This window comes from Pan paniscus, chromosome 4 (genome assembly GCF_029289425.2).
Source record: "Pan paniscus chromosome 4, NHGRI_mPanPan1-v2.0_pri, whole genome shotgun sequence".
Taxonomy (NCBI): Eukaryota; Metazoa; Chordata; class Mammalia; order Primates; family Hominidae; genus Pan; species Pan paniscus.
Window position 1 is genome coordinate 174,552,302 of NC_073253.2, and position 59,538 is coordinate 174,611,839.

The 59,538-nt window shown below is 50.2% G+C and overlaps 2 protein-coding genes and 1 long non-coding RNA gene across 13 annotated transcripts; 2 read left to right on the forward strand and 1 right to left on the reverse strand.

Annotated features, from left to right (window-relative positions):
* Nucleotides 1-977: 977 nt before the first annotated feature.
* On the reverse strand, nt 978-11,404 carry HNRNPH1 (heterogeneous nuclear ribonucleoprotein H1). 11 transcript variants are annotated; one of them, XM_055112900.2, is made up of 15 exons: nt 11,126-11,404; nt 10,445-11,011; nt 9,846-9,973; nt 8,050-8,205; nt 7,700-7,843; nt 6,076-6,214; nt 4,944-5,122; nt 4,788-4,859; nt 4,598-4,731; nt 4,311-4,446; nt 3,848-3,907; nt 3,666-3,755; nt 2,920-3,012; nt 2,342-2,391; nt 1,586-1,755 (listed from the first exon to the last, which is right to left on the reverse strand). In XM_055112900.2, the coding sequence occupies exons 3-14, from the start codon at nt 9,940-9,942 to the stop codon at nt 2,342-2,344; spliced, it is 1,350 nt and encodes a 449-aa protein (XP_054968875.1). In that variant the 5' UTR covers nt 9,943-9,973; nt 10,445-11,011; nt 11,126-11,404; the 3' UTR covers nt 1,586-1,755. The 11 variants fall into 11 exon arrangements, with proteins under 11 accessions (XP_034817066.1, XP_034817065.1, XP_063460408.1 ...); XM_034961179.3 differs by lacking the exon at nt 11,126-11,404 and having other exon boundaries at nt 10,404-10,528; XM_034961175.3 differs by lacking the exons at nt 2,342-2,391; nt 11,126-11,404 and having other exon boundaries at nt 978-1,755; nt 10,445-10,593.
* Nucleotides 11,405-13,005: 1,601 nt separating this feature from the next.
* Nucleotides 13,006-21,798, forward strand: LOC134730385 (uncharacterized). The gene is made up of 2 exons (XR_010112157.1): nt 13,006-20,848; nt 21,204-21,798. It is a non-coding gene; the product is annotated as an uncharacterized LOC134730385 (long non-coding RNA).
* A 13,784-nt stretch (nt 21,799-35,582) lies between these two features.
* On the forward strand, nt 35,583-42,771 carry LOC117980452 (uncharacterized protein C5orf60). The gene is made up of 5 exons (XM_034961192.3): nt 35,583-35,943; nt 36,653-36,710; nt 37,248-37,308; nt 37,529-38,290; nt 38,740-42,771. Exons 1-4 carry the CDS (start codon nt 35,725-35,727, stop codon nt 38,124-38,126), a joined length of 936 nt encoding a protein of 311 aa, XP_034817083.2. The 5' UTR covers nt 35,583-35,724; the 3' UTR covers nt 38,127-38,290; nt 38,740-42,771.
* The last annotated feature ends 16,767 nt before the right edge of the window (nt 42,772-59,538 follow it).

The following is a 59,538-nucleotide window of genomic DNA, read 5'->3' on the forward strand; positions in this document are numbered from 1 at the left end:
GGTAGCCGTCTCTCGGTCGCCGGCTAATAAAGGACTCCTGAACTCGTCTCCAACTGTGGCGTTTCTAACTCGCTCAGGTACACCACTTGGAAGCAGCTTGAATACTTGCTATCATCATGTTGGAGCTTCGAACTACCAAAACGGGATATATTTAAGAGTTCATTTAAACTTGTCATGTTAGCTCTCAATCTCTACCTGTCGTTCTACCTTAGGAGATTTACATGGAATTTTGCTTCCAAGTGGAATTGATTTTTAGGAATGACCCAAAAATACAGAAGTTCAAAACTTCCATTTGAAAACCATCTGTGAAGGCTGGGCAATGGCTCCAGCCTATAATCCCAGCACTTTCGGAGGCCGAGGTGGGCAGATCTCATGAGGTCAGGAGTTGGAGACCAGCCTGGCCAACATCGTGAAACCCCGTGTCTACTAAAAATACAAAAAAATTAGCCTGGAGTGGTGGTGGGCGCCTGTAACCCCAACTACTTGGGAGGCTGAGGCAGGAGAAGCCCGTGAGGTGGAGGTTGCAGGTGAGCTGAGATCACGCCACTGCAATCCAGCCTGAGACAACAGAATATAACTCTGCCTCAAAAAAAAAAAAAAAAAAACCTATGAGCTTATGAGCTAGAAGAAACCCACATAGTCATCACACCTCCCTTGCCTCCGGCACCTTCCCAGCCAAGCATGAAGGCCTCAAAGACATGCAGGCATGCAGTGAGGGCACTGGCGCCTCCCCCTTTGTTTTGTGCAAGTGCTTAATGAGTTACAGGCAGTTCAGATCAGGTCCTGTGCAGCCAAATGACATACAGCCCTTCCACCAGGGCCCCGAAGACGAGTTTACCTTCAGTTGCACTGGAGGGAAGACTGAAGACATCTACACAACAGCCTCAACTGCCAAGCCAGAGATGTGGCCCTAGGCCCCAGGTGGGCACAGAGCACCAAGACTCAGTCCACATGACACTGAAGCAGACAAGACAGAGTGCAGTTTTTAAAAGGAGGATTTATTTGACAAGTTTCACTTAGCGCAATATACCTAAAAGGAAATCACAATACAATGAAAGATTTAAATCAAGGCCTCAGAATTTCATACAAACACCAAGACCAAAATCCTAAGTATTGGTATTGCGTCTCAAATTTTTCCCATTAACTTAAAAAAAAAAAAAAAAAGCTTAAACTTACGTGCCTTACAGATTATTAAATCAAACTAGAATTAACAAACATGCCAAAATGTTTCACTTTTAATAGTAGACACAGCTCCTATATTGTTTTACAAAAAAATAAAAGCATGTCTTTCAACATGCATCCAAAACAGTGTTCAATGTAACGTGGCAAAGGGCAACATTTAACATAATTCAACTGCTTTTACCTAAATACGCTTACTGCTTAAGTACATCCTATAACTAACTTGAGAAAAGCTGGAACTTAAGTTTAACAGTTATAGTTTACTCAGCTTCACTGTTACATGAGTATTGTATTCAAAAATACTGGGCCTTAAGTCTTCATAACAATCCTGATTTCCACTTAGAGTAAGCATAAATCACAAGCTTGTATTGCAGAAACTGTTAAACTGAAGTTTTTTTCTTAAAAAAAAAAAAAAAAAAAAAAGGTTGACCAAGAGTCAGTGCTAAGGATCGATCAATTACATTCCCCATCCACCACTCATACTGGACATGCTAGACATCCCTCCCATTCCGTTCACGCCCATAGATGCACGGCTTCCACTACTGTAGTAGCTGCTGTTCACTGCTCCTTGGTTACCTGCAAAGAGATCAATTTGACAAGTTAGGAGTAATATCAGACTACCAGTCAAATAAAATATAGTATTCCAAGAAAAAGTTTAAAAAGTATACGAGTACAAATGGCTGCTGTCCAAGTGGCGAGACGCATGTTTGGGAAAGGGGAATCCCGACTCCAAACAAGCCTCAATTAACCCCTTTTCTCTGCAGTACCAACTTGCCAGACTCTTGTGCTACCATTTTAACGGATTCTTCAGGATCAACATGAAAAGTTAAGTTTAAAGGAAAACTAGTGTTTTTCAAAAATTGCAAAATTACTTCGTATTTTTAAAGCTAAACAAGGCACTTTTTAAAAAAATTTAACATAAACATTCACAATGTGTCCCTCGAATGGCATTTGAGAAAAGGGAGCACAGGAGAAGTCTCTTGCTTTTCCTATTCATGGTGGGCAGGAAGTGAGACAACCAAGCTGGACTAAAGGCAACTCACTGTGCCCAAATGGCAGCCTCCATGGAGTTAAGTCAGAGCCATTGACTGCTATAGAAAGTATTATTACAACATATCAGTATTTGCTATTGGGAATTTATATTTTTTGAGAAAATATTTACCTATGCAATGTTTGATTGAAAATCACTGGAGTTTTCCTGTAAAACTTGGTCTGCAAAAGGATTTTGTAGGGTAAGACTATAATACCAAAATCACCATTCTTTAGACCAATTGAAAAAAAATAAATAAAACCAATCCTAGGTTAACTGACTAATAAATACGATCCTGAACCCAACCACCATTCTACTATTTCAAATTCTCCCTCTGTCTAAAACTGACTTAATGCTAACCAAAAGACAAAAAAGTGAACAACTTTATTTAATGTTTTAATACATGGAGGCAGATATTTTCTGGCTTGACAGTATTCCAAAGCTGCAATGACTAGTTCTTAATTCAAAGAACACTTCCCCCTCCCAATGATTGTTTCTGAAAATTAGCTAGTAAAAAGTTACATTTGGATTGAAAGCATACATTTCATAACCCAATTTCACCGAAAGGAGCCTGCATCTTCCCAACTAAAGGCACCTGCCTGCGACTTACTCTAAGTACAGTAACAAACAGGCTTTACCGTAACTTACTCTAAGTACAGTAATGAACAGGCTTTACCATAACTTAAAGTACAGTAACAAACAGGCTTTACCGTATCCACTCATGCTGCTCTGGCCACCGTAGCCACCTCCGTAACCCCCACTCAGCTGCTGGCTGGCTGGGCCCCCGTAGCTGGACTGGTTTGCTGTTAAGTTAAGAAAACGTTAGAACCTTTTTTCTTATGTGATGTGGTACCTGGTGGTACCGGGCTTGTAATTCTATAGCTATCATTTTCCAGTCTTGATCTTACATTACTGTAACCCTCTGCCTCCTTCTGCCTACTGTCTATAACCAGGCCACCCTTCTATCCATCATTTGAGCCAGTCAAATACTGATAAACCAAAGTGCTAACGGCACACACATCAGCAGGACTAAAATCAACATGATTCCGTAAGTAGAGGCATTTTGTGAAGATCTTATGAAACTGCTTGACTGGATTTAGTGGGTTCCCCCTCAGTTTGATACATCAAAGGCATGTCAATACACCTAATTATGCCCACATTTATCTTAATCCTGTTTTGCTATTTTAGATTTAAACTTTATACTTAGAAAATTTAAGTAGTTTCACTCCGTAGTCCCCTCCCCCAAGAGTACTTAAATCTAATTTGAATTATCTATCCTAAGGAACTTCATAACTCACAAGGATTTAAGTAAGCCAGATACAAAACTCAAATATCAAGAAACTGCTTTGCCTAAGTTTCTTATGCTAAACTTATTAAATAAATAGATTAACTTAACTTATAATTGACTTATACAAATATAAACGTTTTGGTTTTTAAAAAAACTAACGATATTTACACAAGCCCATGCCTCCCATCATTTGGCTACCATAAGCACCACCGCTTGCTCCTGCTGTAGAATTCAAGAAGAGTTCTACATATCTGTGTTCTGAAATGAGAGAAAAGGCATACAAGGTTAGCTTAAAAAAAAGACACTAAAGTGATATTTACACAAACCCATGCCTCCTAGCATTTGGCTACCGTAAGCACCACCGCTTGCTCCTGCTGTAGAATTCAAGAAGAGTTCTACATATCTGTGTTCTGAAATGAGAAAAAAAAAGTTTGAAAATGTTTGTTGGTGAAACAAAACAGGATAAGCACTTTTATAAAGTTTTTAAACAAGCAGATCTGTGAACTTCAAATACTTTGGCAAAGAAATTCTAGCTACTTCTCTTAGGTGATCTACTTTAACTCCAAAATCTAGCCTTTACATATTCATCTGTATTGTCAATTAAGGATATACACTTCAAGATGTGCATATCACAGATCCGTTATACTAATTTTTAAAACCCAAACCTTCAACACACTGCCCCCGCATCCCCCAAGAATTAATCTATTACTGGAGAGGAAACTTCTCATATATCCTTATTTTTCCATTTCTCTATTGTAAATGTTAGTCACACAATCACCTGTTAAGAGCCCACAAATGCTCGATCACACTTACGCATATTTGCTTTGTCTTTTGACATAGCTGCCACAGCATCTTCATGAGTTGCGAACTCGACATCTGCTTCACCAGTTACTCTGCCATCAGGACCAATTTCAATGTGTACTCTCACAGGGTTGAGCGGTGAAAAAAACTACAACACAAGGCATTTCAAAGAATTAAATCAACTTTCTAATGTTACAAAAAAAACCTAAAATTTCTAACATAGTGCTCACATTTATAGAATAAGGCTGACTTTTACTGCCATACTGAAATATTGACTTGTGGGTTCATCTCACACTTACATTATAAATGTCATTCTCAGTAGCTCTGTAAGGTAATCCCCGCATGTGTACACAGTGTCCTGTTGTGCTCTGGAAAGTAGAGCCACCATCCCCGTATCTGTGATCAGACATTCCTGAAAAACAGTAATTGAGGTCTAGATGGACAAGAGTGTAAGCATCCTTCAACTGAGAAATTCAATTCTTACCTTACCTCTTCCAAATCTATCTGACCCAAATCCATAGCCATCATTATAGCCATTGTAATCATCATAGCCTCCATAGCCTGAAAGACAAAGTACAATCAATCAAATAAAACACCTAGACAAATGAACAGACGACTTGCCGAACCTTACGAATCCTCACGTACCTCCACCATAAGCACCACGCCTCATCCTCTCAAAGCCAGCTCCTCTGCCAATGCTGTTATACCCTCTACCAGCCCCAGGTCTGTCATAAGGACCTGGCCGCTGCATGGCCATAAGCTTTCGTGGTGGATCATAGTGAGTTCTAACTTCAGCTCTACTGCTCTTAAAGATTTCAATATACCTAAAGCATCGTTCATAGGGAAGGGGTAGGGAGGGGAGAGAAAACATTAGTTCATTTTATACAGGTATTTAGTTATACAAGAAAACAATCTAGTCATAGCCATGAAACTGACTAATATTTAAAGCCAGATTTCTTATATTTGCATAGGCAATGACCAGAAATTCACTCAATAAATAGTAAGACAATGTAAACTTTATAGAAAAAAAAAAAAAAAAACTCACTCCTCTGAGGCAGAGCCCAACCTTAGGGGTAGAGAGGAGTACTGTAAATAAATGTTTTAGGAGGGAAATAATTCCACTCAACTTTCAACATTTCAAGTCTTAAATCCATTGGCAGCATGTATAGCAAGTGGGCTAAAAAGCCAGCCTCCACCAACAGTCCAGCCCACACTACACATTTCCTTTCGCCAATAAATACCCCAGCCTATGCTTTTAGTAAGAATCAGCATAGGTAAGCGCATGCTTCAATGAAAAATAGTCACAAGCAAAGAGAATAAAACCTTTTGTGACAATTTCTTGAAAGCTATGCTTATTAATACTATGCAGAATATTTATATACAGCAAGAAAAAGTTTGTTGCATTTCAACTTTAAAAACAAGATCAGAAAGTATCACATTTTCTTATGGTAATATTAATTTATTCTAGGTGGGTGTTATTACAGCTAAAGCCAGGTTTGCATTAATTTTTTAAAGCCATAGTCTCTCAACTCTATTGATTGGGGTTAATAAGACTCACAAAATTGTCAAGCAGACCAATTAACTAGGGACAAATTTTAAACCTAAAATTTAGTTTGCGTGTAACATGGGACTGACACAAGGAAAGTTTGGAAATCATGGCAAAACATCAATTACCTAGGACTACAAAACATTAATTTCTTCTTTTAAGCAGAGAGAATATGGATTTAATTGTTTACCATAAGAAAAGTGACATATCCAACCAACCATCCATCCCCACCTGTGCCCTATTCTTTCCTTGTGTTTCTTTAGAGCCTTTTCAGCTATTTCCTGTGAAGCAAACTGCACGAAGGCCTCCCCCGTACTCCTCCCCTGGAAGTCCACCGGCAATGTTATCCCATTTGGCACGATTTCCAACCCTTCAACCCAAGGACAAATAACCCCAGTAGGGGGGCAATATTAACATCACAAGCCCAGAAATGATTCTTCTTATAGCTTTAAATAAACCAGAATTTTTAACTTTAGGTGAATGGTATGCTTTCAACAAGTACTCTTTAAATATGCATTGCAATAATATGAAGTTCCATTATTATAAAGTATAACTATTCTTAACACACCCATGGTACAGTATATATTAAAAAAAACTTGCTGAACACAGGATGCATTAAGAATTCAACAACTTAAGAACACATATCTATGCAACTTAATGTTGAGAATTATACAATTCAATTAAGTTTTAAGCATTAAATAACAGTTTTACTAAATTCAAAACACCTTTTACCTCATTTTATATTTCAATGCTTTAAGTTATTGGAACTTCAAGTTTTTAAAAAGGTATACATTTACAACATTTCATATAAAAACTGAAACATTAAATTATAATTGACAAACACAACAATCTAAACTTTCAACAAAACTGATCTACACAGCACAATCATGCATGCTTATGCTCTAACAGTAGTTATGATTCACTTCTGGAAATTCCGTCTATGAAAAATCCTTTCCGTGGATACATTCCCAAGCTTACAAAAAGGACTTAAAGCACTTTCCTAGAAGATATGAAATTATGTTCATATTTAACGTTGACAGATAGCATTCAGTTCTCACCAATTTAGTGTCAAAACAAAACAGACTTGATTTTAAAAATTCTGACATTAGGACTCGATACATATATCAATTTTTAACATACTACACTAAACCATGAAAGGATTTCTTGCTTCCAGTGTATCACATCATAAATATTAATACTTAAAATATACGATATCTTATCTAACATTGTTAAACATGCAATCTTATCAGCTCTTCAGCATAAAAACATTCAAATACTTTAGGCCCAGGAACAATTTCAAAACACTTATTTCAGATACTGAGACTACAAGCATTCAAACTACTCTCACTACATCTGATTTTCAGTAAGTTTATACCACACAGGTTAAACCAAGTCTTTCATAAACCGACTTTTGCATTAAAGAGAATTAGACCATTAGATGCTTCTGGTCACATGACCCAAATATGTGTCTCTTGCAACATAGACACTTGCCATAATTTACAACAACCTAATTCATTGCACTGATCTGCTGGTAAAGGGATCTTACCTTTAACTTGAGGTACTTAGCTGGACACCAATGTGAGGAAAGTAGTTAAGCTGTTGAGGGCAATCCTCAATGAAAGATCTACTCTGAACTATAATACTAAATATAGGCAAAGTTAACATTTTGGAAGTACTTCATTTCCACCTTTAAGATGGGCTTAAATTATTTGAAGGTCTCTAGGAAGAAAACATTAATTCATTGGCAATTTACAACCTACTGAAATACCTAAGCTACTCAACTTTAACCTCTATTAAATCACCTTGCCATAAGCTAGCCAAAACTCACTGCTCAGCAACAAACATGACTACATACCTGAGAAGAACTGAACAATTTCTTCCTTGCTACATCCAAAGGGAAGTCCTCTAAGCCGTACAAAGCCATCATTGGCCGTGTCAGGACTATTTGGACCAGTATGCTTCAACACCCAATCCATTTCAACGTTGTTTGACTTGAATACTGTAAGAGGTGCTTAGAATTAGTCACTTTTGGAAAATTAGATAACAAAGTTCAGACTTCCTGGGTCTTTAGATAAGCTAGGAAGAGCTGCCACAAACTCCCTTAGATGACCATTTCCATGCAGTCAAATACCTAAAATTCAGAAGGGGTGAGACTTCTATTGTTTAATGCTTTATTTACTGTAACTAGGGCAATGTAAATCAAACCTTCAACATATCTGTGTCCCATAGTTTCTCTGTCTTTTTTCAGGGCCAATTTGACTTCATCTTCTGATTCAAGTTCAACAAAAGCCTCGCCACTTGGTCTGCCTTCTCTGGTGTAGATGAAACGAATACCTTGAGCCCCATTTTGAATTTTGCAGTCTGGAAAGAAAACAACCGTTAATACAGAATTTAAAACCTAAAAGCACCTCTGGGTGACACAGATGAAATGTCTATTCCATCTCCCCACTACAAATTACATAACTTGTGAAGCCTATATATACTGACCACGATATTACCAACTCCTAAAACTCCAATTAAAAAAAAAAAAACTCATTCCTAAGGTGATATATTTCCAACCCATCAACAACATACAATATTCAAAGCAGTTTCAGAATGAATTTCTCTCTTTAGTCCTTGCTACTCATGTCTACATCACACATCTTTTATCAATTTCTCAGAAGATTATCAAGCCTGGACTTTGTGACTTTACGGCAAACATACTTCGTTGCGAGCTGTTTTGGTCTGGGGCATTTATCCGTTTTACCTTACCAGCAGCCACATTACGGTTTCTCATTCAAATACAAATTACAAGCCCAATACTCACCTGAAAGGGGATCAGTGTTACCAAGCTAAAATGCTCCAAGTTGCACAGCTGAAGCCAAACCCAGTGTTGCCCCCCTGCAAGGCGGCTTCCAGCGTACTTGGTTCTTGTTTTACAGGTCGCTTTCCGTTACCAACGCTAAATTCAGATAGTAAGTCAATACTACAAACGTCTTGCCAAAAGCTGTTAATTTCATCCAAATAGAATTTTAATCAGTCTAATTTCTTTTTCCCAGTCTAATAATGGGAACAAGGACATTCTGATAGAAAATATTCAGGAAACCTATGTACTGCAAAAAAACTTCCCTGGGCTTCAGTGTCTTCAACTGTATAGTGAGCCAGATTAAGAACTAGATAAAAAAACACTCTTCAATTATCAAATCTTGATTAGGAAAACTGAAATTAAGACGTGACATTTTAACTTTCCGAAGAATGCTCCTTTTTAAGAAAACACCAAAACTGGAAACAAGAGGTTACACTTCAAGATATTGCAAAACATTACTATTATTTGTCTAATCACTCGGCCATTTTCTTAAGATTGAGGAGGAAATCCCACCTATGCCAATTTATCCTTTCGAAAAAAGACACCCGGGCCAGGCGCGGTGGCTCACGCCTGTAATCCCAGCATTTTGGGAAACCGAGGTGGGCGGATCACTTGAGGTCAGATGTTCGAGACCAGCCTGGCCAACATAGTGAAACCCCGTCTCTACTAAAAATACAAAAATTAGCCGGGCGTGGCGGTGCGCGCCTCTAGTCCCAGACACTCGGGAGACTGAGGCAGAAGAATCGCTTGAACCCAGGAGGCGGAGGTTGCAGTAAGCCGAGAACGCGCCACTGCACTCCAGCTTGGGTGACAGAGACTCCAACTCAAAAGGAAAAGAAAAAAAGACACCCATAAAAGAAAAGCTGGTGTTCAAAGATAGGTAAAGAAAACAAAGTCATGCCAAACCTGCCGCACTCCCCCAAGGGCCAGGAGGACGGGCGGGGCTTTCGAAATTTCCATTGCGTAACAGCGGGCCGCCGGCGCGAGCAGCACAGCGGTGAGTGTAGTCGCCCGCGCCTCGCCAGGGGGCGCCCCGGGTCCCACCCGACCCGGCCCGGCCCGCCCCGCCCCGCCCCAGCCCGGCCGCCCGCCAGCCCGGCCGCCCGCCCCGGCCTCGAACTCGAACTCGAACTCCCGCGTCCTAGTTCTAACTCACCAGAAAAAAACCTCTGCACTTCATCGGCCGAGCAAGACCAGGGCAAGCCCCGGACCTTCACCACGAATCCCTCTCCACCTTCCGTGCCCAACATCATCGTCTCTTACGCGGTCCGGCGTCGAAACAAACTGCAAGGCGGGGAGGGCCAGACCTGAGAGCGCCAATTAAGCCGTCCTTCGCCTCCGAGGCGCCCCCGGGCCCGCACCGCCCCGCCACGGAGCAAAAACCGGGCGGATGCACCCACCCCGGCGACTCCAACACCTCCTCGTCCGGCGACCGGACCCCCAAAGCTGTCCTGAGCAACAGCTGTCGGCGCCCCGAACCGTGGGGGCCCGGGCCGAGAGCCAGCGTAGAGGAAAGGAAATGGCGGCGGCCGCTTCCGCTCCGCCTCCTCCGACTTCTCACACAATAGAGTCGGCGCGGCCTGCAGGCCTCAGCGGCGGTGCCGAGATCCAGCGAACCACTCGCGGCTCTCGACGGCAGCCCGCAGCTCGCCAAGGTCCCCGTGGCCCTCCCAGAGGTATGGGGACAAACAATCCTCGCAAAAACGGTACCCACCGTGGTCGCTGAACTGCAAGCGAGGACCCACCGCGACTCACCTAGACACGCGACTTCTGCGCGGCTAAGACGAAATGGCCAGCGGGCGCCTGCGCAACCTAAATAAGGCCCTTTGTGCGAGTTCTGCGCACGCGCAGCCAGCTGCCCGCACCGCCCCGTTGCGTCACAAAGAGCTCTGGCGCATGCGTAATTTCAAGAACCAGCCCACCTCCCGCCGGCGGATTATTACACGCTTGGGTTTTGGGCTCAGCACCCCCACCCATAAACCCGCCGGGCTTTTTGTTGCGCCTGCGCCTTCCCGCGAATATTGAACTTGGGAGTCTTAGCGGTTTATAATTATTTCATGCGCATGCGTCTTCCTTGAAACCGTTCTCTAGCCTTACCCGCCAGCGTGGGGGAGGGGAATGGCGGCCGCCTGTTCCCTATGGGACTGTATAGGAGTCCCGAGCTCTGGGTTGTGATGAGGTGGGCGTCTTTCTACCCCTTGCCCCCAGGCTCTTACCGGCGCGCTCTTGGCCGACCTGAAAGGAGGGGCGCGGCCTTCAGGCGTTCCCACTCCCCGCGCCGCCTGTCTTCCCTTTATCCCCAAACCGGCCGAAGCTGGTCAGCTGCAGATGGTCGAACGTCCTGGGAGCTGCGGGGCTGCGGACGTCCCGCGCCCGAAGCCACCCGGATGGTGCCTGGGGCACGTCCCAGCCCTGTGTGCCTCCACTTCCCCTTACCTGCCGTCGTCGGGCCTAGGGCCCCGGTCGGCGCGAGGTTTCCGTGCCTGTGGCTCGCGCCTGTACCCAGCTTTTGCCTAACGAATTGGCACCCTGTGTACCCCTTGACCCGCCTAACGGTCGGCAGGCCTTGAATGCCCTGGGGCCCTGGCACGAGGAGGGATCTCGAGCGCGGGCTCCACGGGTGCGCGCCGGCCTCTGCGCTCGGTAGGTCACCGCTGCATCTCCCAGAGGAGAATTGGTAAGAGTGCGTCCATTCACCAGGCGTAGACGCTGCATTCGAGGAAGCCCCCGGGTCACCCCATGTGCACACATGCTGCGAGATGACTAATGTTCGTGGTTTCTAGCAGCACTGCCCAAAACCTAAGATGCCGTAGCCTCCCAGGCCTCCCCATGTCTGATTTGGCTGCCTTCCTCACCCCAGCTCTAGTGGACACAGACAATACACAAATTAACAATAAGGTAGTGCTGGACCCTGCCGCAGGGCTACCTTAGCTAGTGCAAGCCTGAGTGCCACCCTGGGAAGATGCGGACAAAGCATGTTTCCAACCCCAGTGCCACAGAGTCCGAATCCAGTTTTGACAGGTTTGAGAAAAAGTAGAGAGGACATCAAAAGAAAGACAGGAGCCCAGAGCTAAGCAGGGCCTGATCTTCAAAGGCCACTTAGGCCTTGGCAAGGGTGTTATCTCCGAGAGAAGGCTTTGGCAGGTGATCAGCAGGGGAGCCGTAAACCCTGTGTAAAGGAAAATTCTTGCTGGATGTGAGGGGGATGCAGATGGAGCAGGCAGGGTGAATGACGGTACATACCAGGCCCTCTACTACAAACGGAACTAGAAGCACACACCTGTGGTACCATTTCAGAAGGCACTTTGGCTGAGGTAATCAAGAAGAGAGTCCGGCCAGGTGCGGTGGCTCACTCGTGTAATACCAGCACTTTGGAAGGCCGAGGCAGGCAGATCACTTGAGATCAGGAGTTTGAGACCAGCTTGGCCAACATGGTGAAACCCTATCTCTACTAAAGATACAAAAATTATCTGGGCATGGTGGCACACGCCTGTAATCCCAGCTACTCTGGAGGCTGAGGCAGGAGAATCGCCTGAACCCAGGAGGCAGAGGAAGCAGTGAGCTGAGATTACACCACTGCCCTCCAGCCTGGGCTACAAAGACTCCCTCTCAAAAAAAAAAAAAAAAAAAAAATTAGCCAGGCATGGTGATGCATGCCTGTAATCCCAACCACTTGGCAAGACTGAGGCAGGAGAATCACTTAAACCCAGGAGGCAGCAGTTGCAGTCAGCTGAGATCACGCCATTGCACTCCAGCCTGGGCAATAAGAGCAAAACTCCGTCTCAAAAAAAAAAAAAAAAGAATAGTAGTAAGGTAGAATACATTTCATACACTTATAGCCAATTCTCATATATAAATTGTCCAACTTATATTAAAACAAGGTTTTTAAATTTTTATTTTTTATTTGTTTGTTTGAGACACGGCCAGTCACCCAGGCTGGAATGCAGTGGTGCAAACATGGCTCACCACAGCCTCTACCTTCTGGGCTCAAACAATCCTCCTGCCTCAGCCTCCTGAGTAGGTAGGACCACAGGCATGTGCCACCTTGCTCAGATTATTTATTTATTTATTTATTTATTTATTTATTTATTTATTTATTTTTGTAGCAGTGGGGTCTCATTTTGTTGCCCAGGCTGGTCTTGAATTCTTGGGCTCAAGGAATCATTCCACCTCAGCCTCGCAGAGAAAGTGCTGGGATTACAGGTGTGAGCCACCATGGCTGGCAATGAAAGGTTTTTTTGTTTGGTTTTGTTTTTGAGACAGTCTAACTCTGTCACCCAGGCTGGAGTACAGTGGTGCAATCTTGGCTCACTGCAACCTCTGCCTCCCAGGTTCAAGCAATTCTCATGCCTTAGCCTCCCAAGTAGAGGGATTACAGGTGTGTGCCACCACACCTGGCTACTTTTTTTTTAAGTTTTAGTTGAGATGGGGTTTTGCCATGTTGGCCAGGCTGGTCTGGAACTCCTGACCTCAAGTGATCTGCCTGCCTCGGCCTCCCAAAGTACTGAGATTACAAGCATGAGCCACCATGCTCGGCCAAAGGTTTTTTTTAAATAAAAAGTTAATCATCAGCCCACACGTGGGGCTCATGCCTGTAATCCCAGCACTTTGGGAGGCCGAGGCAGGTGGATCGAGAGGTCAGGAGTTAGAGACCAGCCTGACCAACATGGTGAAACCCCGTCTCTACTAAAAATACAAAAAGTAGCCGGGCATGGTGTCGCGTGCCTGTAATCCCAGCTACTCAGGAGGCTGAGGCAGGAGAATCGCTTGAACCTGGGAGGTGGAGGTTGCAGTGAGCAGAGATTGCACCACTGCACTCCTGCCTGGGCAACAGAGCAGGACTCTGTCTTTAAAAAAAAAAAAAAAAAAAAATTCATCATCTTGCCTCAGTGGTCTTTATGTCTTGGTATACTTCTTTTTTTTTTTTTTGAGACGGAGTCTCGCTCTGTCGCCCAGGCTGGAGTACAATGGCGCGATCTCCGCTCACTGCAAGCTCCGCCTCCCGGGTTCACACCATTCTCCTGCCTCAGCCTCCCAAGTAGAGTAGCTGGGACTACAGGCGCCCGCCACCACGCCCGGCTAATTTTTTTGTATTTTTACTAGAGACGGGGTTTCACCGTGTTAGCCAGGATGGTCTCGATCTCCTGACCTCATGATCCGCCCACCTCGGGCTCCCAAAGTGCTGGGATTATAGGTGTGAGCCACCGCGCCCGGCCAATGTCTTGGTATAATTCTTACAGTTTACAGAGCTCTTTATTAAGGCTGTTAGCCCTTAGGATAGTTGCCCCAGACATTCTTCTCAGTTTGCTTACCTTTTAATTATTTTTGTGGTTTTGTGGTGGTATTTTTTGTTTGTTTTACAGACAATGTCTTGTTCCGTGCAGTGACACAATCATAACTCACTGCAGCCTTGAACTCCTGGGCTCAAGCCATCCTCCAAGCTCAGCCTCCTGAGTAGCTGGGACTAAAGGCACTTTCAACCAGGCCCGACTAATTTTTTTTTTTTTGTAGTGATGGGGGTCTCACTATGTTGCCCAGGCTAGTCTTGAATTCCTGGCGTCAAGCAATTCTCCCACCTTGGCCTCTCAAAGCCCTGGGATTATTCTACATGTGAGCCATGATGCTCGGCCCTGATTTATGATTGCCTTTTTTTTTTTAAGACAGGGTCTCACTTCGTCACTCAGGTTGGAGTGCAGGTATGTGATCTCGGCTCACTGCAACCTCCACCTCCCGGGTTCAAGCAATTCTTGTGCCTCAAGCTCCCAAACTGCTGGGATATGCCAGGTGCAATGGCTCACACTTGTAATCCCAGCACTTTGGGAGGCTGAGGTGGGTGGATCACTTGATGTCAGGAGTTTCAGACATGTTGGCCAACATGGTGAAACCCTGTCTCTACCAAAAATACAAAAATTAGCCGGGCATGGTGGTGGGCGCCTGTAATCCCAGCTACTTGGGAGGCTGAGGCAGGAGAATCACTTGAACCCAGGATGTGGAGGTTGCAGTGAGCAGAGATCCTGCCACTGTACTCCAGCCTGGGCAACAGAGGGAGATTCCATTGCCAAAAAAAAAAAGGAAAAAAATACCAAATAGCTGTGATTACAGGCATGTACCATCACACCCGGCTAATTTTTGTATTTTTAGTAGAGATGGGGTTTCACCATGTTGGCCAGGTTGGTCTGGAACTCCGAACCTCAAGTGATCCATCCACCTGAGCCTCCCAAAGTGCTGTGATTACAGGTGTGAGCCACTGCACCCGGCCTATGATTGCTTTTTAATATTCGGACATATAGAAGTTTTAAATTTCTTGATGTCAAAGCCATGGATATGTTCCTTTGAGGTTTGTCTTTAAGTTTAGAAAGCCCTTTCCCATCCAGAGATTGAGCACATATTTGTTATCTTTGGTATCATTTGTAAGACACATTTTGTACAGCTTAGCCTCAATAAGATAGGAATGTGTTTTATTTATTTTCTTCTGCTTTTTTAAAAATTTGTATTTATTTATTTATTTTAGATGGAGTCTTGCTCTGTCACCCAGGCTGGAATGCAATGGCATGATCTTGGCTTACTGCAACCTCCACCTCCCAGATTCAAGCGATTCTCCTACCTCAGCCTCCAGAGTAGCTGGGATTACAGGTGCCTGCCACCACACCCAGCTAATTTTTGTGTTTTTAGTAGAGACCGGGTTTCGCCATGTTGACCTCAGGTGATCCACCCACCTCAGCCTCCCAAATTGCTGGGATTACACGCATGAGCCACCGCACCTGGCCAGGAATGTGTTTTAAAACCAATGATATCAGCTGGGCGTGGTGGCTCACCCTGTAATCCTAGCTCTCTGGGAGGCCATGGTGGGCTGATCACTTGAAGTCAAGAGTTCCAGACTAACCTGGCCAACACGGTGAAACCCCGTCTCTACTACATTATCACATCTCAATCCTTTTGGCAAAGATCAAGTGTAGGAAAAAAGATAAATTAACCGGGTGTGGTGGCATACGTCTGTAATCCCAGCTACACAGGAGTCTGAGGTGGGAGGATGGCTTGAACCCCAGAGACAGAGATTGCAGTGAGCCAAGATCACACCACTGCACTCCAGCCTAGGTGACAGAGCGAGACTGTGCCTCAAAGAAAAGAAAATAAATGCAATCATAAATAACCCGGCTGGGCGTGGTGGCTCATGCCTGTAATCCCAGCACTTTGGGAGGCCAAGGTGGGCAGATCACAAGGTCAGCAGATCAAGACCATCCTGGATAACACAGTGAAACCCCGTCTCTACTAAAAATACAAAAAATTAGCCGGGCATGGTGGCGGGCGCCTGTAGTCCCAGCTACACGGGAGGCTGAGACCCGGGAGGCGGAGCTTGCAGTGAGCCGAGATCGCGCCATTGCACTCCAGCCTGGGTGACAGAGCGAGACTCCATCTCAAAAAAAAAAAAAGTAATAATAATAATGATATGTCGCCCAGGCTGGAGTGCAGTGGCATGATCTTGGCTCACTGCAACCTCCCCCACCCAGGCTCAGATGATCCTCCTGCCTCAGCCTCCCAACAAGTAGCTGGAACTATAGGCACATGCCACCACGCCAGGCTAATTTTTGTATTTTTAGTAGAGATAGGTTGGCCAGGCCGGTCTGGAACTCCTGAACTCAAGTGATCTGACTGCCTCGGCCTCCCAAAGTGCTGGGATTACAGGCATGAGCCACCATGCCAGGCCAGAATTTGTTCGTAGTAGTACAGAAAATAATGATGGGACTTAAAATTGATGATATTTTAGATTTGATGGAAACTGTTATACTCCAATTATTTTATGTGAAGACATGTTATAGCCATTACAATTATATTTTCATGGATTTCTTAATAATATGAAGTAGACTGGGCGCAGTGGTTTACGCCTGTAATCCCAGCACTTTGGGAGGCCAAGGCAGGTGGATCACTTGACATCAAGAGTTGGAGACCAGCCTGGCCAACATGGTGAAACCCCGTCTCTACTAAAAAAATACAAAAATTAGCCAGGCACGGTGGCACTTGCCTGTAATCTCAGCTACTTGGAGGCTGAGGCAGGAGAATCACTTGAACCTGGGAGGCGGAGGTTGCAGTGAGACTAGATCACGCCACTGCACTCGAGCCTCGGTGACAGAACGACTCTGTCTCAAAATAAAACAAAAAGAGCCCTGAGATTTGCAAAAGAAAATATGCAGATGACCGGGCTCACGCCTGTAATCCCAGCACTTTGGGAGGCCAAGGTGGGTGGATTACCTGAGGTCGGGAGTTCAAGACCAGCCTGACCAACATAGAGAAACCCTGTCTCTACTAAAAATTCAAAAATTTGTCAGGCATGCTGGCAGATGCCTGTAATCCCAGCTACTTGGGAGGCTGAGGCAGGAGAATCGCTTGAACGTGGGAGGCGGCGGTCGTGGTGAGCTGAAATATTGCCATTGCACTCCAGCCTGGGCAACAACAGTGAAATTCTGTCTCAAAAAAATAAATAAATAAAAGAAAAAGAAAAGAAAATATGCAGATGATCCATAGGCTTGAGAAGTGTCCCTTTGAGTGGTAACCAAAGAAATGCAAATTAAATAAAATAACGCAAAGCCTTTGCAACTAATTTTCAAATTAATGATCATTTAAAAGAGTAATTAAGAGAGCTGGAAAGGATGCAGGGAGATGCCATCAAGGTACATTGTGCTTGGAGTGTAAATTGGTACACCCTCTCGCTCAGGGCTATTTGCAGTATAAATGCATACATTTCGGCCTGACGCGGGGGCTCATGCCTGTTATCCCAGCACTTTGGAGGGCCGAGGTGGGCGGATCACAAGGTCAAGAGATTGAGATCATCCTGGTCAACATGGTGAAACCCCGTCTCTACTAAAAGTACAAAAAATTAGCTGGGTGTGGTGACGGGCGCCTGTAGTCCCAGCTACTAGGGAGGCTGAGGCAGGAGAATGGCGTGAACCCGGGAGGCAATGCTTGCAGTGAGCCGAGATCATGCCACTGCACTCCAGCCTGGGCGACATCTCAAAAAAAAAAAAAAAATCTCAAAAAAAAAACAAAAACAAAAATCAAAAAACATACATTTCATTAAAGCATACATTCCATACCTACTTTTGCACTGATTTAATTACAAGATTGTTCATGGCAGCATGAAATAGGGAAGCTTTAGAAAACAATTTAATGTCTAATGAAGTATGGAATAAATTCTGGTATGAATGCATGGGGGTAGTGGGATGGGGAGGCTGTGAGGGGGAAGGAAATAAATCTTAGGTAACATAATGGTTTGTTGCCTTCCAAAGGGCCACAGGACATGAAAAGATATACGTTACGGTATATCTATGTTATTAAAATATCATGTGGTGGGAAACTAGGAAAAAAGATCTAGAAAGGATTTTTAAGATGGCGATCATGAAAAAAAAAGTTGAGAAAAAATGATCTAGGTTCCGTGTGGTGGCTCACGCCTATAATCTCAGTACTTTGGGAGGCCAAGGCAGGCACATCACCTGAGGTCAAGAGTTCAAGACCAGCCTGGGCAACATATTGAGGCCCCATCTCTACAAAAAGTTAAAAACATGCTGGGCGCGGTGGCTCACACCTGTAATCCTAGCACTTTGGGAGGCCGAGGCAGGCAAATTACCTGAGGTCGGGAGTTCAAGACCAGCCTGGCCAACATGGTGAAACCCCGCCTCTATTAAAAATACAAAAAATTAGCCAGGTGCAGTGGCGTAGGCCTGTAATCCCAGCTACTCAGGAGGCTGAGGCAGGAGAATTGTTTGAACCCAAGAAGCGGACATTGCGATGAGCCGAGATCGCGCCACTGTACTCCAGCCTGGGCAACAAGAGCAAGACCTCAAAAAAAAATTTTTTTAAAAAATATTAGCCAGGCCTGGTGGCACATGCCTGTAGTTCCAGCTACTCAGGAGGCTGAGGTGGGAGGATCGCTTGAGCCCAGGAGGTGGAGGATGCAGTGAGCTGAGATCGCGCCCCTTAACTCCAACCTAGGCAAAGTGGGGAGACCCTCTCTCAAAACAAACAAACTTTAAATTTCTGAGTGATAAACAGCATCGGCCGCCTCCGGGACCTGCTCGGGTGGTACACTGCAAGCTGCGGAGACTTAAGAAAAGGGCGTCTCGCTTAGAGCCCGGGTATGGGGTAGCACCCCCTCCCCCGCCACGGCCAGGCAGCACGGTCCGCCCTTCCGGCTGGGATCCCCGCGTCTCTCCGCCTTCGCTGGAGCCCCACTGTTGTGTTGAAGGAGACCGTCCTTCCGACGCCGAGTCCGGCTCCACAACCACGTAAACGAATTGTGGATTCAGACACCATGAGCGGCGGAAACAAAGGCGTCCCCACAGTGTCCAGCCGTCTGCCCGACGGCCACCTGAGGCGGGACCCGAGCACGCCCTCTCCGGTTCACGCTGCGCGCCTCCTTCAGGCGGACAACGCAGGCGGCCGGTTTTGAACTTTCCGGGTGCGAACCTCCCAAGGCTTCAGCCAGGTCACTCACTGTCTAAAGCCAAATCAAATATCTTTTTTTTTTTTTTTTTTTTTTTTTTGAGACGGAGTCTCGCTCTTGTTGCCCAGGCTGAGCTTCCCGAGTAGGTGGGATTACCGCCCCACCAAGCCCGGCGAATTTTTTTTTTTTTTTTTTTTTTTTTTTTTTTGAGACGGAGTCCTGCTCTGTCGCCAGGCTGGAGTGCAGTGGCGCGATCTCGGCTCAATGCAACCTCCAGCTCCTGTATTCAAGCGATTCTCCAGGCTCAGCCTCCCCAGTAGCTGGGAATACAGGCGCCCACCACCACGCCCAGCTAATTTTTTGTATTTTTAGTAGAGATGGGGTTTCACCATGTTGATCAGGATGATCTCAATCTCTTGACCTCGTGATCCACCTGCCTCAGCCTCCCAAAGTGCTGGGATTACAGGCGTGAGCCACCATGCCCAGTTAATTTTTGTATTTTCAGTAGAGATGGGGTTTCACCATGTTGGTCATGCTGGTGTTGAACTCCAGACATCAGGTAATCCGCCGCCTCAGCCTCCCGAAGTGTTGGGATTACAGGTGTGAGCCACCACGCCCGGCCTTTTTGTTTGTTTCTTTGTTTGTTTGTTTGAGACAGTCTCACTTTATCGCCCAGGCTGGAGTGCAGTGGTGCGATCTCGGCTCACTGCAAGCTCCGCCTCCCGGGTTCACGCCATTCTCCTGCCTCAGCCTCCCGAGTAGCTGGGACTACAGGCGCCCGCCACCACGCCCGGCTAATTTTTTTTTTTTTTTTTTTTTTTTTGTATTTTTAGTAGAGACGCGGTTTCACCATGTCAGCCGGGATGGTATCCATCTCCTGACCTCGTGATCCACCTGCCTTGGCCTCCCAAAGTGCTGGGATTACAGGCGTGAGCCACCGTGCCCTGCCTGTCCAAAAAATAAAATAAAAAGCCAGGCGCAGTGGCTCATGCCTGCAATATTAGCACTTTGGGAGGCCGAGGTGGGCAGATTGCCTAAGCTCAGTAGTTTGAGACCAGCCTGGGCAACACGGTGAAACCCTGTCCCTACTAAAACACAAAAATTAGCCAGGCGTGGCAGAGTGCACCTGTATTCCCAGCTACTCGGGAGACTGAGGCAGAATTGTTTGAACCGGGGAGGCAGAGGTTGCAGTGAGCCGAGTTCGGGCCACTGCACTCCACACTCCAGCCTGGGTGATAGAGCAAGACTCCGTCTCTAAAATAAATAAAATAAAATAACAAAGTAAGCAGTAAAACCATCCAGGCTTGGTAGTCACTGTGGTGCTTTCCTCAGGGTCCCTTCCCACAGGCGGCCACTGAGGTCATTTTATCAGGCCCCCTGGGCTCACCTTTTGTTCCATCCCGCACAGGTGAGCAGTCTGGGCAGGCTTTGGCCAGCTTCGCGCAGGTGCCACTGCACAGACTCTCCCTTCAGAGCAGCGCTGGAGGACGGGCTCAGGAGTCAGTGCACAAATCCCTCCTGTCCTTGGGGCCGGGCAGCCACCGCGGCGGGGAGACCCCTCGCTAAGGAGGAGTGTTGGTGTTGCCTCTACTCGCCGGGTCGCCCAGGGCCCTTCACTTCCGAATCAACTCCCCACAGCCGCTGCTTTCAGGGGAAGCCAAGCCAAGTCACAGACGGCACGTGCACTGGATCAAAATAATACACGCTTCTACATGCGCCAGACGGTATGTCTAGTATTTAAAGAGCAGGGCTGAAAATGAAAGGTCCTTAGCCGGCTTCCTTGCGATTTTCCCACTGCTTCCCGGCGCCAGGGCCGCCTTCTCCGCGGTGCGCGGGAGTTCGGGGAGCGCGCGCCCCCTGCCGGCCGGGCGGAGCGCGGGGCGGGTTTCGCGCCCTCCGTGACCTGGTAGAGCTTGGAATTGCTTCGCTTGTTCCCGCCCGAGGCTACTTTGAGGTTCTAAAGGACTCCCCGTTCCCCGGGTGCCTCGCCGTCGAGAAGCCCAAAGCTTCTCCATCTCCAGCGCTGGATGAGGCTCCCCTAGTTTTCCTTCTGCCCAGATACCCTGTGCTGTCACACAGGTTGTGCTGATGGCGGGGAACCGGGACTGCAGTTGTACGTGGCCTGGAGCTCACTTCCGCTCTCCCCCTCGCTGGACCTCTGACCGCAGGTCTCTGAGCCTGTTTCTCGGAGATTTGGGATAGCTGGGAGGCCCCATGAGAGCGAGACGGTGAAGCTACCAGCAATGGGGTCTGGTTCTGATGTAGCCATTGACCCCAACTTGCACAGCTGAGCTTGCACATTCCTCCTCTCCTCCCCAGCCCCTGCCCCCGCTCCCAGCTGTGGCTGCCCCATGTCCTCTCCAGACCACCCCGCACAGCTGTGGCTGCCCCATGTCCTCTCCAGACCACCCCGCACAGCTGTGGCTGCCCCATGTCCTCTCCAGACCACCCCGCACAGCTGTGGCTGCCCCATGTCCTCTCCAGACCACCCCGCACAGCTGTGGCTGCCCCATGTCCTCTCCAGACCACCCCGCACAGCTGTGGCTGCCCTCCCAGCCTCCCTCTCACACCGCTCTGTGTGACTTTGTCCTGTGCTTGCTCCTGACACATGGACTTCGCTTTATCTTTCATTTTTATTTTTTTAATTTTAATTAAAAAAAATTTTTTTTTTTGAGACGGAGTTTCTCTTTTGTTGCCCAGGCTGGAGTGCAATGGCGCACTTTCGGCTCACAGCGACCTCTTCCTCCTGGGTTCAAGCGATTCTCCTGCCTCAGCCTCCCGAGTAGCTGGGATTACAGGCATGTACCACATGCCCGGCTAATTTTGTATTTTTAGTAGAGACAGGGGTTCTCCATGTTGATCAGGCTGGTCTCGAACTCCTGACCTCAGGTGAATCGCCCACCTCAGCCTCCCAAACTGCTGGGATTGCAGGCATGAGCCACCGCGCCCGGCCTCAATTTATCTTTTATACTTGCCCAGGGCCAAAGGGAAGTCTTACATTAGTCAAACTCACCAGATTCAGTAAAAACTCAACCCTAAAATAATTATTTGAGACCGTGCAGTGGCTCACGCCTATAATCCCAACAATTTGGAAGGCTCAGAGGTAGGCTTACTTGAGCCCAGGACCTCAAGACCAGCCCAGGGGGCCGGGCGCCGTGGCTCACGCCTGTAATCCCAGCACTTTGGGAGGCCCAGGTGGGTGGATCATGTGGTCAAGAGATCGAGACCATCCTGGCCGACATGGGGAAACCCCGTCTCTACTAAAAATACAAAAATTAGTGTGATGGCGCCCGCCTATAGTCCCAGCTACTCGGGAGGCTGAGGCAGGAGAATTGCCTGAACCCGGGAGGTGGAGGTTGCAGTGAGCCGAAATCGTGCCACTGACTCCAGCCTGGCGACAGAGTGAAACTCTTGTCAAAAAAAGAAGAAGAAGAAAAAAAAAGAAACCCAGAAAACAAAACGAGTCTTCGTCTCTACAAAAAATTTAAAAATACTTAAAAAATAATTACTTGGGTGTGGTGGCACCTGCCTGTGGTCCCAGCCAGCTGGGAAGTTGAGATGGGAGGATAGCTTGGGCCCAGGAGTTGGAGGCTCCAGTGAACTGTGATTGTGCCACTGGACTCCAGCCTGCGTGACACAGCAAGATTCCACTTCTAAAAAATAATTATAATCTGTCAAATTTCGGGACAGATAATCTTGGCCTCCCAGCCCAAGATTTGATTTGATTTCATTTTATTTTAGAGACGGAGTCTCGCTTTGTCGCCCAGGCTGGAGTACAATGGCACAGTCTCAGCTTACTGTAAACTCCACCTCACGGGTTCAAGCTATTCTTCTGCCTCAGCCTCTTGAGTAGCTGGGATTACAGGCGCGTGCCACCATACTCAGCTAATTTTTGTATTTTTAATAGAGATGGGGTGTCACCATGTTGGTCAGGCTGGTCTCGAACTCTTGACCTCGTGATCCGCCCACCTAGGCCTCCCAAAGTGCTGGGATTACAGGCCTGAACCATCCCGCCTGGCCAAGTTTTTATTTTAACAACCACTGTGTGTGAGAGAAGGGGGTGGGCTAGAGTAGGGTAATATGTACATGCTATGGCTGAAACAGAAAAATGGTAACTTTATTTTCTACATCCCAGCATGCCCTGCTCTGAGCCCTCATTCCTAGTGAAGGTGGAAACAGAGCAAACTTGCTCTGTTATGGATTTAATTTAGCCTTTTTTTGTAATTACTCAGCCTTTCAGGTTGCTTTCTTCTCCCCTGCTCATTCTGTAGCAGACACTGGGTTGCCTGCATAATCCCTTTTCCCCATTCTTTGCCAAGACCTCTGACTTTCTTTGGGATCCACCCTTGGAGAAGGTGCCTCTTGTCCTGCTTCAGGGACATATCCTGACGTGTCTAAGCCAATCACTGTAATGCCATTTCTCTCACCTCGGTTGGCTGGGGTGTGCATGAGACCAATTTCTGACCATGAAAACTCATGGATGTCTGCCATGGGGTCCATTCTTGAAAAGAAACACAAGTGGCCGGGCGCAGTGGCTCACGCCTGTAATCCCAGCACTTTGGGAGGCCGAGGCAGGCGCATCACGAGGTCAGGAGATCGAGACCATCCTGGCTAACACGGTGAAACCCCGTCTCTACTAAAAATACAAAAAATTAGCTAGGCGTGGCAGCGGCATGCGCCTGTAGTCCCAGCTACTCGGGAGGCTGAGGCAGGAGAATTGCTTGAACCCAGCAGGCGGAGGTTGCAGTGAGCCAAGATCGGGCCACTGCACTCCAGCCTGGGCAACAGACAGAGCGAGACTCCGTCTCAAAAAAAAAAAAAGAAACACAAGTAAGGAAACTGAATTTGTTATCCATACTTTCCGAAAAGAAAAACCCAGGCCTGGATGATTTAACTGCTTAGTATTTTGTTTTATTTTATTTTATTTATTTATTTTAGAGACGGAGTCTTGCTCTGTCACCCAGGCTGAAGCATGGAGTGCAGTGGCCCGATCTCGGCTCACTGCAACCTCCACCTGCCGAGTTCAAGCAATTCTCCTGCCTCAGCCTCCCGAGTAGCTGGGAATACAGGTGCATGCCGCTGCCACGCCTGGCTAATTTTTGTGTTTTAGTAGGGACAGGGTTTCACTGTGTTGCCCAGGCTTGTCTCAAACTCCTGAGCTTAGGCAATGCGCCCGCCTCGGCCTCCCCAACTGCTAATATTGCAGGCCTGAGCCACCGTGCCTGGCTTTTTATTTTATCTTTTGGAGAGGTAGGGTCTTGCTATGTTGCCAGGGCTTGGCTCAAACTCTTGGCCTCAAGCAATCCTCCTGCCTCGGCCTCCCAAAGTGCTTGAATTACAGGCAAAAGCCATCACACTCAGCTGACTGGTCAATTTTTTTTTATTATATTAATCATTTGTTTTGAATCAAATATTCAGTGAAGACATCAACACCAGTCTCATACAAACGCTTTGAGAAAATAGAGGAAGTGTTCAGTTCCTTATGTGAGGCCAGCTTAACCTAAGACAAAAACCTGACAAAAGCATTACAAAAAGAAAATTCCAGGCCGGGCACGGTGGCTCACGCCTGTAATTCCAGCACTTTGGGAGGCCGAGGTGGGTGGATTACGAGGTCAGGAGTTCAAGATCAAGCTGGCCAAGACAGTGAAACACTGTCTCTACTAAAAATACAAAAAAAAAAAAAAAATAGCCAGGCATGGTGGCGGGCGCCTGTAATCTCAGCTACTCAGGAGGCTGAGGCAGAGATTTGCTTGAACCCGCCAGGCAGAGTTTGCAGTGAGCCGAGATCTCGCCACTGCACTCCAGACTGGGTGACAGAGCGAAACTCCGTCTCAAAAACAAAAAACAAAAATTTTTTAAAGATAAAAATAATTAACCAGGTGTGGTGGTGCGTGTCTGTAGTCCCAGCTACAGTCTCCAGCTGAGCCAGTAGAATTGCTTGAGCCTAGGAGTTTGAATTGCAGTGAGCTATGATCGTGCTACTGCACTCAGCCTGGGCAACAGAATGAGACCCCATCCTTAAAATAAAATTTAAAAAAAAGGATGTGAATTGGATTGTGTCACTTGAGGCTTCAGTGTTTGCCCTCCAAGTAGAATCGGCTCCCTCCCTGTCCAGCTTGGGGGCTGCTGCTCCAGGCCCTTGGCCTCTTAGCCTCAAAGCCTGCTTCCCTCTGCCTGACCAGGCCACGCATCACTTTCTCAGCAACTCTCCCCAACTCCCAAATAGCTCCCAATTAGGGGCTCTCATTATAGTGCACAGCACTTGCTGAAACTTGTAGCTGTGGACGGGATTGTAAAGTTACTCATTTTTCTTCGTCTCCCTGCTAGATTCTAAGCTTCTCCAGGAAAGGGATCTTTTCTCCTCCGGTCATCCTAGGGCAAGGCAAATGGAATGTACTTGAACATTCACTGACTGGATGGACAAATGCATGAAATGAAGACACAAATGCGGAGCTAGTAAGCAATGGGCCAAGCATCCTTCCAAATGGAGAATGAAATTATGAAGACTTGGGCCAGGCGTGGTGGCTCACACCTGTAATCCCAGCACTTTGGGAGGCCAAGGCGGGCAGATCACAAGGTCAGGCGTTCGAAACCAGCCTGGCCGACATGGCGGAACCCTGTCTCTACTAAAAATACAAAAATTAGCCGGGCGTGGTGGGGCAGTAATCCCAGTTACTCGGGAAGCTGAGGTGGGAGAATCACTTGAACCTGAGAGGCGGAGGCTGCAGTGAGCCAAGATGGCGCCACTGCACTCCAACCTGGGCGACAGAGCAAGACTCTGTCTCAAAAAAAAAAAAAAAAAAAAAGGCCTGGTGCGGTGGCTCATGCCTGTAATCCCAGCACTTTGGAAGGCCGAGGCAGGGAGATCACCTGAGGTCGGGAGTTGGAGACCAGCCTGACCAACATGGAGAAACCTTGTCTCTACTGAAAAATACAAAATTAACAGGGCGTGGTGGCAGCGCATGCTCATAATCCTTGGCATGCTGAGGCAGGAGAATCGCGTGAACCAAAGAGGTGGAGGTTCCGGTGAGCCAAGATCACGCCATTGCACTCCAGCCTGGGCAACAAGAGGAAAACTCCATCAAAAAAAAAAAAAAAGAAAGAAAGAAAGGAAGGAAGATTGATTATGAAGGCTCAAAAATGTAAGGAGCGGCCGGGCATGGTGGCTCACGCCTGTGTTCCCAGCACTCTGGGAGGCCGAGGTGGATGGATCATGAGGTCAGGAGATCAAGACCATCCTGGCTAACCCGGTGAAACCCCGTCTCTACTAAAAATTCAAAAAAAAATTTAGCCAGGCGTGGTGGCGGGCGCCTATAGTCCCAGCTACTCGAGAGGCTGAATTGGGAGAATGGCGTCAACCCGGGAGGCAGAGGTTGCAGTGAGCAGAGCTCCTGCCACTGTATTCCAGCCTGTGTGACAGAGTGAGACTCCGTCTCAAAAAAAAAAAAAAAAAAAAAAGTAAGGAGCAACCCACAGCATGAGGGAAAATATTTGCCGACAACAAATCAAACAACTCAATTCAAAAATGCATGAAGGGGGCCTGGTGCAGTGACGCATGCCTGTAATCCCAGCACTTTGGGAGTCTGAGGTGGGTGGATCACGAGGTCAGGAGTTTGAGACCAGCCTGACCAACACTGTGAAACCCCATCTCTACTAAAAATGCAAAAATTAGCTGGGCATGGTGGCGTGCGCCTGTAATCCCAGCTACTCAGGAGGCTGAGGCAGGAGAATCGCTTGAACCTGGGAGGCAGAAGTTGCAGTGAGCCGAGATCGCGCCACTGCACTCCAGCCTGCGTGACAGAGCGAGACTCCGTCTAAAATAAATAAATAAATGAAAAAAATGCATGAAGGGGCCAGACCCGGTGGCTGAGGCAGGTGGATCACTTGAGGCCAAGAGTTCGAGACCAGCCTGGGCAACACAGCAAACCCCATCTCTACAGAAAATACAAAATTTTCTGTAGAAATTTTCTATTACAAAAATTAGTCAGGCATGGTGGTGTGTGTCTGTGGTCCCAGCTACTGGGGAGGTTGAGGCAGAAGGACTGCTTGAGGCTGAGAGGCAAAAAAAAAAAAAAAAAATAGCCAGTGGTTCATGCCTGTAATCCCAGCAGTTTGAGAGGCTGATGCCAGCAGATCACTTGAGGCCAGGAGTTCGAGACCAGCCTAGGCAGTGGTGGCCAGCACCTATAATCCCAGTTACCCGGGAACCTGAGGCAGGAGAATCGCTTGAACCTGGGAGGTGGAGGTTGCAGTGAGCCAACATCGCGCCACCGCACTCTAGCTTGGGCAATAAAGTGAGACTCTGTCTCAGACAAACAAACAAAAAGGCCGAGCGGGGTGGTTCACACCTGTAATCCCAGCACTTTGGGAGGCTGAGGCGGGCGGATCACGAGGTCAAGAGATGGAGACCATCCTGGTCAACATGGTGAAACCTCGTCTCTACTAAAAATACAAAAATTAGCCAGGCATGGTGGCGGGCGCCTGTAGTCCCAGCCGCTCAGGAAGCTGAGGCAGGAGAATGGCTTGAATCTGGGAGGTGGAGATTGCAGTGAGTCGCGATCTCGCCACTGCACTCCAGTTTGGGTAACAGAGCAAGACTCCGTCTCAAAAAAATAAAACAAAACAAAACAAAACTGAGTAGTTCAACAGCTTAAGCCATGTTGGCTGAACATTAAGACTTTGTCAAATCCTAAGGAAGAAAATAATATTAAAATTAGGAAGAATTATTTTGCCATAGGATAAAATAGAAATACGGCCATACATTTGACTTACTTGTTTAAAAACCAGACCTCACAAACCTGACCCAAGTTATGTGCAAAATAATGTGCCAGTTGCACAGCCCCTGGAGGCCAGTGTGAGCCCACATGCTTCTGCTGGTTTATTTCTAGAATCCACTCGCTGTGGGTCTTTATCGTGTTTCCAAAACAAGGAAGTCACCCATCTCTAGTTCAGGCCTTGTTACCAATGAAATTTTAAAATATGACATTGATACCATTTGACTGGACAATAACTAAAATTGGACAAAGAAGATATTTTCCTCTCATTGGAGGTTGCAGCATTTTATTCAGGTTTACAATTTGTGATTCATCCGGGCGTGGTGGCTCAAGCCTATAATCCCAGCACTTTGAGAGGCTGAGGTGGGCAGATATCTCAAGGTCAGGAGTTCAAGACAAGCCTGGCCAACATGGTGACACCTTCTCTCGACTAAAATTACAAAAATTAGCTGGGTGCGGTGGCACGAGCCTGTAATCCCAGCTACTCGGGAGGCTGAGGCAGGAGAATGACTTGAATCCGGGAGGCGGAGGTTGTGGTGAGCCAAGATGGTGCCACTGCACTCCAGCCTGAGCAACAGAGTGAGACTCCATCTAAAAAAAAAAAAAAAAAATGGTGATTGTGTAAACTGTGACTCAGGGAACTGCAGAGAACAGAAGTTTGCAGGTCTACACATGGAATCTGCAGTTCTGTTAGGAGAGACTGGCATTGCAAAAGAGCAGCAATTCCTGAGCATCTTCCCCAGCAGAGAGCCCATTCTGGGGGCAATGTTGACAATGACCCAGAGTCTCTGGGTTCTCCAGTGGGGGGCACAGCTGATGTTATCCCTCCTGTGCTGGCAGTTTTCTAAGTGAGTTCAGATCCTCTAGGAAGGAAGATCTGTGTGTGCAGCGCTGTGGAAGAGGTCTCTGTGGGAGCCAAGCCTCCCAAGGAGATTTACGGGCTCCAGGGACTGGAGGTTTGGACCCCATCTCCGTCTCTCCCAATCCATTAGAACACGCATTTCCAGCATCTGTGGGGTGCCCAGATGAGGGGACGCACCTCCAAGTTGTCCTCAGGAGATTCCCAATTGTTCGTGGATGTCGGATATTCGGTGTCCATGGGAGTGTCTGGGGTTTTGGTGTCTTGTGCGTCCAGCAGCGTTGGCACATCCAGGCTGAGGAAAGCGGGACCCTTGCCTCCACCTGCCTGCATGTGGGGTCTCCCTAGAAGGAAGCCTTTGGTAGGTGGGTGGGAAGATTAGGGTGCTTGAATGGGAACTGTGAGGAGGTGCAGTGGCACCAGGCTCTAGCAGCCTCCTGCCTCCAGGAGAGGTCCAGGTTGGGATCACTGCAGTGACCAACGCCTCGGATCACTCGAGGGCTAGAAGGCACCCACCAGGTGTGTGGACAGGAGCGCTCAGGGGCCTTGCACATTGGGCATATTATGGCGTCAGTTTCGGAATCAGCCTGCATGGAGTCGGACCAGGACACCCAGCCAGGATTCCCTTGTCGGGGAGGGGAACGCCCACATGGCTTGTGTGAAGGACATTCCAGGGGACGCAAAGGCTCTGGTGGCTGGGAGGAGCTGAGGGATGACAGATACCCCAAGGATTCTGCGGAGCTGGTCGGGTTTGGTGATAGGGTGCTCGCAGGTGGCCGGTGTGAAGGGTGCTTCAGGGGACGCAAAGGCTCTGATGCCTGGGAGGAGCTCAGGGATGATGGAGACCCAAGGACTCTACGGAGGACTTCGGGACTGATGACGGCATGGAGGCCAGAGGAGCCGGGGGAGCCCGTGGGGACACATGGAAGCTGGTGGGAGAAGCTTTCCCACGCCCCCCACGTGGCCGGTGGTTCCTAGCAGGTGCTGGTTTGTACACTGGCCCTGGGCGGACTTGGCGTGGAAGGTGATGGGAGCTGCCCTCCCTAGAGAGCTTCTTCAGGCGCCTGCAGGAGACAGGAGGCACAGGCGGCAGCCGGGAGCACTGGGCACCTGTGGACCTCCAGGGTCCCCCCTGCTGACTTCACAAAGCTCTGCCTACCCCTGCCCAGGGCTTTGGTGACATCACGGCTGTGATCTCCTCTCCCAGATCAACCCTAGGCCCTGGGGTGGCATCCTAGGTCCTGGTAGGAAGGAGGACACAGGAGGGAAGGGGAAAGAGCCTCACTTTTCCAGCAGGAGAGTGTGGTCCTTAGTGTTCTCTAGTTCTTTCAAGAGACTTCTGCAAGCTGGAAAGCAGGAGATGGGTTATGGTGGTGAGGGAGGGATTAACACTTGAATCAGTGGACTGCAAAGCAAAGGCGCTCAGTCTGGCCAGGAGGGGGTGACTACCTCCCACAGGCCCCCAAGTGGTGGGTGCATCCCACGCCAACCTCTCCTGGCCGGGCTGCCCCCTGGTAAAATGAGGTGGGAGCACTGGCCAGCAGATGAGGGCAGAATCCCACCCTCCTGGCCCCACAAAAGGATGGAGCCCTGTGCAGCAAAGACTTCAGGAGGCGGCCAGATGTGGTGGCTTATGCCTGTAATTCCAGCACTTTGGGAGGCCAGGGCAGGCGGATCATCTGAGGTCAGGAATTTAAAGGCAGCCTGGCCAACATTGTGGAACCCCATCTCTACTAAAAATACAAAAAATTAGCCGGGCGTGGTGGCGGGTGCTTATATTCCCAGCTACTCCAGAGGCTGATGCAGGAGAATTGCTTGAACCCGGGAGGTGGAGGTTGCAGTGAGCTGAGATTGCGCCACTGCACTCCAGCCTGGGCAACAGAGCGACTCCATCTCAAAAAAAAAAAGAGGGCCTCCCGAGGTGCCGGGATTGCAGACGGAGTCTCGCTCACTCAGTGCTCAATCTTGCCCAGGCTGGAGTGCAGTGGTGTGATCTCGGCTAGCTACAACCTCCACCTCCCAGCCACCTGCCTTGGCCTCCCCAAGTGCCGAGTTTGCAGCCTCTGCCCGGCCGCCACCCCGTCTGGGAAGTGAGGAGCGTCTCTGCCTGGCCGCCCATCGTCTGGGATGTGAGGAGCCCCTCCGCCCGGCAGCTGCCCCGTCCGGGAGGGAGGGAGGGGGGTCAGCCCCTGCCCGGCAGCCGCCCCGTCCGGGAGGTGGGGGGCGCCTCTGCCCGGCAGCCCCGTCTGGGAGGTGAGGAGCCCCTCTGCCCGGCCACCACCCCGTCTGGGAGGTGTACCCAACAGCTCATTGAGAACGGGCCATGATGACGATGGCGGTTTTGTGGAATAGAAAAGGGGGAAAGGTGGGGAAAAGATAGAGCGATCGGATTGTTGCTGTGTCTGTGTGGAAAGAAGTAGACATGGGAGACTTCATTTTGTTCTGTACTAAGAAAAATTCTTCTGCCTTGGGATGCTGTTGATCTATGACCTTACCCCCAACCCCGTGCTCTCTGAAACATGTGCTGTGTCCACTCAGGGTTAAATGGATTAAGGGCGGTGCAAGATGTGCTTTGTTAAACAGATGCTTGAAGGCAGCATGCTCCTTAAGAGTCATCACCACTCCCTAATCTCAAGTACCCAGGGACACAAACACTGCGGGAGGCTGCAGGGTCCTCTGCCTAGGAAAACCAGAGACCTTTGTTCACTTGTTTATCTGCTGACCTTCCCTCCACTATTGTCCTGTGACCCTGCCAAATCCCCCTCTGCCAGAAACACCCAAGAATGATCAATTAAAAAAAAAAAGAAAAAGAAAAAGGCTCCCGGAGGCGTTGTCCCTGGGAGCTTTTCTCCAGCCTCATAGCCCTCCTTGCGCCCAAGTGATAGTGTGTAGCTTTCCTTTTGTGAGGGGAGCCCACAGGATTCACTCCCTTTTCCTATTTCCTCAGGGGTGAAGCCTCATGTGTCGGGACAATGTGGGATCAGGGACTGTCTGGGTGACCCTGGCGAGCCTCTCCTCACGGAGTTCTAGCGGCCATCAGGGAAAGGGGAGCACGCCCAGGGCGGCCGCCCCCAGGGGTGTTTGGATACAGGCCAGGAGCAGGCTGCTCTGTGATGGTGGGGCGGGGGGTGATGAGACTCCCCTGAGAGGCTCCCTTGGGCGCTGGAAAGATGGGACATGGGGAACCACCTCCTGCCTGGACCAGTTGATGCCCAGAGCCACTCCCCTGGGTCCTCATAGCTCCTTCCAGGCAGTGGGGATGTGGGTTTCCAGGGGAATCCAGGCCTTTAGGGAGAGTGGGAATCTGACTTTGGTCTTGCAGCTCCACATTTTTCCTGCACATTTGCTGATTAGTTTATGCCTGTCAGGGGCCTCAGGGCCAGTGCTCAGTCCCAGGGTCTTAGGGTAGGAAAGATGATTCCCCAGATTTCCTGCAGGCATTTGAGCATGGTGGAAGGATCAGTGGAGCCTCCAGTGAAACTTGGCAGATTGAACACTTCATTTATTTTCACTCTCCCAGGATCCTTCCCAAATTATCATAAATAAACAGAGAACTCTGAAACCTACAAAGAAAAATAACAGCAAAAGAACAATGAATCAGTTTCAAAGCCTAGGCAGAGAGGCCGTAGGGTGACTGACAGCAGCCCCTGTGGGACTGGAGAGCAGACGGTTTGGTGGAAACAGCGCCCAGTTCCACAGAGGGAACTTGAGGAGAAGCAAAGTGACTGAGCCAGCAGAGCCGGGCCCCAGACCCCCACCCCAGCCTGTGGGAACTGCAGGTGTGATCTGGGAACACACTGTTCTGTCCCTTCTATTTTTCTCATCATATAAGCTCTGGTTCTAGAAACAACTCACCTGCAGCCCGCTGTCTGGACCAGCACATGGTAATGGGGCTGGACTATTTACAGGCCCATTGTGACTATTTACAGCCCTACTTACAGGCTGTACCACGGCCACCTCCCAGCACGTGCTCAGCTATGACATCAAAATAAGGTAGAGCCGGCTGGATGAGGTGGGGCAGGGGAACCGGAGCTGTACACACAAGTGGTGGGGGCTCAGGGGCTCAATACTGTCCGGGGCCAGGGCTGTAAACATGGCTGGGGTGGCCCCTGTGTCATGGGGAGGAAGCCCGTGGGGGAAATGTCATTCTCGTCACATCACATCACACCAAGGATACCTGCTATTAACATGGCTTATCGCTTTTTAAAACATTTGAGATTCAGTGGGTGCATGCGCAGGTTTGTTACATGGATAAACCGTGTGGTGCTGAGGTTTGGGCTTCTAGTGAACCTGTCACTCAAATAGTGAACACAGTGCTCAACAGGCAGTTTTTCAGCCCTTCCCCTGCTCCCGCTCTCCACACTTTTTGAGTTTCTAGTCACTTTTTTTTTTTTTGAGATGGAGTCTCTGTTGCCCAGGCGCTGGGACTACAGGCACCCGCCACCACGCCACCACGCCCGGCTAATTTTTTGTATTTTTAGTAGAGATGGGGTTTCACCATGTTAGCCAGGATGGTCTCGATCTCCTGACCTCGTGATCCAGCCGCCTCGGCCTCCCAAAGTGCTGGGATCATGTAGGGTATGATCTCGGTGCCCTGCAACCTCCGCCTCCCGGGTTCAAGTGATTCTCCTGCCTCAGCCTCCTGAGTAGCTGGGACTATAGATGCGTGCCACCACACTCAGCTAACTTTTGCATTTTTAGAAGAGACGGGGTTTCACCACGTTGGCCAGGCTGGTCTCGAACTCCTGACTTCAAGTGATCTGCCCGCCTTGGCCTCCCAAAGTGCTGGGATTACAGGCCTGAGCCACCACGCCCGGCCCTTGGTCCATGGTTTTACACCAGTGACACCTATAAACTGATGATTCCCACATTTAAAATATCCAGCCAAAGCTCTCGGCCAATTTCTAGATTGTTCCTGTGCTTCCACAGCTTCTAGTGCCACTGGTATGTCTGACGCCATCTTACGTTTAAGGTCAAAAGATTTCTGAAGCCCCCACACAACTCAAACCCAACTGCTCCCCCAGTGTTTTCCATCTCAGTCAAAGTAGCATCCTTCCCTCCCTTCCCCACCCACCCCGCAATTTACCTAGTTCCCTGGCCCCAGGTTCTCTCAGTGCCCACATGAGCAAGACCAGCTGGCTTTATCTTCAAAATAGACCCCGAACCTGTCTACAGTATTTCCACCCTAGTCCAAGCAACCCGCAACCTTCCTGTCTGGATTCTTGTACCTGCTTCCTACAGGGCATCTCTGCTTCTACTCTTGCCCCCACTCCCCCACACAATCTTTACATGGATTTTTTAAAATAGGTAAATCAGACCATGCCAGTTCCCTTCCCAGAGCCCTGCGGTGCTTTCTCATCATTAGAATAAATAGGTCTCCTGATCCAGGCCTTGCTTAGCTTTCTGACTTCCCTTTATTTTTTATTTATTTATTTATTTATTTTGAGACAGAGTCTGCTCTGTCGCCCAGGCTGGAGTGCAGTGGTGTGATCTCGGCTCACTGCAAGCTCTGCCTCCTGGATTCACCCCATTCTCCTGCCTCAGCCTCCTGAGTAGCTGGGACTACAGGCGCCCGACACCACGCCCGGCTAATTTTTTGTATTTTTAGTAGAGACAGGGTTTCACCGTGTTAGCCAGGATGGTCTCAATCTCCTGACCTCGTGATCCTCCCACCTTAGCTGGGATTACAGGTGTGAGTCACCGTGACCAGCTCTGACGTCCTTTTCTAATTCTGGAGACAGAGGTGACCCTGTGGAGACATGGACCCTCTATTAGGTGGAGGGGAGAGGAGGAAAGGGACGGGGGGAGGGAGGGAAGAAAGGGAGAAAACACCAATAACTCAAAGAAGAATCACCATGTAAACAACTGGTGCCCATCAGGAACATGCATCTTGCCTGCTATTATCTAATAGTTGAGACGTGAAGTGGGCTGGCAAATTTGTGGGTTCTGTTTTTTTTTTCGAGATGGAGTCTCACTCTGTCACCCAGGCTGGAGTGCAGTGGCGTGATCTCAGCTCACTGCAACCTCTGCCTCCTGGGTTCATGCCATTCTCCTGCCTCAGCCTCCCGAGTAGCTCCGACTTCAGGCACCTGCCACCACGCCCGGCTAATTTTTTGTATTTTTAGTAGAGAGGGGGTTTCACCGTGTTAGCTAGGATGGTCTTGATCTCCTGACCTCGTGAGCCACCGCGCCCGGCCGGCAAATTTATGGGTTCTTGTTATGGAGAATTGACCTAGGTTGATATTCATTCTGCCAGAGCCAGTGGAATTTGTAGTTTCTGAAAAGAGTTGTGTTATTTGGCAAAACCTGAATTGGGCATCACTTATCTTCATGTACTTAGCCAAAGCCCTAGAAAAACTTTTTTGAGGCTGTGTGCGGTGGTTCACGCCTGTAATCCCAGCACTTTGGGAGGCCGAGACGGGCCGATCACGAGGTCAGGAATTTGAGATCAGCCTGGCCAAGATAGTGAAACCCTGTCTCTACTAAAAATTAAAAAAATTAGCCAGGCGTCGTGGCAGGCACCTGTAATCCCAGCTACTCAGGAGGCTGAGGCAAAGAATTGCTTGAACCCGAGAGGCGGAGGTTGCAGTGAGCAGGCAGAGGAGACCCTGGAGCAATAATCCCTGGAAATAACAGGAATTTCAGGGACAAATCCAGATCCTCAAAAACGGTGAAACTGAGGGAGTCTGAGCAGAGATCTCCAATGAACCAGGTACCATCTGTGTGCCAGGGTGAGAGGACGGAAAACGGGCCAGGTCTGTCTCTGACAGGTTGAGCAGGTGGAGTGGGAAGGAGGGATCCGGAAGGCCAGGAGGGTGGAGGGAACTGCAGGGGTGGGTGGTGGTGGGTGGGGCTGGGCTTTAGCCTCCTCCTCCCACTGCCCACCCCACCCTTAGGAGCCCTTTGTGAAGGGGAGGCCCCAGCTCTGTGATGTGGGCCTGGGCCCTAATAACTAGTCCCAGAGGGGATGCCCAGGGCTCAGTTGCCTGAGGACAGCAGTGCAGTTGACATGGATATTCTCTTTCCTCTGCACAGTGTTATTGGTACAGAGCTGTGCCCCAGCCCCATTCCCCAGATCATCCATTTCGTCCTCTTTGTTGTGTTCAGCCTGGTGATCCTGATTATCTTACGCCTCTACATTCCCAGGGAGCCGTCCTCAGTGCCTCCCAGAGAGGACAGCGAGAATGTAAGGAGCCCTCAGCCCACACCCAGCAGAGAATGCTTCTATTTTTCCTGCTCTCTTTTCCACTTTTCCACATCAACCAGAGGCGCTCCTGTGATGGGAACTCTCATCATCCCTCTAGGGACAGCAGGGCAGGCAGGGGTTGGAGTGGGCATAGGATTTCCATCCCAAGCTCCCAGACCATCTGTGGAGGTGCACAGGAGGCGTCAGAGCAAAACCAAACCCCAGGACTCAGTGGCGAGGACCCGATCATGAGAGGGGTGAGGTCTCTGTGGAAGGACAGGCCCTGAGGCCGGGCTCATCAGCCGCCTTCCTGGGCAGGCGCCTCGGGGCCCAGCGTCTGTGTGGGCTCAGGGGGCTGTGCTGAGCCCCTGAGAGCCTCCCACCTGAGACTGGAGTCGCCTCTGGCCTCCTCAGAAGCAGAATCCTCCCTGCCAGCTCAGAGGCACCTGCAGACCCAAGAGTGTGTGTTTCCCAAGCAGCGGAACAGGGACTGAGGATGCCCAGGGCAGGCCTCACATAGAAAACCCCTCCATGCTTTCCAGAGAAGGAAACCAGAAAGGGTTATTATGCACTATAGAAACCAGTGAAAGAGAAGCACACAGGGCTCCATGAGCTGGGCGGAGAAAGTGTGTCATTCACGAGCACTGGGTCTGCAGCTGTGGGGACAGGAGACTGAGACCCGGCCTGCACCCTCTTTCTTGTCTCTCAGGATCAAGCTGAAGTGGGGGAATGGCTCAGGATCGGAAATAAATATATCACTTTGAAAGGTAAGGCTCTGAGGGTCCCAGAAGCCCCAGAGATGACAGCTTCACCTGTCCCTAGGAACAAGCACCAAGTCTTCTAGGAAGTCATCTGCAGAGGCCTGATGGGGAAGCTCCTGGCAGGGCAATTGGAACCCGGGATCCGTCTCCGATTCCCTGCTGGGATGAAGCCATGGGATCCAGGGAGCGGGTGTTGCCCAGGAGGGGACCAGTGACCATCTGGACGTGCAGGAGGGGATGCAGGTCCATGTGGGCAGCTGTTTAACATGGCTGAGCCCTCTCTGAGGCCACCCCGTCCTCTCTCCCCAGGAGGTGGTCGTGACCCCCATGATGGGGCGTGTCGGGAGGCACTCTATAAATGAGAAAACGCTGCCCACCGGGCACCTGGCTGTCACTCCTGGGGCCCTGTGGCCTTGGACAGGGATGCTGGGGCTCCAGGGTCTAATCCCTGATCCCGGGGTCTCCCCTAAGGGCACACGCACTCGGCCTCCTGTAAGTCCCAGTTCCCTCCCTCGCCACCATAACCCATCTCCTGCTTTCCAGATTACAGAATTCTCTTGAAAGAACTGGAGAACCTTGAGATCTACACTTTCCTGTCGAAAAAGTGAGGCTCTTCCCCTTCCCTCCCATGTCCTTCTTCCTACCAGGGCCTAGGATGCCACCCCAGGGCCTGGGGCTGATCTGGGAGGGGAGATCACAGCCGTGATGTCACTAAAGCCCTGGGCAGGGGTAGGCAGAGCTTTGTGAAGTCGGCAGGGGGGACCCTGGAGGTCCACAGGTGCCCAGTGCTCCTGGCTGCAGCCTGTGCCTCCTGTCTCCTGCAGGTGCCTGAAGAAGCTCTCTAGGGAGGGCAGCTCCGATCACCTTCCACGCCAAGTCCGCCCACGGCCAGTGTACAAACCAGCACCTGCTAGGAACCACCGGCCACGTGGGGGGCGTGGGAAAGCTTCTCCCACCAGCTTCCATGTGTCCCCATGGGCTCCCCCGGCTCCTCTGGCCTCCATGCCGTCATCAGTCCCGAAGACCTCCGTAGAGTCCTTGGGGTATCTATCATCCCTCAGCTCCTCCCAGCCACCAGAGCCTTTGCGTCCCCTGAAGCACCCTTCACACAAGCCACGTGGGCGTTCCCTTCCCCAACGACGGAATCCTGGCTGGGTGTCCTGGACCGACTCCACACAGGCTGATTCCGAAACTGACGCCATAATATGCCCAATGTGCAAGGCCCCTGAGCGCTCCTGTCCACACACCTGGTGGGTGCCTTCTAGCCCTCGAGTGATCCGAGGCGTTGGTCGCTGCAGTGATCCCAACCTGGACCTCTCCTGGAGGCAGGAGGCTGCTAGAGCCTGGTGCCACTGCACCTCCTCACAGTTCCCATTCAAGCACCCTAATCTTCCCACCCACCTACCAAAGGCTTCCTTCTAGGGAGACCCCACATGCAGGCAGGTGGAGGCAGGGGTCCCGCTTTCCTCAGCCTGGATGTGCCAACGCTGCTGGACGCACAAGACACCAAAACCCCAGACACTCCCATGGACACCGAATATCCGACATCCACGAACAATTGGGAATCTCCTGAGGACAACTTGGAGGTGCGTCCCCTCATCTGGGCACCCCACAGATGCTGGAAATGCGTGTTCTAATGGATTGGGAGAGACGGAGATGGGGTCCAAACCTCCAGTCCCTGGAGCCCGTAAATCTCCTTGGGAGGCTTGGCTCCCACAGAGACCTCTTCCACAGCGCTGCACACACAGATCTTCCTTCCTAGAGGATCTGAACTCACTTAGAAAACTGCCAGCACAGGAGGGATAACATCAGCTGTGCCCCCCACTGGAGAACCCAGAGACTCTGGGTCATTGTCAACATTGCCCCCAGAATGGGCTCTCTGCTGGGGAAGATGCTCAGGAATTGCTGCTCTTTTGCAATGCCAGTCTCTCCTAACAGAACTGCAGATTCCATGTGTAGACCTGCAAACTTCTGTTCTCTGCAGTTCCCTGAGTCACAGTTTACACAATCACCATTTTTTTTTTTTTTTTTTTAGATGGAGTCTCACTCTGTTGCTCAGGCTGGAGTGCAGTGGCACCATCTTGGCTCACCACAACCTCCGCCTCCCGGATTCAAGTCATTCTCCTGCCTCAGCCTCCCGAGTAGCTGGGATTACAGGCTCGTGCCACCGCACCCAGCTAATTTTTGTAATTTTAGTCGAGAGAAGGTGTCACCATGTTGGCCAGGCTTGTCTTGAACTCCTGACCTTGAGATATCTGCCCACCTCAGCCTCTCAAAGTGCTGGGATTATAGGCTTGAGCCACCACGCCCGGATGAATCACAAATTGTAAACCTGAATAAAATGCTGCAACCTCCAATGAGAGGAAAATATCTTCTTTGTCCAATTTTAGTTATTGTCCAGTCAAATGGTATCAATGTCATATTTTAAAATTTCATTGGTAACAAGGCCTGAACTAGAGATGGGTGACTTCCTTGTTTTGGAAACACGATAAAGACCCACAGCGAGTGGATTCTAGAAATAAACCAGCAGAAGCATGTGGGCTCACACTGGCCTCCAGGGGCTGTGCAACTGGCACATTATTTTGCACATAACTTGGGTCAGGTTTGTGAGGTCTGGTTTTTAAACAAGTAAGTCAAATGTATGGCCGTATTTCTATTTTATCCTATGGCAAAATAATTCTTCCTAATTTTAATATTATTTTCTTCCTTAGGATTTGACAAAGTCTTAATGTTCAGCCAACATGGCTTAAGCTGTTGAACTACTCAGTTTTGTTTTGTTTTGTTTTATTTTTTTGAGACGGAGTCTTGCTCTGTTACCCAAACTGGAGTGCAGTGGCGAGATCGCGACTCACTGCAATCTCCACCTCCCGGATTCAAGCCATTCTCCTGCCTCAGCTTCCTGAGCGGCTGGGACTACAGGCGCCCGCCACCATGCCTGGCTAATTTTTGTATTTTTAGTAGAGACGAGGTTTCACCATGTTGACCAGGATGGTCTCCATCTCTTGACCTCGTGATCCGCCCGCCTCAGCCTCCCAAAGTGCTGGGATTACAGGTGTGAACCACCCCGCTCGGCCTTTTTGTTTGTTTGTCTGAGACAGAGTCTCACTTTATTGCCCAAGCTAGAGTGCGGTGGCGCGATGTTGGCTCACTGCAACCTCCACCTCCCAGGTTCAAGCGATTCTCCTGCCTCAGGTTCCCGGGTAACTGGGATTATAGGTGCTGGCCACCACTGCCTAGGCTGGTCTCGAACTCCTGGCCTCAAGTGATCTGCTGGCATCAGCCTCTCAAACTGCTGGGATTACAGGCATGAACCACTGGCTATTTTTTTTTTTTTTTTTGCCTCTCAGCCTCAAGCAGTCCTTCTGCCTCAACCTCCCCAGTAGCTGGGACCACAGACACACACCACCATGCCTGACTAATTTTTGTAATAGAAAATTTCTACAGAAAATTTTGTATTTTCTGTAGAGATGGGGTTTGCTGTGTTGCCCAGGCTGGTCTCGAACTCTTGGCCTCAAGTGATCCACCTGCCTCAGCCACCGGGTCTGGCCCCTTCATGCATTTTTTTCATTTATTTATTTATTTTAGACGGAGTCTCGCTCTGTCACGCAGGCTGGAGTGCAGTGGCGCGATCTCGGCTCACTGCAACTTCTGCCTCCCAGGTTCAAGCGATTCTCCTGCCTCAGCCTCCTGAGTAGCTGGGATTACAGGCGCACGCCACCATGCCCAGCTAATTTTTGCATTTTTAGTAGAGATGGGGTTTCACAGTGTTGGTCAGGCTGGTCTCAAACTCCTGACCTCGTGATCCACCCACCTCAGACTCCCAAAGTGCTGGGATTACAGGCATGCGTCACTGCACCAGGCCCCCTTCATGCATTTTTGAATTGAGTTGTTTGATTTGTTGTCGGCAAATATTTTCCCTCATGCTGTGGGTTGCTCCTTACTTTTTTTTTTTTTTTTTTTTTTGAGACGGAGTCTCACTCTGTCACACAGGCTGGAATACAGTGGCAGGAGCTCTGCTCACTGCAACCTCTGCCTCCCGGGTTGACGCCATTCTCCCAATTCAGCCTCTCGAGTAGCTGGGACTATAGGCGCCCGCCACCACGCCTGGCTAAATTTTTTTTTGAATTTTTAGTAGAGACGGGGTTTCACCGGGTTAGCCAGGATGGTCTTGATCTCCTGACCTCATGATCCATCCACCTCGGCCTCCCAGAGTGCTGGGAACACAGGCGTGAGCCACCATGCCCGGCCGCTCCTTACATTTTTGAGCCTTCATAATCAATCTTCCTTCCTTTCTTTCTTTCTTTTTTTTTTTTTTTGATGGAGTTTTCCTCTTGTTGCCCAGGCTGGAGTGCAATGGCGTGATCTTGGCTCACCGGAACCTCCACCTCTTTGGTTCACGCGATTCTCCTGCCTCAGCATGCCAAGGATTATGAGCATGCGCTGCCACCACGCCCTGTTAATTTTGTATTTTTCAGTAGAGACAAGGTTTCTCCATGTTGGTCAGGCTGGTCTCCAACTCCCGACCTCAGGTGATCTCCCTGCCTCGGCCTTCCAAAGTGCTGGGATTACAGGCATGAGCCACCGCACCAGGCCTTTTTTTTTTTTTTTTTTTGAGACAGAGTCTTGCTCTGTCGCCCAGGTTGGAGTGCAGTGGCGCCATCTTGGCTCACTGCAGCCTCCGCCTCTCAGGTTCAAGTGATTCTCCCACCTCAGCTTCCCGAGTAACTGGGATTACTGCCCCACCACGCCCGGCTAATTTTTGTATTTTTAGTAGAGACAGGGTTCCGCCATGTCGGCCAGGCTGGTTTCGAACGCCTGACCTTGTGATCTGCCCGCCTTGGCCTCCCAAAGTGCTGGGATTACAGGTGTGAGCCACCACGCCTGGCCCAAGTCTTCATAATTTCATTCTCCATTTGGAAGGATGCTTGGCCCATTGCTTACTAGCTCCGCATTTGTGTCTTCATTTCATGCATTTGTCCATCCAGTCAGTGAATGTTCAAGTACATTCCATTTGCCTTGCCCTAGGATGACCGGAGGAGAAAAGATCCCTTTCCTGGAGAAGCTTAGAATCTAGCAGGGAGACGAAGAAAAATGAGTAACTTTACAATCCCGTCCACAGCTACAAGTTTCAGCAAGTGCTGTGCACTATAATGAGAGCCCCTAATTGGGAGCTATTTGGGAGTTGGGGAGAGTTGCTGAGAAAGTGATGCGTGGCCTGGTCAGGCAGAGGGAAGCAGGCTTTGAGGCTAAGAGGCCAAGGGCCTGGAGCAGCAGCCCCCAAGCTGGACAGGGAGGGAGCCGATTCTACTTGGAGGGCAAACACTGAAGCCTCAAGTGACACAATCCAATTCATATCCTTTTTTTTAAATTTTATTTTAAGGATGGGGTCTCATTCTGTTGCCCAGGCTGAGTGCAGTAGCACGATCATAGCTCACTGCAATTCAAACTCCTAGGCTCAAGCAATTCTACTGGCTCAGCTGGAGACTGTAGCTGGGACTACAGACACGCACCACCACACCTGGTTAATTATTTTTATCTTTAAAAAATTTTTGTTTTTTGTTTTTGAGACGGAGTTTCGCTCTGTCACCCAGTCTGGAGTGCAGTGGCGAGATCTCGGCTCACTGCAAACTCTGCCTGGCGGGTTCAAGCAAATCTCTGCCTCAGCCTCCTGAGTAGCTGAGATTACAGGCGCCCGCCACCATGCCTGGCTATTTTTTTTTTTTTTTTGTATTTTTAGTAGAGACAGTGTTTCACTGTCTTGGCCAGCTTGATCTTGAACTCCTGACCTCGTAATCCACCCACCTCGGCCTCCCAAAGTGCTGGAATTACAGGCGTGAGCCACCGTGCCCGGCCTGGAATTTTCTTTTTGTAATGCTTTTGTCAGGTTTTTGTCTTAGGTTAAGCTGGCCTCACATAAGGAACTGAACACTTCCTCTATTTTCTCAAAGCGTTTGTATGAGACTGGTGTTGATGTCTTCACTGAATATTTGATTCAAAACAAATGATTAATATAATAAAAAAAAATTGACCAGTCAGCTGAGTGTGATGGCTTTTGCCTGTAATTCAAGCACTTTGGGAGGCCGAGGCAGGAGGATTGCTTGAGGCCAAGAGTTTGAGCCAAGCCCTGGCAACATAGCAAGACCCTACCTCTCCAAAAGATAAAATAAAAAGCCAGGCACGGTGGCTCAGGCCTGCAATATTAGCAGTTGGGGAGGCCGAGGCGGGCGCATTGCCTAAGCTCAGGAGTTTGAGACAAGCCTGGGCAACACAGTGAAACCCTGTCCCTACTAAAACACAAAAATTAGCCAGGCGTGGCAGCGGCATGCACCTGTATTCCCAGCTACTCGGGAGGCTGAGGCAGGAGAATTGCTTGAACTCGGCAGGTGGAGGTTGCAGTGAGCCGAGATCGGGCCACTGCACTCCATGCTTCAGCCTGGGTGACAGAGCAAGACTCCGTCTCTAAAATAAATAAATAAAATAAAATAAAACAAAATACTAAGCAGTTAAATCATCCAGGCCTGGGTTTTTCTTTTCGGAAAGTATGGATAACAAATTCAGTTTCCTTACTTGTGTTTCTTTTTTTTTTTTTGAGACGGAGTCTCGCTCTGTCTGTTGCCCAGGCTGGAGTGCAGTGGCCCGATCTTGGCTCACTGCAACCTCCGCCTGCTGGGTTCAAGCAATTCTCCTGCCTCAGCCTCCCGAGTAGCTGGGACTACAGGCGCATGCCGCTGCCACGCCTAGCTAATTTTTTGTATTTTTAGTAGAGATGGGGTTTCACCGTGTTAGCCAGGATGGTCTCGATCTCCTGACCTCGTGATGCGCCTGCCTCGGCCTCCCAAAGTGCTGGGATTACAGGCGTGAGCCACTGCGCCCGGCCACTTGTGTTTCTTTTCAAGAATGGACCCCATGGCAGACATCCATGAGTTTTCATGGTCAGAAATTGGTCTCATGCACACCCCAGCCAACCGAGGTGAGAGAAATGGCATTACAGTGATTGGCTTAGACACGTCAGGATATGTCCCTGAAGCAGGACAAGAGGCACCTTCTCCAAGGGTGGATCCCAAAGAAAGTCAGAGGTCTTGGCAAAGAATGGGGAAAAGGGATTATGCAGGCAACCCAGTGTCTGCTACAGAATGAGCAGGGGAGAAGAAAGCAACCTGAAAGGCTGAGTAATTACAAAAAAAGGCTAAATTAAATCCATAACAGAGCAAGTTTGCTCTGTTTCCACCTTCACTAGGAATGAGGGCTCAGAGCAGGGCATGCTGGGATGTAGAAAATAAAGTTACCATTTTTCTGTTTCAGCCATAGCATGTACATATTACCCTACTCTAGCCCACCCCCTTCTCTCACACACAGTGGTTGTTAAAATAAAAACTTGGCCAGGCGGGATGGTTCAGGCCTGTAATCCCAGCACTTTGGGAGGCCTAGGTGGGCGGATCACGAGGTCAAGAGTTCGAGACCAGCCTGACCAACATGGTGACACCCCATCTCTATTAAAAATACAAAAATTAGCTGAGTATGGTGGCACGCGCCTGTAATCCCAGCTACTCAAGAGGCTGAGGCAGAAGAATAGCTTGAACCCGTGAGGTGGAGTTTACAGTAAGCTGAGACTGTGCCATTGTACTCCAGCCTGGGCGACAAAGCGAGACTCCGTCTCTAAAATAAAATGAAATCAAATCAAATCTTGGGCTGGGAGGCCAAGATTATCTGTCCCGAAATTTGACAGATTATAATTATTTTTTAGAAGTGGAATCTTGCTGTGTCACGCAGGCTGGAGTCCAGTGGCACAATCACAGTTCACTGGAGCCTCCAACTCCTGGGCCCAAGCTATCCTCCCATCTCAACTTCCCAGCTGGCTGGGACCACAGGCAGGTGCCACCACACCCAAGTAATTATTTTTTAAGTATTTTTAAATTTTTTGTAGAGACGAAGACTCGTTTTGTTTTCTGGGTTTCTTTTTTTTTCTTCTTCTTCTTTTTTTGACAAGAGTTTCACTCTGTCGCCAGGCTGGAGTCAGTGGCACGATTTCGGCTCACTGCAACCTCCACCTCCCGGGTTCAGGCAATTCTCCTGCCTCAGCCTCCCGAGTAGCTGGGACTATAGGCGGGCGCCATCACACTAATTTTTGTATTTTTAGTAGAGACGGGGTTTCCCCATGTCGGCCAGGATGGTCTCGATCTCTTGACCACATGATCCACCCACCTGGGCCTCCCAAAGTGCTGGGATTACAGGCGTGAGCCACGGCGCCCGGCCCCCTGGGCTGGTCTTGAGGTCCTGGGCTCAAGTAAGCCTACCTCTGAGCCTTCCAAATTGTTGGGATTATAGGCGTGAGCCACTGCACGGTCTCAAATAATTATTTTAGGGTTGAGTTTTTACTGAATCTGGTGAGTTTGACTAATGTAAGACTTCCCTTTGGCCCTGGGCAAGTATAAAAGATAAATTGAGGCCGGGCGCGGTGGCTCATGCCTGCAATCCCAGCAGTTTGGGAGGCTGAGGTGGGCGATTCACCTGAGGTCAGGAGTTCGAGACCAGCCTGATCAACATGGAGAACCCCTGTCTCTACTAAAAATACAAAATTAGCCGGGCATGTGGTACATGCCTGTAATCCCAGCTACTCGGGAGGCTGAGGCAGGAGAATCGCTTGAACCCAGGAGGAAGAGGTTGCTGTGAGCCGAAAGTGCGCCATTGCACTCCAGCCTGGGCAACAAAAGAGAAACTCCGTCTCAAAAAAAAAATTTTTTTTTAATTAAAATTAAAAAAATAAAAATGAAAGATAAAGCGAAGTCCATGTGTCAGGAGCAAGCACAGGACAAAGTCACACAGAGCGGTGTGAGAGGGAGGCTGGGAGGGCAGCCACAGCTGTGCGGGGTGGTCTGGAGAGGACATGGGGCAGCCACAGCTGTGCGGGGTGGTCTGGAGAGGACATGGGGCAGCCACAGCTGTGCGGGGTGGTCTGGAGAGGACATGGGGCAGCCACAGCTGTGCGGGGTGGTCTGGAGAGGACATGGGGCAGCCACAGCTGTGCGGGGTGGTCTGGAGAGGACATGGGGCAGCCACAGCTGTGCGGGGTGGTCTGGAGAGGACATGGGGCAGCCACAGCTGTGCGGGGTGGTCTGGAGAGGACATGGGGCAGCCACAGCTGTGCGGGGTGGTCTGGAGAGGACATGGGGCAGCCACAGCTGGGAGCGGGGGCAGGGGCTGGGGAGGAGAGGAGGAATGTGCAAGCTCAGCTGTGCAAGTTGGGGTCAATGGCTACATCAGAACCAGACCCCATTGCTGGTAGCTTCACCGTCTCGCTCTCATGGGGCCTCCCAGCTATCCCAAATCTCCGAGAAACAGGCTCAGAGACCTGCGGTCAGAGGTCCAGCGAGGGGGAGAGCGGAAGTGAGCTCCAGGCCACGTACAACTGCAGTCCCGGTTCCCCGCCATCAGCACAACCTGTGTGACAGCACAGGGTATCTGGGCAGAAGGAAAACTAGGGGAGCCTCATCCAGCGCTGGAGATGGAGAAGCTTTGGGCTTCTCGACGGCGAGGCACCCGGGGAACGGGGAGTCCTTTAGAACCTCAAAGTAGCCTCGGGCGGGAACAAGCGAAGCAATTCCAAGCTCTACCAGGTCACGGAGGGCGCGAAACCCGCCCCGCGCTCCGCCCGGCCGGCAGGGGGCGCGCGCTCCCCGAACTCCCGCGCACCGCGGAGAAGGCGGCCCTGGCGCCGGGAAGCAGTGGGAAAATCGCAAGGAAGCCGGCTAAGGACCTTTCATTTTCAGCCCTGCTCTTTAAATACTAGACATACCGTCTGGCGCATGTAGAAGCGTGTATTATTTTGATCCAGTGCACGTGCCGTCTGTGACTTGGCTTGGCTTCCCCTGAAAGCAGCGGCTGTGGGGAGTTGATTCGGAAGTGAAGGGCCCTGGGCGACCCGGCGAGTAGAGGCAACACCAACACTCCTCCTTAGCGAGGGGTCTCCCCGCCGCGGTGGCTGCCCGGCCCCAAGGACAGGAGGGATTTGTGCACTGACTCCTGAGCCCGTCCTCCAGCGCTGCTCTGAAGGGAGAGTCTGTGCAGTGGCACCTGCGCGAAGCTGGCCAAAGCCTGCCCAGACTGCTCACCTGTGCGGGATGGAACAAAAGGTGAGCCCAGGGGGCCTGATAAAATGACCTCAGTGGCCGCCTGTGGGAAGGGACCCTGAGGAAAGCACCACAGTGACTACCAAGCGCCTTATCTCAGGGCTATTTGTGACAGAGGGAAATCGGTGCGTGTTTGAGATACATTCCGTGAAGTGGAATTGCCTGATCAGAGGGTGAAGGCACACGCAGTTTTGCTCCCCGTAGGAATTGCTCCATCGTGCATTTTCTTCAGCATTTATGTGAATGCCCTCCCCCAGCCTTGCTGGCAGTGGATGTTGCAAACTCTTGGGTTTTTGCTAATCCGTCAAGAGAGCAGAGATCTCCTTTTTTTTTTTTTTTTTTTTTTGAGGCGGATTCTCATCTCCCAGGCTGAAGTGCGGTGCTCACTGCAACCTCTGCCTCCCGGGTTCAAGCGATTCTCCTGTCTCAGCCTCCCAAGAAGCTGGGTATTACAGGCATGCGCCACCACAACTGGCCGATTTTTGTATTTTTAGTAGAGACGGGATTTCACCATGTTGGCCAGGCTGGTCTTGAACGCCTGACCTTGTGATCCACCCGCCTCGGCCTCCCAAACTGCTGGGATTACAGACATGAGCCATCGCCCCGGCCTCTTTGTTTGTTTTTGAGACAGGGTCTTGCTCTGTCGCCCAGGCAGGAGTGCAGTGGTGCAATCTCGGCTCACTGCAACCTCTGCCTCCCGGGTTCAAGTGATTCTCCTGCCTCAGCCTCCCGAGTAGTTGGGACTACAGGTGCCTGCCACCACGCCCGGATAATTTTTTGTATTTTTAGTAGAGACAGGGTTTCACCATGTTGGCCAGGATAGTCTCGATCTGTTGACCTCGTGATCCACCGGCCTCGGCCTCCCAAAGTGCTGGGATTACAGGCATGAGCCACCGTGCCTGGCCTTAATTTTTGTATTTTTAGTAGAGATGGGGTTTCACCATGTTGGCCAGGATGGCTCTTAGTTTATTTTTAATTTTTATTTTACATTTCTGTGATTAGGAGGAAGATTGAGCACCCTACCTTATACTCAAGGCTTTTCATTGCAGTTTTTTTTTTTTTTTTTTTTTTGGCCAGGGTTTCGCTCTTGTTGCCCAGGCTGGAGTGCAATGGCGCCATCTCGGCTCACCACAACCTCCGCCTCCCCGGTTCAAGCGATTCTCATGCCTCAGGCTCCCGAGTAGCTGGGATTACAGGCATGCGCCACCATGCCTGGCTAATGTATTTTTAGTAGAGATGGGGTTTCTTCATGTTGGTCAGGCTGGTCTCGAACTCCCGACCTCAGGTGATCTGACTTAAGGTGATCTGCCGGCCTCGGCCTCCCAAAGTGAGCCACCATGCGAGCCACCGCACCCGGCCTCATTGCAGTATTAATTGTATTAACAAAAGACAGGAAACACAAAACCACAGTGGGGTACCACCTCACACCCATCAGGATGGCTAGTATTAAAGCAACAGAAAATAACAAGTGTTGGCTGGGCGCGGTGGTTCACGCCTGTAATCCCAGCACTTTGGGTGGCCAAGGCGGGCAGATCACCTGAGGTCAGGAATTCAAGACCAGCCTGGCTAACATGGTGAAACCCCCCACCGTCTCTACTAAAAAAAATACAAAAATTAGCTAGGTGTGGTGGCGGGCACCTGTAATCCCCACTACTCAGGAGGCTGAAGCAGGTGAATCACTTGAACCCGGGAGGCAGAGGTTGCAGTGAGCCAAGATCGTGCCATTCCACTCCAGCCTCGGTGACAAGAGCGAAACTCTGTCTCAAAAAAATAAAAAAAGAAAAAGAAAATAAGTGTTGTAAGGATATGGAGAAACTGGAACTCTTGTGCACTGTTGGTGGGAATGGAAAAAGATACAGCTGCTGTGGAAAATGGTATGGAGGCTCCTCAAAATATTTAACACAGAACTATATGTAGTAATTCTGCTTCTGTGTATATACCCAAAAGAACTCAAAGCAGTTCTTCATTTATTTATGTATTTTTTTTTTTTTTTTGAGACAGGGTCTCACTCTGTCACCTAGACTGGAGTGCGGTAGTACGATCATGGCTCACTGCAGCCTCGAACTCCTGGACTCAAGCCATCCTCCTGCCTCAGCCTCCCCAGTAGCTAGGACTATAGGCATATAACACTGCGTCTGGCTAATTATTTTATTTATTTATTTATTTATTTATTTAGAGACAGAAGCTCGCTCTGTTGCCCAGGTTGGAGTGCAGTGATGCAATCTCGGCTCACTGCAAGCTCCGCTTCCCGGGTTCCAGGGATCCTCCTGCCTCAGCCTCCCTAGTAGCTGGAACTACAGGCACCCACCACCACTCTCACTTGGCTAAGTTTTTGTGTTTTTAGTAGAGATGGAGTTTTACCATGTTAGCCAGGATGGTCTCGGTCTCCTGACCTCGTGATCTGCCCGCCTTGGACTCCCAAAGTGCTGGGATTACAGGTGTGAACCATTGCGCCCAGCCATTTTTTTTTTTTTTTTTTTTGAGAAGAAGTCTTGCTCTGTAGCCCAGGCTGGAGTGCAGTGGTGCGATCTCAGCTTACCGCAGCCTCCACTTTCTCGGGTTCAAGTGATTCTTCTGCCTCAGCCTCCTGAGTAGCTGGGACTACAGGTGCATGCCACTGCACATGGCTAATTTTTTACATTTTTAGTGGAGACAGGGTTTCACAATGTTGGCCAGACTGGTCTTGAACTCCCAACCTCAGTAATCTGCCTGCCTCAGCCTCCCAAAATGCTAGGATTACAGTTGTGAGCCACTGCGCCCATGCATTTGGCTAAATTTAATTTTTTTTTTTTTAATAGAGACAGAGTCTCAATTTGTTGCCCAGGCTGGTCTCAAACTCCTGGGTTCAAATGATTCTCCTGCCTCAGGCTCTCAAAGTGCTGCGATTACAGGCATGACGCAGCTTTATTTATAATAGCTAAACCTGGGAACAACATAAATAATTTCCATCAACGGGTGAATGAATAAACAAATTGTAGTATTTATTAATTTATTATTATCTGAGACGGAGTCTTCTTCTGTTGCTCAGGCTGGAGCGCAGTGGCACGATCTTGGCTCACTGCAACCTCCGCCTCCTGGGTTCAAGCAACTCGTGCCCCAGCCTCCAAAGTAGTGTGTGCCATCACACCTGTCTAATTTTTGTATTTTTACTAGAGATGGGTTTTCACCAAGTTGCCCAGGCTGGTCTCAAACTCCTGGCCTCATGTGATCCACTGGCCTTGGCCTCCCAAAGTGCTGGGATTACAGGCGTGAGCCACTGTGCCCAGCCTTTTGTTGTTGTTGTTTTTTGAGACAGGGTCTCACTCTGTCACCCAGGTTGGAGCATACTGGCAGGATCACAGCTCATTGCAGCCTTGACCTTCTGGACTCAAGTGATCCTCCCACCTCAGCCTCCCGAGTAGCTGGGAGTACAGTCTTGTGCCATCATGCCTGGCTAATTTTTGTGTTGTTAGTAGAGTCAGGGTCTCACCATGTTACCCAGGCTGGTCTCAAACTCCTGACCTCAAGTGATTCACCCACCTTGGCCTCCCACAGTGCTGGGATTACAGGCATGAGCCACCGCACCTGGCCTCAAATGATTTTTCTGTATCTATTGAGATCGTATGGCTTTTCTCTTGTTTTCCTTTTGTTTCCTTTTTTCTTTCTTTTTTTTTTTTTTTAATAGAGAGGGTCTTGTTTTGTTGCCCAGGCTGAAGTGCAGTGGTTCAGTCATAGCTCACTGCAGCCTTGACCTCCTGTGCTCAAGTGATTCTTCCACGTCAGCCTCCCAGGTAGATGGGAGGCACATGCCACCACGCCCAGCTAATTTTTTTGTAGAGATGGGGTTTCGCCATGTTGTCCAGGCTGGTCTCAAACTCCTGGACTCAAGTGATCTGCCCACCTCAGCCTCCCAAAATGCTGGGATTACAGGTGTGAGCCTCTGCGCCCAGCCCGCTTTTTCTCTTTTAATCTGTTTATGTATATATTATATTTATAGATTTTTTCCTGACATTAGTCACCTTTGTAGTCCTAGGATAAACTCAGCTTGCTCATGACAAATTGCCACTTCAATACATTGTTGAATTTGGTTTGCTAATAATTTGTAGAGTTTTTTGCATTTGGCTTTCTTGTTGCTGACTTCAAATTAAATTGCTTCTATCTTTCTGAGGGAACTGAGGGTGATTTTCTTTTTTTTTTTTTTTTTTTTTTTTGAGACGGAGTCTCGCTCTGTCACCCAGGCTGGACTGCAATGGCACGATCTCAGCTCACTGCAACCTCTGCCTCCTAGGTTCAAGTGATTCTCCTGCCTCAGCCTCCTGAGCAGCTGGGACTACAGGCACGCACCACCATGCCCAGCTAAGTTTTGTATTTTTAGTAGAGACGGGGTTTCACCATGTTGGTCAGGCTAGTCTTTAACTCCTGACCTCAGGTGATCTGCCTGCCTCAGCCTCCCAACGTGCTTGGATTACAGAAGTGAGCCACCACGCCCAGCCAATGAAAAAAAATTTTTTTTTCTTTTTTTTTGAGACAGAATTTCGCTCTTGTTGCCCAGTGTTGCCCAGGCTGGAGTGCAATGGCACGATCTCAGCTCACCACAACCTCCGCCTCCTGGGTTCAAGTGATTCTCCTACCTCAGCCTCCTGAGTAGCTGGGATTACAGGTATGTGCCACCGTGCCTGGCTAATTTTGTATTTTTAGTAGAGACGGGGTTTCTCCATGCTGGTCAGGCTGGTCTCGAACTCCCGACCTCAGGTGATCCGCCTGCCTCGGCCTTCCAAGGTTTTGGGATTACAGGTGTGAGCCACTGCCCCCAGCCTGAAAAAAATTTTATCATAGAAAATATCCAACCATAAACAAAATTAGTGAGAACAGTATTATGAACCCTCATGTACTCATCACCCAGTTCCTTTTTGGTTTTTTTTGAGATGGAGTCTCGCTCTGTCGCCACAGGGCAGTGGTGCTATCTCGGCTCACTGCAACCTCCACCTCCCGGATTCAAGCGATTCTCCTGCCTCAGCCTCCCAAGTAGCTGGGACTACAGGCACCTGCCACCACGTCCAGCTCATTTTTTTGTATTAGTAGAGACGGGGCTTCACCATGTTGACCAGGATGGTCTCGATCTCCTGACCTCGTGATCCGCCTGCCTCGGCCTCCCGAAGTGCTGGGATTACAGGTGCTCATCATCCAGTTTCTATAATAATTGATGACCAAACTTTTTTCCTATATAGACCCACCCATTTTCTCTACTGACTTCCCAGACTACTTGGAAACAAATGGCAGACATCATATCCCTTTATCTGTAAAACACTCTAGTAATATCTCCAAAAGGATAAAAAAACCTATAATCCTAATCTACACATGTCATACATGCATCTAACAATACCGCAGTAGAAATCTAAGAATACTGCAATAGAAAATATTTGATCCAGTTGGGCACAGTGGCTCATGTCTGTAATCCCAGCACTTTTGGAGGCCGAGGCAAGCTGATCATGAGGTCGGGAGTTTCAGACCAGCGTGGCCAATATAGTGAAACCCCATCTCTACTAAAAAGCACAAAAATTAGCTGGGCGTGGTGGCGTGCGCCTGTACTCCTGGCTACTTGGGAGGCTGAGGCAGGAGAATAGCTTGAGCCCAGGAGGCGGAGGTTGCAGTGAACCGAGACTGCGCCACTGCACTCCAGCCTGTGTGACAGAATGAGACTCTGTCTCAAAAAAAAGAAAAATAGGGGACCGACTCATATTCAGAGAAGGACTGTGTGGTAGATAGAGCTCCCTCTCCCCTCTCCCCTCTCCCCTCCCCCCTCCCCCCTCTCCCCTCCCCCCTCTCCCCTCTCCCCTCTCCCCTCTCCCCTCTCCCCTCTTTCCACGGTCTCCCTCTGATGCCGAGCCGAAGCTGGACGGTACTGCTGCCATCTCAGCTCACTGCAACCTCCCTGCCCGATTCTCCTGCCTCAGCCTGCCGAGTGCCTGCGATTGCAGGCGTGCGCCGCCACGCCTGACTGGTTTTCGTATTTTTTTGGTGGAGACGGGGTTTCGCTGTGTTGGCCGGGCTGGTCTCCAGCTCCTAACCGCGAGTGATCCGCCAGCCTCGGCCTCCCGAGGTGCCGGGATTGCAGACGGAGTCTCGTTAACTCAGTGCTCAATGGCGCCCAGGCTGGAGTGCAGTGGTGTGATCTCGGCTCGCTACAACCACCTCCCAGCCGCCTGCCTTGGCCTCCCTAAGTGCCGAGATTGCAGCCTCTGCCTGGCAGCCACCCCGTCTGGGAAGTGAGGAGCGTCTCCGCCTGACTGCCCATCGTCTGGGATGTGAGGAGCCCCTCTGCCTGGCTGCCCAGTCTGGAAAGTGAGGAGCGTCTCTGCCCGGCCGCCATCCCATCTAGGAAGTGAGGAGCGCCTCTTCCCGGCCGCCATCACATCTGGGAAGTGAGGAGCGTCTCTGCCCGGCCGCCCATCGTCTGAGATGTGGGGAGCACCTCTGCCCTGCCGCCCCGTCCGGGATGTGAGGAGTGTCTCTGCCCGGCCGCCCTGTCTGAGAAGTGAGGAGACCCTCTGCCTGGCAACCGCCCCGTCTGAGAAGTGAGGAGCCCCTCCGCCCGGCAGCCACCCCGTCTGAGAAGTGAGGAGCGTCCTCCCTCCTCGTCTGGGAGGGAGGTGGGGGGGTCAGCCCCCCGCCCGGCCAGCCGCCCCGTCCGGGAGGTGAGGGGCACCTCTGCCCGGCCGCCCCTACCGGGAAGTGAGGAGCCCCTCTGCCCGGCCAGCCGCCTCGTCCGGGAGGGAGGTGGGGGGGTCAGCCCCCCGCCTGGCCAGCCGCCCCGTCCGGGAGGCGAGGGGTGCCTCTGCCCGGCCGCCCCTACTGGGAAGTGAGGAGCCCCTCTGCCCGGCCAGCCGCCCCGTCCGGGAGGGAGGTGGGGGGGTCAGCCCCCCTCCCGGCCAGCCGCCCCATCCGGGAGGGAGGTGGGGGGGTCAGCCCCCCACCCGGCCAGCCGCCCCGTCCGGGAGGGAGGTGGGGGGTCAGCCCCCCGCCCGGCCAGCCGCCCCGTCCGGGAGGGAGGTGGGGGGGTCAGCCCCCCGCCCGGCCAGCCGCCCCGTCCGGGAGGGAGGTGGGGGGGTCAGCCCCCCGCCCGGCCAGCCGCCCCGTCCGGGAGGGAGGTGGGGGGGTCAGCCCCCCGCCCGGCCAGCCGCCCCGTCCGGGAGGGAGGTGGGGGGTCAGCCCCCCGCCCGGCCAGCCGCCCCGTCCGGGAGGGAGGTGGGGGGGTCAGCCCCCTGCCCGGCCAGCCGCCCTGTCCGGGAGGTGAGGGGCGCCTCTGCCCGGCCGCCCCTACCGGGAAGTGAGGAGCCCCTCTGCCCGGCCAGCCGCCCCCTCCGGGAGGGAGGTGGGGGGGTCAGCCCCCCGCCGGGCCAGCCGCCCCGTCGGGGAAGTGAGGGGCGCCTCTGCCCGGCCAGCCGCCCTGTCCGGGAGGGAGGTGGGGGGTCAGCCCCCCGCCTGGCCAGCCGCCCCGTCCGGGAGGGAGGTGGGGGGGGTCAGCCCCCCGCCCGGCCAGCCGCCCCGTCCGGGAGGTGAGGGGCGCCTCTGCCCGGCCGCCCCTACTGGGAAGTGAGGAGCTCCTCTGCCCGGCCACCACCCCGTCTGGGAGGTGTACTCAACAGCTCATTGAGAACGGACCATGAAGACAATGGCGGTTTTGTGGAATAGAAAGGGGGGAAAGGTGGGGAAAAGATTGAGAAATTGGATGGTTGCTGTGTCTGTGTAGAAAGAGGTAGACATGGGAGACTTTTCATTTTGTTCTGTACTAAGAAAAATTCTTCTGCCTTGGGATCCTGTTGATCTGTGACCTTACCCCCAACCCTGTGCTCTCTGAAACATGTGCTGTATCCACTCAGGGTTGAATGGATTAAGGGCGGTGCAAGATGTGCTTTGTTAAACAGATGCTTGAAGGCAGCATGTTCGTTAAGAGTCATCACCACTCCTTAATCTCAAGTACCCAGGGACACAAACACTGCGGAAGGCCGCAGGGTCCTCTGCCTAGGAAAACCAGAGAACTTTGTTCACTTGTTTATCTGCTGACCTTCCCTCCACTATTGTCCTGTGACCCTGCCAAATCCCCCTCTGCGAGAAACACCCAAGAATGATCAATAAAAAAGAAAAAAAAAAAAAAAAAAAGAAAAATATATATTTGGTCCATTTTCACTCTTCTCCAGTTGTCTTATGTGTTGCCTTTGTTGGTGGTATATGTTGTTCTGTTTTGTTAGGTTTGTTTGAATCAAGAGGCAAATGAAGACCTCGCATTGTGACTGGTTGATCTCTGTCTCCCCACAGGTCGGCTTGAGGTTTGCGAGTCCCAGCTCCCACGGCCCCTGCCACCTGCCTTTCCCTTCTCAGGACATACACAGGACTGGGAGAAAATAGACTAAGTATTTGATATTACAGTATTGTTAGGTTTTTATATGTGCGGTATCTTAGGAGGGAACAGAAAGCAGCAGACACACCACTGACGATGGCTTCCAGTGTGGCAGGGGCCAAAGCCCTTGCTCTGTGGCTCCAGGGGCAGCCTGTGCAGGCCCAGCCTGGGGCCACTCATGCTCCCTGGCCCCACACGAGGCCCATCCCGTCTCAGCATAGGCTTCCTTCTTTCCACTGTTCCTGGAGACCCAGCAGGCTGTCATGGGCCTTTGGTCCCTACACAGTCCACTCCGGTGGCCACCAGGCTTCTGCAGCCATCATTTCCCATGTGCACGTGGGAAAGAACTGGGCCAGGCTTCTAAGTTATCTAGACCTTCCTTTTTTTTTTTTTTTTTTTTTTTTTGAGACACAGTCTCACTCTGTCGCCCAGGCTGGAGTGCAGGTGGTACGATCTCGGCTCACTGCAACCTCTGCCTCCTGGGTTCAAGTGATTCTCTGCCTCAGCCTTCCAAGTAGCTGGGATTACAGGTGCACACCAACACACCCAGCTAATTTTTGTATTTTTAATAGAGACGGGGTTTCACCATGTTGGCCAGGATGGTCTCGAACTCCTGATCTCAAGTGATCCGCCCACCTCAGCCTCCCAAAATGTTTGGATTACAGGCATGAGCCACCACCCCTGGCCTGGACCCTCTTTTTGACACGTGTGAGCATAGGCAGCAAGCAAGGCCGTGCAGAGAAGGGGTGCTTCCAGACTGCCGAGGCCAGGGGCGTCATTAAGGGTGGGACTGTCTCAAGAGTGTCATAGGAGAGTTGAGACCAACACGCAAGTGCTGGAGATGATGGTTGAGGCAGGAGCAAGGTTTTTTGGGGCTTTTAAGATGGGGTCTTGCTTGTAGCTCATAGCAATCATAGCTTACCGCAGCCTCGAACTGCTGGGATCAAGTGGTCCTCCCAACTCAGCCTTCAGAGTGACTAGGACTACAGGTGGGCACCACTGTGCCGGGCGAGTGTTAATTATTACCATAGGTTTAAAAATATGCTTTGTACTGGGTTTGCATAGGCCATTTCCCCTCTGTCTGCAGGGTACTGATGTCCCCATCTCTCTGCATAGCTGCAAAGGGGACCAGGGAGGCATTGCTGTGGCAACGGCCATGGCAGGGAGCTCCTTGTGTGGCTTTCACACTTCTGACGGGCTGAGATCCAGATCCAGGCCCCAGACCTGTGGTAATGCTGCCCATCGAGCCACCACCTGGGCTGAGGAGCAGAAATGAGGCCCCCAGGCCAGAGCAGAGACCTGCCGGGGCCACCTCCATCATCAGCCCTGATTTGGGGCCACCCTCTCATGTCCCTCATCCTCCTGCCCAGCGAAGCAGTGGCTGCTCCAGCTGGAGCTCCAGGAGAGAGGGCTAGGTTATACCTCGAACCAGAGCTTGGGTGATGAAAGGGCCCCACAGTGGAACCAGCCTGACTGTCCCCTTCCATCAGGCAGAGAGGAAAAGCATGGCACTCCCCCGCTGGGAAATACCCTGCAGTCACAGGATGAACTGGCTAGATGTGTGGACATTGCTAGGTCTTTTTTTTTTTATTAGAGATGGGGTCTCGCTCGGTTGCCCAGGCTGGAGTGCAGGGGCACAATCATGGCTCACTGCAGGCTCGAACTCCTGGGCTCGAGCCATCCTCCCATCTGAGGCTCCCAAGTAGCTGGGACCACAGCTATGTGCCACCATGTCTGGCAGGAGCAAGATTAAAGTGTACAGTGGGAAGCCATTCGGAGCTAAGCAAGATGCAGGCAGGAAAAGTAGAGAAGTGGGGACTGTGGTTGTGAACACTGTACTCCTGGCCAGACATGGGACAGGCAGGTAACTTTCTGGAGAACACCCTGCCAGCTGTAATCAGACACCCTGGGGCCCCTACGGAAAGGAGGGCACAGCTCCATCCTGGCCAATACAAGGCCAATGCATGGGTCCTCCATGGGACCTGTGGCTGTGGCACAGTCGCATATGTTTTTCATCCTTTTTACCCTGCACACGTTCTCTCAAGCACCTTTTATTTTTATTTTTTATTTTTTTGAGACAGAGTCCTGCTCTTTTGCCCAGGCTGGAGTGCAGTGGTGTGATCATAGCTCACTGCAGCCTCAACCTCCCAGGTTCAAGCGATTTTCCTGCCTCAGCCTCCAGAGTAGCTGGGACCACAGGTGCATGCCACTACATCTGGCTAATTTAAAAAATTTTTTTGTAAAGATGGAGTCTGGCCATGTTGCTCAGGCTGTTTTTTGTTGTTGTTGTTGTTTGTTTTTGTTTTTTTGAGATGGAGTCTCGCACTGTCGCCCAGGCTGGAGTGCAGTGACACAATCTCGGCTCACTGCAACCTCCACCTCCCGGGTTCAAGTGATTCTCCTGCCTCAGCCACCCAAGTAGCTGGGACTACAGGTGGATGCCATAACACCCGGCTAACTTTTGTATTTTTAGTAGAGATGGAGTTTCATCATGTTGGCCAGGCTGGTCTTGAACTCCTGACCTCAGGCGATCTGCCCGCCTCAGCCTACCAAAGTGCTGGGATTACAGACATGAGCCACTGCACACGGCCTCAAGGACTTCTGGTCTTTGCAGGGTCAGTTTGTCCTCTAAAGAGTTGTGCTTCTTGTGCTTTTCTGGCTAATATTCCATTTTGGACAACCATCCCTGCACAATCGCCACTGACAATTTTTTTTTTTTTTTGAGACCGAGTCTCATTCTGTTGCCCAGACTGGGGTGCAGTGGTGTAATCTCGTCTTACTGCAACCTCTGCCTCCCGGGTTCAAGCGATTCTCCTGCCTCAGCCTCCCGAGTTGCTGGGGCTACAGGTGTGCGCCACCTCGCCCAGCTAGTTTTTGTATTTTTAGTAGAGATGGGGCTTCACCAAGTTGCCCAGGCTAGTCTTGAACTCCTGACCTCAAGTGATCCACCCGCCTCCGTCTCCCAAAGTGCTGGGATTACAGGCATGAGCTGCCGCTCCTGGCCGCCACTGACAATTTTTACTGGCACTTGTTACAGTCCCAGATGCCACCTGTCACCTGTGTTAGGGGCTTCAGAGTGCCTAGCTGCAGGTTGAGGTCCTGGTCTCTCGTCACTGCTGCTTGCTGAGTCTGCTTCCGATGCATACGTCACATTTACTTCCCCACAGGCCATTCCTTAGCATCTCTTACTGCCTGGCCTCCTCCTTAGTCCATGTGGCTGGTACAGCTCTCACTCCACATTCTCAAACAGTTTTAAAATGTTTTTCTTTTGGCCAGGCGCAGTGGCTCACATCTGTAATCCCAGCACTTTGGGAGGCCGAGGCGGGTGGATCATGAGATCAGGAGACCGAGACCATCCTGGCCAACACAGTGAAATGCCGTCTCTACTAAAAATACAAAAAATTAGCCAGGCATGGTGGCGGGTGCCTGTAATCTCAGCTACTTGGGAGGCTGAGGCAGGAGAATCACTTGAATCTGGGAGGCGGAGGTTGCAGTGAGCTGAGATCACAGCACTGCACTTCAGCCTGGGTGACAGAGCGAGACTCTCTCAAAAACAAAACAAAATAAAATTTCTTTTTCTTTGATTTTCTTTTTGTAGAGATGGGAGTCTCATTATATTGCCCAGGCTGGTCTTGAACTTCTTGCTTCAGGCGATCTTCCTGCCTTAACCTCCCAAAGGGCTGGGATTACAGGCGTGAGCCACTGCGCCTGGCCTAAAATATCTTTCTATAATTCAATCTGTAGGTCAAACCTGCCACTCTACTGTAGTGGTAGAAACCGAATTTCAGTTAATTTGGAGGTTTTCCTGTCTTTCCCACAGGGGTATGGCACTGTCAGCGGAAGACTGTCAGATCTCTGCAGCATGACCCTCATCCTTGTTCCCAACCTTTTCTGTCAGTCACTGTCTGCCTCCCTTTCTTTGGTTGGCTGCCCATCAATGACCTATTATTATCATTGCCATAGATCCCTGAGCAGCACTCCCCCTCCCACAGTTGCCATTCCAATCTTGCTACACAGTATAAGAGCCCTCTTGGCTTCTGAGGGTTAAATGTTGCCATCCAGAATGGTTAAATGCCTTTCCAGAATTGTGTCATCCCCAAGACACTAAGGAGCCAAGTTCCATGGCAGCATCTCCTAGCCACAGAGCACAGCCACCACCAGCTTTCTATGACACCAGTGCCCCCTCACGTCCACATTCTGCATTGCCTTAGTGAAGGGCGCCTCCTCTGGGCAGTTCCATGAAACACCTTCTGGTCTCATGTAATAAATCCATTCTAACATTCCCACTTCCCTGAGCCTTCATCTCTACCTCATTAATGGTAGGCCACTA

Excerpts from the sequence above, each read along its gene's own strand:
- HNRNPH1 (XM_034961175.3), bottom strand. The coding sequence starts at position 9,942 with ATGATGTTGGGCACGGAAGGTGGAGAGGGATTCGTGGTGAAGGTCCGG. Across the intron at positions 7,844-8,049 it reads GGGACACAGATATGTTGAAG|TATTCAAGTCAAACAACGTT; the intron begins GTTTGATTTACA and ends CACCTCTTACAG. Across the intron at positions 3,908-4,310 it reads AAAAGACAAAGCAAATATGC|AACACAGATATGTAGAACTC; the intron begins GTAAGTGTGATC and ends TTCTCATTTCAG.
- LOC117980452 (XM_034961192.3), top strand. The coding sequence starts at position 35,725 with ATGCCCAGGGCTCAGTTGCCTGAGGACAGCAGTGCAGTTGACATGGAT. Across the intron at positions 36,711-37,247 it reads TAAATATATCACTTTGAAAG|ATTACAGAATTCTCTTGAAA; the intron begins GTAAGGCTCTGA and ends CCTGCTTTCCAG. Across the intron at positions 37,309-37,528 it reads TACACTTTCCTGTCGAAAAA|GTGCCTGAAGAAGCTCTCTA; the intron begins GTGAGGCTCTTC and ends TGTCTCCTGCAG.